Source organism: Mustela nigripes, chromosome 8, assembly GCF_022355385.1.
Source record: "Mustela nigripes isolate SB6536 chromosome 8, MUSNIG.SB6536, whole genome shotgun sequence".
In the NCBI taxonomy this organism is placed as follows: domain Eukaryota; kingdom Metazoa; phylum Chordata; class Mammalia; order Carnivora; family Mustelidae; genus Mustela; species Mustela nigripes.
Window position 1 is genome coordinate 32,862,090 of NC_081564.1, and position 71,839 is coordinate 32,933,928.

At 45.9% G+C, this 71,839-nt stretch overlaps 1 protein-coding gene across 1 annotated transcript; it reads right to left on the reverse strand.

Moving 5' to 3' along the window:
• Positions 1-2,103: 2,103 nt before the first annotated feature.
• On the reverse strand, positions 2,104-34,656 carry APCDD1 (APC down-regulated 1). Its single transcript, XM_059409179.1, has 5 exons — positions 34,482-34,656; positions 21,266-21,449; positions 17,789-18,320; positions 5,586-5,907; positions 2,104-4,113 (listed from the first exon to the last, which is right to left on the reverse strand). The coding sequence occupies exons 1-5, from the start codon at positions 34,537-34,539 to the stop codon at positions 3,662-3,664; spliced, it is 1,548 nt and encodes a 515-aa protein (XP_059265162.1). The 5' UTR covers positions 34,540-34,656; the 3' UTR covers positions 2,104-3,661.
• Between the last annotated feature and the right edge of the window lie 37,183 nt (positions 34,657-71,839).

Below are 71,839 nucleotides of genomic sequence, written 5' to 3' on the forward strand. Positions count from 1 at the left end.
TTCATGCGGATTAAAGAGGCTGGAACAGTCCTCGAGTAGTGGACAAAGCTGCCAGTGGCCCTCCAGCTCAGGAGGACAAAGATGCAGCTGGTGGTTGAAGAAGCTTGGAGGTCTGGGTTCGCAAAGTGTTGCTATCTGCACTCACAAAGCCTCTGGCTTCCAGATTCTAACATAATAGCTCTACGAGATGGATTAAGTGACGGGGGCATGGAATCGCTCGGGTGGTGTTCCAGAGGGCATAGGGGTAGGAGGTGGTTGTACAGCGATGTCAGAAACCAAGAGACCCAAATGAATTCATGGACACCACGAGAGGCCACTGGTTAGATCCCGCAACCTGCTGTCCAGTGTGAAGTCTGGGTTTGGCCAGTGTGTTAGGTCTCCCCTGGAGCAGTTGTGATTGTGTCAAGTGTCTGTGTCATCAGGTCTCATTCAATGGAGAAGTGGGAGGGCATCACCTCCCCAGTATTTCCTCGTGATAGCGTTACTTCTACCTACTGAAACCCCAGGGAAAATGGGGTCATGCTAAGATAGGAGCCCCATGGACATGCACAGATCATTTACCCTGCAAGCCGAAAGCTCTTGGGTCCTCAAAGGGACTTAAAGGATTCAATTGGTGTCTTAGGACATAGGATTCTCTTACTTCTAAGAAAAGAATGCTTATGCAATTCTCAAGAGTCTAGAAATCAGTGAGAAACATTTATCCAAGCTACCTTTATTTTCTCTTGCTGCAGGTGTATCCTTATGAAAGATGTTTGGATTCATGAAAGCTTTCAATGTCTCAAAAAGGCCAGAAAAAATCTGTGTCAGATAGATAAATTCTCTGTGTCAGGGTGAGTCCACTTCCTGTGTGTTTCCACCCACCATCCCTGCTCCCCTAACGCCACCTAGGAATGGTCTGCATTTTCCTTTGAGAACAGTGTCCAGAAATGCCCACCTAGATGCTATCTGTTGGGTGCTGCCCTCCATTATCATGCGCCTGGGAAGTCATAGGGACAGAAGGTGTGGGGGGGTTACCGCTCTAAACGAAATACTGCAATGTGTGTGGATCGCTTTGAACATCATCTCTGTTTTCAAGATCTATTTAAGGAGGGGGTGGGTTGGAGGATCTCTTCTATTCTTTTGAGAGCTTTCCCTTCAACCCAGAACTGCAGGTCTTACAGTCCAGTCGTTTTTACAAGTGTGTGTGAAACCATGTCGAGGACGCCCGGACTCCCCAGCCTCTCGCGCAGGGAACCTCGGTGCCGGGCGCTGCTAAGAGTTACCCTAGTGGACAGCCAAAGCATCGGACGCTACGACGGACTGCTCAGGATGGCAGGATGGACTCCACCTGGAAGTCACAGATGTTGGGCATCTATGCAGATGACCAGATTTGTCATGTCTGCACATATTACCTTTGTTCCGTACAGGGTGACTGGAGGCTCTAGGAAGCTCCTGAGTCCAGGTCCACCTGGAGTTGACAAGGGTTACCTGAGGAATGACTTTCTGACCCTGACCATCATCAGCCTGCTACCCAGGAAGAAATGAAGTCTAGTTCCCGGCCAGGGCGGTCAAGGACAGCCATCCTTTAGGTACTTCCTTCTTCTACCAAGCCCAGGATTTAGAGTGGAGCTACCTGCCACCAACGTACTGACCCTTATTTGTATCAATATGACATAACCAAGATGTGATACTTGTGGGTGATACAGCAAGTGACAGGCATACATTGAATTGTGTTGATAATCTGTGAGTAAAATACATCAGCCATTCTCTGTAATGATTCCTGGTGTATCAGAAAGTAATACGATCTCATGAAGTCATGTTGTCTCTAAGACATATATACATACGCATACATCATATACATGTAAATACCTATATATTTGGATATACATGCGTATGTATGCATATGTGTGTATGTGTGTGTATTGTTTAAAAGTTTGAGTAGCTAAGTCTGGGTGAGTGCCTGTGAATTAAATGGCTATAAGTCTATCACTTCTATGACAAATCACTGAGGTATTCTTTAGCAGTGAACATAGTTTTTCACGTAATTTTATTATATCCTTTAAAGACAGCATTAGCGTTAGCATTAATTAAATAGATCCACAGGTAAAACGTATTCTATGGGAGTATTTTTTGACATCTTTGTTTATTAAACTTGGCAGACATTAAGTTAGTATTTTCATTTGAATAAACCCCCTCAGTATGCCCCACAACTTAAAATATATTCTAAAGATAAAGCACTTTGGGACTCTATGCTATCCTGATAACTCATCACCACACGGAATGCTACAGCATTTCATATAGTTATTTTTTAAATACAAGTACAACTCTCGACTGTGGTTTCCATGCTCACTTCCGATACTGTCCAGGCTTCTGCAGACTTGCTACTCCCCTCCGTTGGTCTCTATCGGCAATAGCACTTGGTGTTCAGAGAGCACCATCTGGAACAGTCCAAAGTAGACTTGGCCCCTCCCAACGTCTGCAAGGAAGAAGCTCACAGACTCTCTGGAAGGTGACCCTGAGACCCTGTGCAGCCACAGACCAAAGGCAACAGCAGGAGAGAAAAAGAGTCAAGATGTCGCATCCGGCGATAAAGGGGCTTTACTGGAAGCCTGGGTTTCAGGCACACTGAGGGTCTCGTACAGCCCGGGTGAGGAGGATATCCCCGCTACACTGTCTTTGAACATTAAAGTGTGGTCTCTGCATAGTCATCTTTGAAGGTAGCCAGGATGGCCACACGAGGCTCCATCTGCCCACCCTGACCAGATACAGCATAAGCCAGGACGAGGGCCCCACGAAGAGGAAACTGGAATGAACAGGCACTTTTTTTTTTTTTAATCGTCCTGTTGGCATTTAATGCACTGTCACCATCCCGTACATTGCTGGTCCTGTGTGTACTGCTTCTGGTATTTTCTCGACCACCCTCGTCAGCTGGGCAGTCATCAAGCAGCGTGCATTCCACGACCACCCAGAAACCAGCATCTCGCCGAGTCTCCTTTCCCCACAAGTTCAAACAATGGATAGTTTAAATTACGTTGAACCTTTAATTACAGATACTTTTCCCCTCCACATTGGAAAGCTAGGGTTCCCTCCTTTTTTTTTTTTTTTTTTTTTTTCATTAAGGCTGTCAGGATGGTAAAGCGAAACCATGTGTCTTTCCCTATATACATATCTACACTTGAGTCTCTTCTTTATTAATCGAAGGTGTTTTGCTGGTGTTCCTAACCCAAATCTGCACTGGATTCCAGGTCGTAACACAGTTTTGGGGGAGGACAGTGGCAGGAAAAGCTGGAGCTTGATATCCGTCTACGTGTAACTCAGAAATAGATTAATAATCATGAGGAAGAGAAGAAGAGGACTTCGCTGTCACCCTGCTCCATCTTCCAAACACATGAGCTCCACGCTCTCTGCGGTCTTAAAGTGCAATTACTCTTGAGAAGGTGTCCCGGCGGCCTGGGATCCCACTGGCCAGAGTTCAAAGCAGAAACTTCAAAAAGGGTTGCTCGGGACTCAGGCTGGGAGGGAGGGGGGTCTGGCAGCAGAAAAGGAGCCACAGTTCTGGGGCACTCAAGTGCATCATGAGAAGGAGTGTCCTTTCTTTTCTTCTTCTTTTTTTTTTTTTGTAAAGAAATGTGTCCATTGTAAGGAATCCTGGCTTGGAAAAATATCGCTTTTTAAGAAACATCTATCTGAGGACGTTCCAGTGCGGGAGAGTCAAAAGACCAGCGAGCCCAGCAAGAAGCAGGGGACAAGCGCTCCTCTCGGGCGCCCAGCTCCCGTACTGGTGACCCTGGGGGTCCTCGGAGAAGTCGTCAGCTCTGGGCGCAGAGGACGCACATTGGACTAAGGGCATCTGGTAGGAGGTGGCTCTCTTCTCGGGCCTGTCCGGACTGGACCCATCGCTGGGCCTCTGGCCATTGAACAGCAGATAGTGGCCACGGGCGTCCTGCTCCATTTTGAAGATCTCATATTCGGTGTGAGGTAGTTTGATCCCCAGTGCCACGCAGCCGTTGGTGTGTGTCACGTCCTGCTGGACGCCCACCTGCCAGGAGCCCTCGGCCCCGCACTCATTCCCGTTGAAAACGTTGAGAAGCGAGGCAGTGGCCGCGTCCATGGGGGTGACCTTCATGTGGTTCACTGTGAAGGAGAGAGGACAGGTCGGTGACACCAAGCCGGATGCGGCATGTGGTAACAGAAAGCACTCTAGCTCTAAACCCAGTCCCTCATGGCCACCCACTGGTCGCAGTCTTGAAGAGCAGCTCCCACCCCAGTAGGGAAAGTTCCACATGTGAATGTGACTGCCGCTCTTCACGTGAACTCAAACTGTCACGCAGAGCGTCTCCCAGGACTTGCCTTTGGTGTCACTGCGTCTTTGGGACGGACACAATATTCAACGCAAACTGGAATTCTGTTTTCGTGAAAAGGGCTTTGAGGTTTTTAAATACTTTTGGTGTTGAATGCCTATCCTAGCTGGGAGCCTTGCAAATTCATACTGGCCCACAGATCAGGCATCTAAAATGAATGAGGCTGCAAGCAAGAAAAATATGCGTGAATGTATGAAACAGAAATCCCAGCACTTAGAGAGGGCTGTTTCTGAAAAAACCCAGGGGACTGTATCTTATGTGCACCACAGCAGCTTCGGGGTGGAACCTGGCCAAGGTGGCTGTTTTCTTGGCTGCATTTAGCAAAGGTCCACCCTTCCTGGAGAAAACCTTCCTTCCTAGGTGGGGGATTAAGAAGGCCTAAGTCTTATCAGGTTGGCAGAAATACTTCCTATTAAATAGACTGAACCATGGAATGCTACCCTAGGAGGGGTCACACGCAGTACATGGGCTACGTCTCTGTTACTTGTGATACGACTGACACCAGCTTGAAAAGATGTGTAAGAGCAGAAAGAAATTCTAGAAAGAGAGGCTGCAAGACCTCCCTTGCTGATAACAGCCTGGTGAATTTCACCCCTTATGTTCCTCGCTTAAGTAATCATTACAAACCCCAAACCTCCCACCTCCAGGCACAGGACAACTTTCAGGTGCATGACAGACGCAGCTAAGTATGATGCTATCACAGAGGCAGCTCAAAATCAGCCTGCGTGGTATACAAAAATGGAAATGGGTAGGGGCGCCTGGGAGGCTCAGTCAGTTAAGCATCTACCTTTGGCTCAGGTCCTGATCCCCAGGACCTGACATGGGGGATCAAGCCCCGAGTTGAGCTCCCTGCTCAGCAGGAAGCCTGCTTCTCCCTCTCCCCACCCCTGCAACTTGTGTTCTCTCTTTAAAAAAAAGCAATGTGCAGACGTGAGGCTTCATTCCTAGTCACGTCCTCCCTGGCCAGCTCTGACACCGTGCAGAGCCGTGTGGGCCCTTCTGCACTGTGGCCCACGGGCTGAGCCGCCCCTGCCGGCCCCATTATGAACAGAGGGGAACCTGATGTGAATGATGACCTTGAAGCAGAAAGGACGCCCTGATTTCTCCCCCCACATCTGTCCCAGAAAAAAAAAAAAAAAAAAGAAAAGGCCCTTTCTCAGGCTCTGCCTGAATGCAAAGGTCCCCAAACCGCTCAGTTCCTCACCGGCTGGGCTGTGACTTCACGAGTCGTGGCAGGAGCCCTACCTTTGAACACGAACTCCGTTCCTCCCATGACCCTGGAGGAGTGCACCCCCCGGCTGTAGCGGCCCTTGGCGTAGATGGTGAAGGTGGGGTGCTTGCAGACGGGGTCGGAGTAGTGGTAGTAATGCCCTTCCCAGGTGTTGTTGTTGTCGTGAAAGATGAAATGGCGCGTGAGGAACAGGACCTCAGGCCGCACCTCGCAGCGCTGGCTCACCCACTCGCCGTGCAGGCCGACGGTCAGGTCGGCCTTGGGGGGCAGGAGGGGCGGGCGGTGTTCATCCGACCTGTGGATGATGCGGCAGGCGATACAGGCGTGGTCGTGGTTCTGGGGACGAGAAACACACATGCGCAGAGATCTTGGTCATCGTGACTGGGCAGTGCACACGTGCTGACTTCAAATGAGGCCCACGGTGGGACTGGGGGAGGGGGGATCCCGTCATTTGTTACCTGGGAAGCCAGGAGGCACCTGGAGGTAGGCCCTCACGCACGGAAGGGAGGGCGGTGGGGTGTGTATGTGTGTGTGTGTGTGTGTGTGTCTAAGTGTAGGCTCACAAGTGCACGTGTGTTTGGCTGACATCAGCCAAACTTACCTAAATATGTCAGCTGTGAATTGTACTCTCTTTAGAATCCTACCACATGTCCCAGATGCTTGACTACACCAAGGCTATAGGGTTACCACTGGGATGGCTACTAGGGACAAAATCTGAAAAGAACAGTGTGGACAAGGAGGATGGGGGGGAGCTGGAACCCACGTGCGCCGCTGTTGGGAAGCTAAAATGGGACAGTGGCTGAGGGAAGGAATTCCAATACGATGCAGCAGTTCCTCCTCTGGTTTATGTCCAAAGGACACGGGAGTCTTGAAGAGACAGCCACGCATCCATGTTCCTAGCAGTGCAATCACAAGGCCAAATGCTTCAAAACCACCCAGTATATGTCAACGGGTGAATGGAGACATAGATGTGGTCCACACCTACAATGAAAGATTATTCTACCTGGAAGAAGGGAAGAAATTCTGACCCAGGCCGTAACACAGATGAACCCCGATGACAGGATGCGAAGTGAAATAAGCCAGATACCAAAGGACAAATACCGTACGATCCCAGTCCCTCTTCTATGAGCCGCCCAGAGTGATCAAATTCAGAGAGAGAGAGAGAGAGTAGAATCATGGTGGCCAGGGGCTGGGGGAGGGGAGATGGGGAGCTCGTGTTTAATGGGAACACAGCTTTAGGTCAGGAAGATGACAAAGGTCTGCGGGCGGATGGGGGAGACAGTCGCACAACGGTGTGAATGTTCTTAATGCCGTGGGACTGGACCCGTCTAATAGCTAAGATGGAAATGTTATGCGTCTTTTACAATCAGATTTTTTTTTCCACTTTTAAACAATTAGGAGACACATGAAACTAAGAAAAAAAAAAAAAAAAAAAAGGCCACGCCTTTTTTTTTTTTTTGCCGGGATGACAAAGGGAGCTGTGTAGTAAAGCAGGGGTCCTTTCAAAGGAGGCCCTTAAGGAGGCGGCCGGCAAGTGGGCAGGAGCGGAGCACTCCGTGAAGGCAGCCTGCACACGTCGAGACTGGCCTCGAGGCCTGGTGGTTTATGGTCTCTTCACTTGCTCCCTGCTCTATATATAGCTTTAAGCCGTTTCACTAGATCAAGATAACTGCAGCTCTGCCTTCCAGGGGCTGCCTCCCTGAGCGTCTGCTTCAGGACAGTCCCCTAGCCTCCCGACGATGGCTGTCTGTCCACAGCTGTGGCTGAGAAACCGTCCCAAGCAGCAGAGGTGGCCGGAGACTGCCAGCCACGTAAACGCTGTTTGTCCAGCGGGCTCGGGGCTCCCCTCCGAATGCCAGAGTCCAGAGGGTAGGACAGCTGGGTTCTGGGCCCAACCTTCCATGGCCTGTTTGATTGGAGCCACGGGACAGCTGTGGGCTGTGGGCTGCCTGCCCCTGGACGTGGGGGGCCATGTCTCTGGTACCCTCCCTCCCACACCAGCGGTGCTAAAGCTGACAGGGCTTACAGAAGCACGAGGCCAATCTGATCTGTGCAGTGGCGGGAGGGTCACCATTGCAGCCAACTGTCGGGGGAAACAGCTCGTGGACACTGGCCTTGGGCTCCCCCAGCCATGGAGCTCACAGGTGTGGTCTCAGGCCTAACAACAGACACTGACAGGAATGCACAGGAGGGCATGCCCATGCTTCCCAGAGTCAAAAATCCAGATTTCAAAGGCCTTTTCTTGTCCAGCCGTGACTCAGGGTGATGCTGCAGTTGTCTGGTTAGGAGGCTGGAGATCTCAGAGAGCGGGAGAGTGGGACAGTGGGAGAGGACTCTTGGCCGTCATGCCTCCACAGATCTCTGTGGAGATCTCAGTGCTCACTAACAATGCTCTTTCGTGTCATTCCCCACAAATGGTTTTGCTATCTGTAGTTTGGGGATTGCCTGATTGACTAGTTCTTTCAAACAATTTATTTATTTGAAAGAGACAGAGATAACAAGAAAGGGAACACAAGCAGGCGGAGTGGAAGAGGGAGAAGTAGGCTTCCTGCTGGGCAGGGAGCCTAATGCAGGGCTCGATCCCAGGACCCTGGGATTGTGACCTGAGAGAAGGCAGACGCTAATGACTGCCACACCCAGGCGCCCCAGTAGTTTGGGGATTTAAAAACATCACTTGTGACCACTTCATTTCTGGCCATTCTGAGATAGGAGTCTCATTTCCTGGCAGAATTTGGCTCCTCAAATACCAGTATCAGTTTGGGAACCTCCCAGAAAGCTTCTTGGATAGGGTAGAGGGGGTGGGGGAATAGGGGTCTTCTCACAAGCGCTTCTGCCCCCAGCGTAACACCAGGGATCAAGCGCTCTTCCGTCAGAACCAGAACAGGCTCGGTGACAGGAGGTGGGCACAGCCCTCGGGCCCAGGCTCTCTCGGAAAGGTGCCATGGTAGCATGTGGCATTCACGTGGTGCTCTTAAGAACAATGGCACAGAGGTCTGACCTCGGAGATGGGGACCCGGCTGAAGCATTTCTGCTTGTCAGCAGAGAAAAGCCACAGGCAAGGGAAGCTTGCCATCCATCAGCTGGGTCTGTGAGAATTTAGGGATGGAGTGGTATGGAGTGGGACGAATCTGGCCCTTAGCTACTGGTCTTGCTAAATTCCTACTTTTTTTTATTATGGTAAAATATACATGACGTAAAACTTAACATTTTAACCATTTTAAGGGCATAGTTAAGTGGCGCTAAGCATAATCACATATTATGCAACCATTGCCACGGTCCATTTCTAGAACTTTCTCATCTTCCCAAATTGAAACTCTGTACCCAGTAGACACCAATTCCCCATTCTTTCGATACCAGTCCTTGGCAACCACCATTCTACTTTCTGTCTGTATAGATCTGTCTACCCTAGGTACCTCACAAACGTGAAAGCACACAGGATCTGTCCTTTTTGTGACTGGCTTAGTTCACTTAGCATAATGTCCTCAAGGTATGCCCATATTGTAGCACATGTTAGAATCTCCTTTCGTTTTAAGGCTGAATAAGAAGAGTTCGATGTATGTATGTACCACATTTTATTTATCCATTCATCCACTGATGACCATTCCATTTTTTGTCTACTGTGAGTAACGATGCGATGAGCACAGGTACACAATCTATTTAAAGACCCCACTTTGGGTTCTGTTGGGCATCCTTTGAGAAGTGAAGTTTCTGGATCATACCATAATCCCACGTGTAACTTCTGGAAGAACCACCACATTGTTTTTCCAAAGCAGCTGCACCATTTTACATTCCCACTCCCAGTGCACAAGGGTTCCCATTTCTCCACATTCTTGCACACAAACTATTTTTTTCCTCTTTCTGATAATAGCCAATCAAATGGGTATGGTGTGATCACACTGTAGTTTTTATTTGCATTTCCCTAATGATTAGTGATCTTGAGCATCTTTTCATGTGCTTAACGGCCTACCTGTAGATCTTCTTTAGAGACGTGTTCATTCAAGTCCTTTGCCCATTTTGTAATAGGGTTGTTTTTCTTGTTACTGTTGTACTGACTAGTAACCTGTCGTAACAACTCTTGAGTAGCCATTAAGAAACCAAGAGGTCATAAACATGGGTGGGATTTTTGGCCTCTCTGTGCATACTGTCACCAAGCAGACAGTTTTAGCCATGGTTAGATAAGGGGGAAACCTTTCTGTTGTATGGACAGATTTTTAAAAAAAAAATCTAATTTATGCTCTTCATTTCCACCTATAGGAAGACCTATAGGAACAATTACGTGGAAGCAGAAATTAAGGCCTATATTCTGGCTCTAAATTTTCTCTTCTTGCAGATGCTTTTCTTAAAATAGCAGCTTTCTGGGGCACCTGGGTGGCTCAGTTGGTTAAGCTTTTGTCTTTGGTTGGGGTCATGAGTCTGGAGTCCTGGGAGGAGCCCCACATTGGGAGGAGTCTGCTTCTCCCTCTGCCTGCCGCTTCCTGTGCTTGTGTTCTCTCAAATACAATTTTTTTTTTAAGGTTTTGTTTATTTATTTGACAGACAGATCACAAGTAGGCAGAGAGGCAGGCGGAGAGAGGGGGAAGCAGGCTCCCTGCTGAGCAGAGAGCCCGATGTGGGGTTCGTTCCCAGGATCCTGGGATCATGACCTGAGTCGAAGGCAGAGGCTTTAACCCACTGAGCCGCCCAGGTGCCCCTCTCAAATAAAAAATCTTAAATAAATAAATAAACAGTAGCTTTTCAAAAAGAATAAATGGGAAGAGTTTCCTGACATGAAGAGTGATGTGTACTTTGAAATATCATTTGCTTTATGAAATTCCTCTTTTAAGGTCCATGCTCTCATACTGATTCTCCTCTGAGAAGCTATACTTTTGTAGGCTCTCCCACTGGGCTTCTACCTCCCTCCCTTCTCTGGGATCTTAGAATGAGCTACTTTAAAGTTAGAGTTTCTGGACACAGAAAATCCGAAGGTTAAAGCAGCAGGACCAGAATGTGTTTCTTTGTTGCTACTCTTCACACCAACTATAAAAAGCTTTAATTTTGAAGGAGGAGGGGAGAAAAACAAGTCCCCATGGAATTACTTTCCTAAAAGAAGATAATCAAACTTATTCAAAAAATGACAATCAACCTTCAACTTCATTAAGTGTGCAATGTTCTAGCAAAGAGTGGGTTTTTGCCCACTCTGCATTCCAATTCCTGTCCAGCACAATGAGACTGAGCAAGTTCGGGTACACCATCCCCTTAGCTTTACGACCTCTTGAAGAGACCATGAGTACACTTTTACAGATGAGGCCACCAAGGCACAAAGAGATAGAATAACATGGCCCAGATAAGTTTACAAGCCAAAAGTAGAGTCTGGAACATACTCTGGTCTTGGGCTTGCTGAGTGCTATCCCCGGGCCCCAGGCCGCCCTTCAGGCTGAGAACAGATGTCTATCAAGGACACTGGTCCCTAGAAAAGGTCTTCTCTGGCCGATGACTGATAGAGATTCTCCAGGCTCCCTCCTGTTCCCTGCCAACATTTATTTCTGGAGAGATGGTTCACCAACAACATTTGCTGACAGTATCCACTTGTTTCCAGCCTCTTCCCAGAACGGAAGAAATTACTTGATATCATCTTGCCGTGAACTGATCAACTAGAGAAGCAGGATGAATAAAACATTTCTTGGGCTAAAAGTTTTGCCCAAGGAGGAGGAGAAATGGGAACAGATGATGGAAACTTCCTTTCACAGAGTTTCCTTCCATGGGATCAAAAACACATTCATGTTTCTCAGGAAGAGACCTGCCAATGACTGAAGCTAAAAGCTTTTTTTTTTTTTTTTTTTTTTACAACAGCAATTCTCTCTGCATTTGATTGCATTTCTACTGTAGTTATTTCTACACACATAGCCTTCCTGGAGCCTCTCTATTTCACTGGAGAAGAATCTCTCCAAGCTCTTGGAGGTCAAGACCAGAGTACTCTCTCATGACGTTTGGGGGAGCGTGGCAGACTGATTGCTAGAATGTTGTCACTGACTCTTTAACAGTATGAACAGAGTAGGCAGCAGTCATCGCAAATGATGAAAGCTGACACCCTTGTGGAAGGGGCCTCCTGGGGTGCATTTCAGATCTTGGGTCGCAGGAATTCATGAACCTGGGCTCATTTTGACCACCTCAATGGGTCACGATGATTCCACTTTCAGGAGGATGTGGAATCGCCATGGTCACGCATGTTGGGTCTCTCCAACAGCGGTTTTAGGAGCTGGACGGGGCTGTTAGTAGCCACGAAGGGATGGGGGAGTGAAAGGAGAATGGAAGGACATAAGAAGTGTGAGCTGCCAATGCCTCCGGCTTCACATTTGTCTCCTGACCGCTCAGTGAGACAAAAGTTAACCCAACGCTGTCCTGGAGTTAAGGGGCATGGGGGCAGGGGAGGGGGCTCACTGGAAGCAACACATCATTTTCTAAAAAGAGGTTTTCTAAGAAGTTCAGAAGCTAAGAAGTTAGCTCACAAAGGCCCTTCCAGTTTACAGAACATGAGGAAATCATCCAAAGAGAAGTTTGCTTCCACCTTTGCCTATATATATATATACATACATCGTGTACAGACTCAACAGCCAGAAAGGGCCATGAGAAGCCAATTCTTTAAAACAAAGTTCCTCAAGAACGGTTTCGGAAAAAAATTTCTGATTGATGTTTTTACTTGATTGTGTCTTCCACTGTCAATTTAAATTCATTTCAATAGTTAAAGTAGGTAATAATGACATTAAATCTACTGTAAATCCAGATTGCCCCCCCGCCCCCCCGCCCAGCTCAGGCCCTCTTCCTCTCCTGCACGCTCTCCCCAGTGCCCAGCCAGCCCCCCTGCACGCTACAGGCCTCCTCCAGACTGAACGGCTGACTTCCGGCACGCCCGGGGCTCTCACTCCATCCTCTGGGTTCTCTTGCCTTTTAAGGGATGAACTGTTTACCACTTATCCTGTCCCTGACAACAAGTATTTCCTGGTCAGCTAACTCCTTAAATTAAAGCAACCTCGCATGTCTGTTTATCTGCTGAAATGCTCTGGAGTCAAGAAATGTAACGAACTGTTTCTGCAAAGAAAGTAGATGCCAGCAGCTGTGGGGAACAGAGCTACTTCATACTTTGGCCCAAATCAAAGGTCCACACAGGCAAGTCTTTCCAAGTCAAGACCCCATGATCCCAACCCCCATCGTCAACTCTGACTTCTCCAACCATGTGCAATATTGGCTGCTCTGTAGTAAACACCCAGCCCTGGGGAGCAGGGCCACACTTTTCTTTAGGATTCCTCTTTGATGTGAGACGGGCTTTGGATTAGGTCATGACTCCTTGAATTCACTGGTCCTCTATCACCTCTTCTGGTCCCTGTCATCTCCACGAACCCCTTTCCTCTCCCTCCAGAGCAGAAAGAGAAGGCAGGCAAATTCTTCCACAACCACCTTCCCCGGTTCCTCCTGCCATTAGTCCTGTGATGCTCACTCACCCAGGCCCCCACCCCAGAAGCCCACCAAACACTCACCTGAGGAGCCCCTCCCCAACCCCGTCCTGTGGCAGAGCCGGCTCCTGGGCATGGGCAGAAAAGTGCACTGCCCGTGGCCACCTGACCCATGGTGCCTCAGATGTCCCTGATACAGAAAGTCTCACAGTCCATCTGTATTTCTCACAGATTCTGAAAAGGCTTGGAAAGGCCAGCTCCCTCAAAAACGAACGCTCGTTCGCAGTCTAGAGGTTTCTACAGAATTCAAGAGCGAAAGCACGGGAGTATCATCTTCTTCATTTTTAGTGCTCAGCGACTCTTGAAAATACTTCGGTGCCTGTCTTCCCCAGAGGGGCTGTGGAACGCGCTGGGGCAGAATATTGAAGATGCATGGCTTGGGGAAGGTTGTCTGGTTTCAGACAACCTCTCTGATTTATGATGCTGTGGCTAAATCAGTGCAGGGTTTTGGAGAGAGACCAATTCCATTTGCTTACAAGTCTGATCCCGAGGCTCTTGGCATCCTCAACAACCCCGGTGATCATTTGCTTTTAATTACTATTTGATTCTACCACTGAAAGAATTCGGCTTGCTCACCCTTCAACTGCACGAAAAGCAGAGGGCGACGGCTGCCCTGATGGGAAACTCGGTTGAGGGAAACCATCTTCTTGGAGGGTTATTTTATGTGGTCTTGATTTTCCTAGTGAAGAGCGGCCAATTTCATCCTGGAAGAATCCTCCTAGCACACCTGATTCTCTTCAAACAGGATGCCTTTGCCAAAGGACTCTGAACCTCACAGCAAAGCTGTATAAAGCTTAGAAAAACAAGTTGATTTAAAGTTTCTATTTTTACATGGTGTCCCGTTTCCAAAGGGGCTGAGACGAGTGGTTTCAAACTCAATTTAGCATTTAAACTAATTTTCAGCCAGGTCTCTATGGACCAGCAATTAGAGGAGGCAAAAAGTTCAAAGAGGCGGGTGGCAGGGGGGGGAATGTGGTCTCTCCGGATGCATTCCCAGCCCTCCTCCTTCCCGTTCCCAGTTCCCAGCGGGTGAGGCGACCTGCCACTGGCCAGTGGGTGGGGAGCACCTGGGGCTCTGCCTGCGCTGAGTCCGGAAAGGCACCAATGGCGAAGTCCGCTTCTTCCTTCTCAGAGCTGTCCTGTGGAGGGATCTAAAAACTTCCTGAGGACTCTGCGGCATGCTGTGGGCCAAGATGTTCAATGCCAGGGACAACAAGAGAAGAAGAGGCCCTTTCAGCTCCCAGAGCCATGCAGACCTCACTGGCCTTCGAAGGACGCCCGTGGCCGTGCAGGCTGGCTACGGAAGCAGACGGCAGCACACACTGGCCCTGGACGGCCGCCTGGGTCCTCCTCCTAGCCTTGCCACAAGCTCTGGCAGTGGCCACAGCTCCCCTCTGAGCCTCAGAGCCCTAGCTTCCAAAATCTATTTCCTTCTTGCATGGTGACTCTGTTTGGACAATACAAGATCATGGCACAAAACGCAAAAGGTACAAAAAAGGCATACAGTGATGAGTTGCAGTCCAACTGTCCCCCAACTGTTCCCTTTCTCAGAGGCAACTGTCATGTTTCTCAAAAATACTGCCTCCTTTGTAAATTTACCTTGTTCTTCTTCCATGATTAGTTTCACACGATGGTATCATACTGTTCATGCTATTCTAGATGATCTTCTTCTTTTGTTTTGTATTTAACAGTGTGCCCAAGGTTCTTTCTATCCTTAAAATTTCTTAAATCATGGCCTCGGGCCTAGGGTTTAGAGAGTCTCCCTCTTAAGTATCTGGGTCAATGTCTTCACAGTTGCCTTAGTAGGGAGGGGAGGAGAAAATGGGAGGAGATGCTTCATGGTGAAGCATCATCAAACACCTGGAGACCCCTGATCAATGTCACTGTTATTGTCATCCCTCCAGGAGACACCTGCCCAGAAGAGCTACCTACTCCAGGAGTGGGCAAGACAGGAACTTCGGTGAAGGGTTTTATCCAGATGGCAGATAGCATTCAGCACACTAATCCAGTTGACTCTTCTATTCTTACCACTTTATGGGAAAAAAAATCCAGGCTCCCAAAGGTCAGACAATGCCACCTCAGCACCTCGCAGCTGATGGCCACAGGAGAAGTGGACTCCAGGATTGGCTACCATCTCCAAAGTCTGCATTCTCGCCAGTTTATCCAGACAGTGTTTTTTTGTTTTGTTTTGTTTTTGTTTTTTTTTAAAAAAAGCATGTCTCCCACTTTTGTGTTTATAAAAATTCTAAGGTCAGTCTTACAACTATCATCCTTAGTCCTTATGCCAATGGTAATAACTCATGGTCAAGACATTTTTCCTCCAGGAACCACAAGTGTGTGCCTTTGCTCTCCCAACAGACAGGCTCTGTTCAGGGAGTCGACTGACAGCAGGAGAAATGCCTCCTACGGGCCTGGGGAGGGAGTAGGAGAGAATCTTGCAGAGCTGCAAGTCTTAGGAATACTGATTTTACGTATCAAACCTACTGCCCGAGCAGCCACCGGAAGATCAGAGTGAGGGAACGGACGTAAGAAAAGAAAGGTATTAGGGTTTGTCCTTTTTTCTTTTCAGTCCTAAAAAGAGCTTCCATGTGTGTCTGCAGTTGAGGAAAAGGAAAGTGAACCTGAGTGTGTGCAAAGGATTAATCCAAGGTCAGGTGTGGCCGGGAGAGCAGCCAGACTCCAGCCCAGACAGCTCCGGGACGGCACCTGCCTCCTCCCTCAGACTGCCTCCTCCTTACTCAGTTCCCTGCCTCACTGCTCCTGCCTCTTGGCCCTTCGCTGCCTGTTAGCGTCTCTGCTGGAGGGCGAGCAGACGCAGAAAGGACTGGGCTGGAGCTGCTGGCTGACAGAAAGTTTCTGGATTATCTGTGGGCCATTTTGATTCATGACATTCTTACCTCCTATTACCAGAGATAATTTAAAAGTTGGCTAGACCAGACTCAGAGGAAGCCAAATGTTCAGACGAAGAGCTCCTTTACCTTGCTGCTCTCTCGCACCAGAGATTTTGATCAAGAGAAGTGCTGTTCAGCTGCAGTGCTCAGCACCAACTCTGGACCAGCTTCCATGTGGAAGCATCTCAGGATGGACAGGGAGACCATGAGTCCTGTCTGCCCCTCCCCCAACAGACCATGCCCTTGCCTAGGGGCCACCTATGGCCACTGTCCTCTGGATGCCTTTGTGTGACCCGTGGAATGGGTGCAGCTTCAGCTCCTCTGCTCCCTACCCCTCCTGAGGAGGCCGGGGGCATCCCAGGGCGATAATGGGATGGAGACAGACAAGAAAGGCCATGCTCTCCCTCATTGCCCTGTTCCCCTCTTCCTCCTCAGCGCATCTGGAATCTCGAGGCAGAATGGAGGAGCCCTGACTCCCGTTTGGCGCCCAGAGTCATGCTGTGAGCCCAGGGAGGGCTGGGTCTGGGGCCCAGGGCCCCCGGTCTGGCTTCACCTCACACACGGGGACCGTCCCTGGTGAGGCACATCCAGAGGAAGGAGTCTTGGCCAAGTGGGCTTCCTCAGCAGATTTCCCACAATTAGAATAAAGGCGACTTTCATTACAGGAGCTCACAATAACACAGATAAACAGAAGATAACACCGAGTGGTCTCTGGCAGGAGAAGTACTCTGGGATATCTCTACCAGTCATAAATAAGCTCAAAGGACTAAGAAAAAAAAAAAAAAGAAAAGATTAAAATAATGAATAAACCATCAAACAAAAGTCAAACAGGGCCCCTCATTTAGAGAGTCCTTGTTGGAGAGAGGATTCCACGGAAGCCAGTCGGATGGTGGCGGGGGTGCGGGCGGCCACAGGAGAAATCTCCCTTGACCCGCTCCCCGCATGCCCCTCCCTGCCTAGAGCGTCCCTGACTTCTGTGGTGGAAGATGGTGCTACAGGCTGACATTGGATCCCGGGCCCATGGAAAGGAAATGTTTTGTGAATTCCAAATATAATTACTGGACTATCATTCACGAAAAGAACATTGTAAGGTTTTAATTGTTTCCTGCCCCACTCCGTCCTCCCCCGGGGATCACAGTGACTTTACATTTCACTTTGCTGAATGGAAAGAACGTGGGGTCTGGAGAAGGCGGTCTGGGATCTAGTTCCAGTGCAGAACCTCACCGCCTGGGTGACACCAGGCAAAAGAGACAAACCCCTGAATCTCCGCTACCTCTCCATTCTGCCTAAGGGGGCAGCCATATCTGCCTCAGGGGTTCGCTGGGAAGACCAGAAGCAGTAGTGGGGGTCGGAGACTATCAGCTCTGCAGCCTACAAGAGCACCCTCCCTATTCCCCTCAGCTGCCTCGCCCTCTCCCCCAGGGCCGGGATCACTCCTGCCAGTGGCATCTCTCCAAAGCATGGTTCTAACATCTCCATGTTGCCTTTGTGCTTTCCTTTCAGAACCAAAGATGTTTGTGGAGTGTTAGAGCTGAGGAGAGCCTTCGGAATATGCTAGAACCACCACCAGGGCCCCTAGCACACCAACAAGCCCACTGCCATTACCCACATCATGCAGAAAAGCACAGCACCCCCATGGCAGAGCAAGAGGGTGGCCCAGCCGGGTGTCCGGACTCTGCTGCGGGTCCCTCCCTGGGCAGCCCTCTGCAATATCCCCCGTGACGCTGGTCACCTCGCAGAGGTCCCTACGGACCCCACCGCCATGCCTCCCCATGGCTCCCTCATCCTACTTCATCAAGACCTGCCCGCGGGTCCCAAGTGCGGTCAGCTATGGGGTACCTTGGCGTTCTGCAGGGGGGGCTGGTAGCTGGACGGCCGGTAGAACGTCCTCTGCGAGGCGTCCGTGTGGATGTCTCCGAGGAAGAGCTCCTCCACCAGGCGGTCCAGGTTGTGCTGCAGATATTGCTTCTCCACCCGGATCAGCTGCAGCTCGTGCATGGCGAAGTTCACGGCCTTGGTGCACTCGCAGCCGTTCTCTTCCCGCCACAGGTCGTAGGGCACGTCCCGCACCCAGGGGCTCCCGGCGGGCACGAAACCCGGGCATGTGCGGTTCACCAGCTGGCTAAGCCTCTCGGCGACAGCCTCCGTGTGGCAGACGACCTGCACGTTGTGCAGCTGGTAGTCGGCCTCGGTGCCCCCGCGGATGATCCAGGAGGCCTGGCGCAGGCGGACCTTGCCCCGGATGACCAGGGTGTAGGTGGGGCTGGTGCACCGGTTGCCGCCATAGTAGAACTGGTAGGCCTTGAAGGTGTTATTGTGGTAGAATCTGTAGGACCTTGTGATGAACTCTGGGCCCGACCTCACTTCACAGCTGCAGGAGGAAAAGGGAGGAAAGACGTTTTCAAGCCCAAAGGCACTGAGGGGCAGATTCGCTACGGTGTCAAGAAACCAGGGTCACAGGCACTGTTCTGTGCCTTCACAGACACCCATGTATTGACTCCTCACAATGACCTAGGGCTAAAGGAGGTATCGTTTCCATTGCACAGTGCAGAAACCAAGGCCTGAGATTAGGGAAAGTGCCCCCAGGCCATGTAACCAGGAGACAAACCAGACCATGAATCCAGGCAGTCTGGCTCCAAGCAGTGTTCCTAATCTCTCTACACCACAGTCTTTATTCATTGTAGGAACAAGCCACCAGAGCCCAAACCGGCCATTCTCACTCCTCCCTGGGGGCCTGACTTCAGAGAAGGGTCTTTCCTGTGGAAAGCAGGAAGAGAATGGTGCTGGCCTATGAAGGAAGGCTTCTTATGCCAGCTCAAAAAGAGTTGATACTCTGAACACTTCCGTTTTATGGTCCTTGTCTAGAGCGGGCGGGTGCCGAATGTCTGTTGTTCTGCCATGGAGTCTAGTCTGGGGAGAAGTCTCTTAGGGGCAAGTGGAAATTCACCCTCTCATCTCATGAAAATGAATTTTCCCTCTACTGGGGAAAAGGGTCCATTAGTGAAAGCAAAGCTAACGGAACAGAACTAAGGGTTCCCTTTGTTTGTGCTGATTGACAAAATGGCAATGACAAAGTGGTTTTCTGCTGTGGCCTTAGATCAATGCTAGGTTCGCTGGCCAGAAATACATGGACTAGGTCTACAGGGCACATATGGCCAGCAGAAACTGATCACTGCCCTACATGAGGCCTGTTCCTACGGCTGCAGCCCAGCCCATACCAGGGAAGCGCTGGCGGGCTTCTTCCAACATACCCACCACAGAATCCAACCTCTGGAACTCTCCAGTAGATCAGAATCTCAGTTACATCATGACTTACATCCATCAGGTTTGGCCTTATAATTCTGCTCGAGTCTGTGATATATATATATATATATTTTTTTTTTACATATATATAAAATATAATGATATGATATCAGAACTCAGTAATATACATATAGTATATTACATATATATTTACTATGCATTATTTATAGAAATTATGGTTTGAGCAGACTCAGCATGGTTTGAGCTGAAATCCCAAAGACCTGTTATTCTCAAAACTGCTAAACACTTCCATTTTTCAGTTAACACACTGCTGAAAGGTAAACATCACTCCAAGCAGACACCTGCTTCTGGGAAAGGCTGTCGTCATAAGTCTGGGAGGGCGCATGCTCAGAAGGCACTCGGTGGAACTGTGAGCCCAGCATTCTGCAGAGAAGGCACGAGAGGGGCTGCAAAGGTCCTCCCCACTGTGAAGGAGGCCCTGTCCAGCGACAGCCGTAATTGCGGTCTGTTCCGGTCTGTTCGTAAGGGCCAGAAGGTGTGCTGCCTGGCCTCAGGGCTCAACGTATCTCAAGTCCTCAGGCACCGCACCGGCCTGCCACGCCCTCACCTACATGCTGTCATCTCTAGATGCACCTGGTACAACCATCTTTTAATTGGTCATCCTCCTCTCACTTTTTCTACTATCCATTTGCCACACTGCAGCCAGAGTGCCTCATGTGAAAGCTGGATCGTGTCTTAAGCATGGTCCATGCTGCGAACTCCTCAATGACCGTCCAGTTCTAACCCCAATCAGGCCAGATCTGCTCTGGAGTTGTCCCTGCCTCACCGTTCCCGCCCCAGTCCCTCCACCGGGATTTACTCCCCCCCTGCTACAAGGACTCCTGGTCAGTTGCTTCTCCAAACCAGTCTTTGCTGGTACTTCCAGATGGAAACCTCTTCCCTGGGTCTTTGCACAGCTAAGGACATCCCAGCTCAAGTGTCCTTTCCTCTGGTAGCCTTTCCTGACCCCACCCCCGTCCTAAAATAAGGCCCCTGGTATCCTCCTTTAGCACCTGTTGTTTTTTTCCCTCTTCATAGTACTTCTTTGTATGTTTATTTGTAAAATTCCTGAAGACAGGGATCGTGTCTTGTTTTGTTCACTGCTAGAAGCACAAAATCTAGAATGGTGCTGGGCACACCGTAAATATTTGTACACTCAATAAATAGGTGTTTGAATAAGATGATAAATTCTTTAAAAGTACATCACATTAAGATTGTGCAAATATTTATCATGCGGTTATTTTAAGAAACCCCCTCTTTGGGGGGGGGGTAACACCTCTGGGTCTTCATCATCTTATAAAAATTCCTTTTTTTCTCTTCTCTGTGTGCATTTGATCCCTCCCCAGGGTACCCGGGAGGCTGCGAGGGAGAAGTGATCAGATCCCAGAGTGAGCCTTGTTAATTCTCAACAATTTAATGGGTAGGGGAAAAACTGCAGGTCTGCCTCTAGGCTATTTTTAAAAGCTCTAATGGAAGATAAGCCAGAGCTCAAACTGGGATAAATCTCAGCTCTGTAGCCTGGGAGAGTCCAAGAACTACGCCCTGTATGGTAGAGGTAGCCTGAGTACCTCTCCACGTACTCTTAGAACCCTGAAGCCATATATTAAATTACCAGAATATGGCTAGAATATTTAGACCCTCAGAAGCTTGCAAGTCATGTTTCAGCGTTGGTGAAACACAGACTCCTAATTTCACTTGCTAATGGTTTCTTTTCATACAGGAGCTTTCGGTAAACAAGGACCCATTCACTCACAGCCTGTGGTTAACAGGGGTAAGCATCATCTCTGCTTTGGCTAACCTTTCTAAAGTCCTGAGCTCCATGCTTTACCCACTGGAATCTCAAAGTGTTGCTTGGTTTTTAATTAGAACTTAGATGACACATGCACCATTACAGATAGGATACCGTCTCTGGGCATCTGAGAAGCCCCGAGGAAGGCCTTCCACAGATGTGTGCTCTCTGGTCCACCCCGACCCTCCACCTTCCCCGCCTTGGTCCAGCCCCGACCCTCTTACCCAGTGGACACCCAGTGGCCCTCGATCGCTGGCGGCATCTGCACGGTGATCCTGGCGCCATTGTGGAGATGTTTGAGCATGTGATGGCACTGCGATTCCTTGAAAGCCCTCCAGGCACTTTTCTCTACGGACCGGGGATAGGATCTGCTGTCTGGATGAAGGAGAGCAGAGCCCTCTCCCAGCCCTGAAAAAAAAAAAGTGGAAGTTTGCTGAAGGGAGATCTCGCAGCACACAGAAGCCAGGCTGAGAAACGGCCTCCTTGACAAGTCATCGCCGCAAATAGCGGGGGCGCCTGGGTGGCTCAGTGGGCCAAGTGTCTGCCTTCTGCTCAGGTCATGATCTCGGGCTACTCGCTGCTCCTGCTCTTTCTCTGTATCTCTCTCTCAAATAAATAAATAAAATCTTTTAAAAAATGATTAAAAAAGAAATCACTGCAAGTAGGAAATGCACTCCTACCCCACCAGGTTGATCACTGCCTCTGCTCTCCTGGAGTTCACATCTCAAAGGGGGATGTATTTCCCAGGTGGGAGAGCCAGGAAAACCGAGGCCCAGGGAGACAACGCGGACTCCTGGGAGATCTCTTGGCCAGTTCCTGGCAAAGGCTGAGCTCAAACCTGTGCCTCTCTGCAAAGGCACATAAAACGGTGCATCTAAGGGAGCAGCTTACAGTGCAGACAAATGAATGTAACAGGGGCTGAAGAGAGAAATGAATATGTTCCAAAGCCACTCAACGGAGGCGTAAGAAAGGAGTTGGCAGGAAGGGTGGTCTTGTGCGGTGACACATTAAGGTGAGGAGGGGCAAGAGCATGGAGACCAGACTCAGTGGAGGGAGAATTCTGATGGAGCAGAAAAAGGCCCAGGAATAACTCAGAGGGCTCCTAACTGACATCTGTTCCCTGGCTCGGCTCCCAGCGGCTCCCCGCAAGCCGGGCATCTTCTGGTTCTCTCTGTCTCTGGATAGACACCTTCTACAGGGCTGCCCATCAGTGGGGCATAAGTCATATACCCCCCTTCAGTGGGGGACATTTTTCCCCAATTACCTTCCCACTCCAGCCCCTCACACCCAGAAAGGCAGTGCTAATACAGGGTTCTAAATTAAGAATAACTTCAAGAAGACTACATATTTTTATTTTCCACAGGTAAAGGAATATTCTGAATCAGTTCATCTTCAGTATAAGCAGTTTAGGTTGGCAGACACTTAAAGGAATGCAAAATAGCCATCAGCCCCTGTTCGGAGGAAGGCATGGCCAGCTGAGTTACAATCTGAAAGCCTACTCTCCCTTTCCTTTTCCTTTCCTTTCCTTCTCAAAGGAGATTCACTGACTTCTGCTGTTAATTGCTCCTGAAGTAACTAACACATTAATAGGTCTTTACTACCTACTAAGTATAGAGCACCTTGTTAACCAAAAAAGAAAAAAAGACCCAAAACAAAAAGCCCCTGACAAATAGACAAAAGCAAAATAAAAATGTACACAAAATAAATAAAATGCACCCCTCAGAATTGTACTAGGAAGAGGCAATTATATACTTTGTAATGAACATCTAAATAACTTCATAGAGAAACCAGGGCTTGAGAGGGGTCGTTGAAAAATGAAAAGTTAGACCCAGAACATGGTGACTCAGAGCAACAGGGTGAAAATCTACAGGAGAAACACAGACCACATGCTGATAACATTCAGATATTTAGAAAATATTCAGATATTGGCCGTAACTGAGAGGGCTGCACTAATCTTCTGTTGGAAGTCTTTGGTACTGAGAAGACATGTGGGAACTCTGGGCTCTTCCTCTGAGCAGAATGCTGACCTTGGACTAGAGCAGAGACTTTGAATTGTTCCCATGGATCTTAAGTGAAGCAAAAGTCAACGAATGAGGGAGAGACACCCATAAGTATGATTCAACTAATTTAAAAAGAGTGAAAAGAGATTCGAAAGGAGTGAACGGTGCTGCGTACCAATGAAATGCAACTTCATCACCAACCCTGCTGAGCCCAACCCAGAGATTCGGACCCCAGCAAGAATATGTGAGAAACATTAAAACCCTGAAATCCATGTCTGGCGTTGTCGGTGCTCATGGGCTCCTGGAGGTTCAACGAGGCCCTTCCTACCAGTGGCCCCTGCTTGCACGGAGGACAGCAGAACGACATTTCTGGGAGTTCTCTCCCCAACCCTCTGAAGCTGTGTGCACGACGGGAACAGGTGTGTGTAACTACACCATTCGTCTTTTTCCGTCTGCCGCACGGCCTCTTTTCAAAATACAGTTCATTCTTGAACACCATGTTCTATGTGTTATATACTGTATTCTTATAGTAAAGTAAGCTAGAGAAAAGAAAATGTTATCAAGAACAGAAAATACACATACAGTACTGTACTGTCTTCATCGGAAAAAAAAGCCACATGTAAATGGACCCACGCAGGTCAAAGCTGTGTTGTTCAAGGGCCAACTGCACATGCATTTTATTAGTGTCTGCCGGGCCATGGAGTAGGCACCCGGACCCTTTGGCTGTCTGGCTGTGGCACAAGGTAGAATGGCTGAGAAATTCCGGGGTGAACTGTTAGCAATCCCACCATGGACATCTGTCGATACTGCGATTTCTTTCATTTTTTTAAAGATTTTATTTATTTGATAGAGATCACAAGTAGGCAGAGAGGCAGGCGGGGGTAGGGGTGGGGGAAGCAGGCTCCCCGCTGAGTAGGGAGCCTGATACAGAGCTCCATCCCAGGACCCGGAGATCATGAGAGCCGAAGGCAGAGGCTTAATCCACTGAGCCACCCAGGTGCCCCGATACTGTGATTTCTGACTGAGTATTATCACAGTTCTCATGTTTTCACCCCCATTTGTCTGAGACCTCTGCTGATCTCTCTGTTGGCTTTGAACTAGAGGAGGAAGAGGGGGTTACTAGGGACCTCTACGGATCCCAAGAGTTGTAATTATCTTGAAGATGGGAAGCAGTTCCTGAATTCCCCTTTAGGCTATCAAGAAATGAAGGATAGGACAGCTCGCTGTATGGTGGCTCAACCGTCTGTGTGCTCAATTACGATGTGGCTAACTTAAAACAGATTTGAATTCAAGTTGTGAAGCACTGGGAGCTGGGGAAGATGCTGCTTTAAATGGGACACCGAGCGTGCGGCAAAGAACCATCATCATCTCCCTATCGACCATGCTATGTTCTAAAAATTGATTTGTAAACCCCTTTACACCCTGCAACTGCTTTCCCGTAAAGATGATAAAAGCAGGAAGGAGAGTGGATATGGGCGAAGATTCTGGAGCTCGGCTGCCTGAGTCTGAAACTAGACCAGCCACTTAAAGAATTTCCCCGAATCCAAGACTTCAAGGATTATTAAGATGCATTATTATTTTACAACCAGTGACAAAAACACTTGCCGTTCAATGATGTCTGCACAAGGGTCCCAAAATCCCCCTGAATCCTGCACAGCAGCACCCTACTTCTCTGACATTGCTCTGTTCAGAGACATCTGACAACATTTTTTGACTTCCATTGCAACGCTTCTTGTGTGACAGGTAATGGGTTTGCTTTGCACATATCTCAACAGCAAAACAGGAACAGGGCCTCATCTTTTGGTGGGTATCTTCCTTTCTACGTAATTGACGGTTGCAATGTAAGTATCTGCCTCACTGAGGTCAAACTTGCCCCCCACTGCTCTGCTCCAAGGCCATGCTGGTTTTGAAGGGTGAAATTTATTAAGTGACTTATGGAGAAAATAGCCAAGCACGCATGATTCAGACATCGACTCTATTTTCAAAACTGACCTATTTGCAACTAGTCCATAGATGGGGAGTAACTAGGGGCCACATAAAGGAAGTGATGTGATGACAGTGTGAGCTGCTGTGTCCAGATTCACACACGCCCAGCCTGCAGCACCCCCCCCCCCATGACTGCTGCCTGCAAGCTAACGTGGACTGGGACCCCCCTCAACCCTCAGATGCACTTCCACTGCAGAGATCTTAAAATAGGGGAAGAAAAAAAAAAAAGGTGGGTCTTCCAATCAATGAAACACACCATTAACTTGGTTACCTGAAACAAACAACTTAACCTCCAAGCTTCCGTCTACTCATCTGTGAAGAGGGGATAACATTACCCATCTCTCAGGATTGGTTTCAGGATTTGTGGAGACTGTCTTCCCGAGCGCAGACATAGTTCTCATGAAATGTGTTATTATTTTCCATAATGATTAGGCTTTTAGACCACCCTCAAAAAGTCCTTCCTAACTAACAGTAGAGTTAAAATAACGGTAAAAGTCAGCCACAGCCAAGCTCCCTCTGAGCCCTGGGAAGGCCAGAGAGCTCAGAGTAAAAAAAAGACACAGGGCTCCGTGACCAAGTTAACTGGTGACCCCTGTGTAGAAGAGGCGGGACCCAAAGCACTGGGCTCTGTGGCTCAGTTTAACAAATACCTATTCACTCTTTGTATATTTTAGGAGCCGGAAGCATGAAGAAGAATGAAGATAAGTTTTTTCCGACCTTGAGGCTCTTAAGGGCTCATTGGCCTGAATGTCAAAGAACAAGGGTGGGGATGATGAAGGGGGTTTCTGGGAAGGAAGCTGGGAGTTCAAAGTCAGAGGAAGAGGGAGTGGTGGTCAGAATATGCATGGGCTGTTCCTAAGGCCAGTCACAAAGGAAGGGAACTACAGGGATGCTTTTTAACCAGGGGTGGAAGAAATAAAATCCCAGAACCACCAATATGCCGATCATTCGAAAGCAGGCACAAGATCATACATCACTCGGGTTTCTAGGGACAACTCTGCACTTGGCTATTGCTCTTATGGTCACAGACCAAAGGTCACAGACACAGCAAGACTGTCACTGCAGAAAAGCGGCAGCATAAATAGCCAGGTAGAATTCTACAGTTAGCATAGCTCTTCAGCATACAGTGAGTTAGGGTTCATACTTGAGGCTGATACTGTATTATTTTTTTTAAGACTTTATTTATCTGACAGAGATCACAGCAGGCAGAGAAAGAGAGAGGAAGGGAAGCAGGCTCCCCACTGAGCAGAGAGCCTGATGCGGGGCTCGATCCCAGGACCCTGAGATCATGACCCTAGCTGAAGGCAGAGGCTTTAACCCACTGACCACCCAGGCACCCCCCTGATATTGTATTTTTAAGGTAGAAAAAAAAATGGGATTGGTTCCCTTTCTATCTTTGCCCTTCCAGTACCCATCACCTTGGTGGGAACAAAATTAAATGGGTCATGTGAAAGCCGGGGCTGCTGTACAGTCAGAGAAACTTGTCTCTTAGGTCTACAGTCAACTGCCAAGAGTGGTCTCCAATATTTATTTAGTTTTTCTGGCATGGAAATTCTGGTTGGCCTTCTCATGAGTGCTACTTCTATGAAATGCCTTTTAGAATTAAAAGGCCATTTGAAGTGCCAAGTCTAGCTGTAGGAGAGGTCAAGGTTAACAGCTTTCCTTATCCCCCAGACTTCCATCTTAAGATCGCCCATGGAGTGCCCTCCAAGGACTTCTGGTCAACCCAAGGACCCCGGTGTTCACTGTGTCGCTCAGAATAAGTCAATTCCTATTTGGCACTGAAACTAGCAACTCATTCATTCTAACCATCAGAAAGGTTCTGAAGAGCCAGGCTCTGTTCTAGACATGGAAGCTGTAAACATTATGGACTGAGGGAGTCTCAGTTGGACCAGAAACCAGACCCCAAGTGGGCTTGTAGAGGGACTCGTAGGACAGAGAGAACAGGCTCTGAATTCATCCTTGGAAGGTTCATAGAGGGGCGACCGTACCTTGAATGCTGAATGGAAGTGGTCTGGGCAGAGTATACAGCATATCCAGATATAAAGTAGTGGAGAGGAGGGGTTCACGTAGGAGGAACTGGGGCTGGGCTCAGGGAGCGGGCCCCACGGGGTAGCCCACAACAGAGGTGCCGAAGAAGAGAGGCAGGCCCATGATCAAGAGTGCCACATAGCAGACAGAGTGCGCCCTTCACTAGAAAGGTGAAGAGAAACCACGAAAGATGTCACCAGGGTACTAGCACAACAGGAATTCCATTTTGGGAAGATCACTTTTCCCAATTTCGGAGGTATGGAAACAGATGGGAAACAGGAAGATCCATTCTGAAGCTTCTGTGACGATGGCTCAGCATATCATTTTTGCCTGACTAAATGAGAAAGATAAGAGATGGGAAGCACTCTAGACAAACAGCAGTACATCTCTTTTGTAGTCTCTTGAGTTTTTTGTCCTGACCATCTTTTTGCATGTTGTGGGGAAGGTAGATAAGAAGTTATAGACAAAGAAAGGAAAGAGGAGGGAAGAGAGGGAGAGAGAAAAGTAGGAATTAATACTAATTTAGCACTGCATCTAAAAAGACTTGTGCAAAATACTTTTATGTCCTACGTGTCCTAATTTATATGTCCCGTACGTCCTAATCTTAAATTGTGTAAATCCGTCATCCCGGTACTTAGCAATGCAGTACTCAGGGGTGGCAACTATTAGAATAGCTGCTGTCTATTATTTATAATAAATCTGCTTGTTATAGATAATAACTTTTTAAACCCCCCCATTTAATTGGACTACGTATGTAACTGAAAGTGTGGCTAATCACAAGAGCTGGTTGCTGAAAATTCTGCCATTTTATGTTGAATGTAGTTGACATTTATGGCCGATCTTTGATGATTCAGATTCTCAAAGTGACTCACTATGAGGAACATCGGTGCCGGATACAGAAATGCGGGACCAAACAGGTAACAGCCCTGTTTAAGCCATGAAGTGTTCTTCTTCTTTTTTTTTTTTTTTTTCTTAGAAGACCAGAGTGATGAAGTCTGTGTGGGGGAGTGCAGGCACAAATCATGTCAACATACGGGTCAACTGAGGATTCTAGATATTTTGGTTAACTGAGAAGATAAATTAATTGGGTTCTTTAATTAAGATTTTGCTTAATAAGGGGAAAAAATAACTCAAAGGATTAAAAAACAACCACCATCCAGTTAGAAAGTGACTGTGAATTTGGTCTTCAAGGTGGCTTTGGGCAGATAATACCATATGTGCCTACTACTTGGATAAAAGTAAAAATTATAACAACGATAATAATACGTAAAGTTCGTGTGACAATGAACAATTTACTTTATGCACAGGCTATCTTATTCTCGAATGCCAGTTACTACCTAGGTTTAGAAAGTTAGAAGCAGGGAACCACTTTTAAATGTGCAGTATTCTATAAATTGCCAGTCCATGATACCGACTAAGCGGGAAGTTCTCCATAGCCCTGTACCATGTCCAGCAGAGCTCTCAATCAGGAAAAAGACTTCCCCATAAAATGGTCTCCAAGACTGGGGGTCTTAGGGCCTGGGCTCAGATAAAATTATGACGACAAGTGAGTATTTCTTTCAAGTAAGTGTGGGAGAGAATAGTAGACTCTGGAAGAAAATTATTCACCTACTGAGAAAAAAAAATTCCTGAAGGCTTTAGGGTATTATTTTACAGGTTACCACTTATAGAGAACTAAATGAGATCCCGGAGCTCTGGAAGGCTGACTCACATGCCTGCATGTGTGTGCGTGTGTGTGCACGAGTGATTTACTCCCAGGGAATAAATCACTCTGTAACAGTAATCCAAAATGACTGCAGAAAGACCTCAAGCACTATCATAATTGTCATAGTCTACTGTTCAGAGACTGAAAACTCTCAGGGACATCGATAAAAAGCCCCAGATTTCCCAAAATGAAAGGAAGCATAGGGTTGACCATTTAGGCAGAGACTGATACCCCAAATACAAAGCCCATGTGACCGGTGACCACTGACACCACTGAAGTCACCGGTTTGCATTCAGAAAGCAGTCCTTAGTATAGCTCTCAAAGGGAATGAACATATTAGTTTTGCTGTGGCCATCCCCAGCAAAGCTTGTTCGTAAATCCAGGGTGTTTTCAGAAAGTAGCCAGTCCAGGGACAGGGAGGGACTAAACAGAAGAATGAAAGATGGGGGAACAGGGAACCGGTGAGCAATGACTACCTGAATGTTTGAAAGTCAACAGTCATTCATTTACCAAATAGCTGAATATCTGTGAGGTTCTCCCTCACGTGTGGGCCATTGTTTTTAAATGAAAGGAAATGTGAAATAGAAGAAAAATATACCCCATATCCAAATCCCCAATTTTTCAATAACATTTTAAAAAATTTGAATTATTTAGATACATTCCAGAGTTTCTCACCTGCCAATCGAGATGGAGAAGCAAAAGCTCCACACTATTTTATGTAATAAAATGTAAAATTAGTGAGGAAGGAAATGATTTTCAAGCATACTTGGGACTTAAACTCATCTTTGATCAGGACAGTCTCTATAACATGTAGAGCAATCCTTTAAAGAAACTTTTTAAAAGCTAAATAAGCATATGGAAAAATATTAACAATGGTTGTCTCTGAGGAGGGGGTTCTGAGTGATTCTTTTCTCGTTCACTTTGCATGCCTTTGTTTTAAATAATGTGACATGTATCACTTGGATAATCAGAGTGAGAAAGTATTCTCAAGTTAGAACTGGTGGGATATGTAAAAACCCAAAGCAGATAAAATGTGACTGATTAGATTAAATGCAGGTAATTACTTAGCCATGAAATTGCCCTGCCCAATTAAATAAGCAGTCATTACTGTAAATGTATGCTTTACCATGGATTCTGCTAGATAAACTCCAGCACAGCTTTTCATGCTTTGGAATAAAAGCCTGTATGTGTTGCAGACAAACTGGATTTTACTACCATGTGAGTAGCTATGCCTACCAAGCTCTTATTTTTATTTCCAAATTGTTTTTTGAGATAAAAGCTGAAAGAGCTGCTCTTACCAATCTTTAAACCTTTTTATCTAAAACTATTTTTCCCTTTACAAGAAATATAATAAAGTCAAGATTTCAAATTCCTGGCTCCATTCAACCGTAGCTGCAAATGAGGTAATTGTCTATGTCATTTTCTCCTAATGCCACAGTCTCCAGGTTAGACACTGGGGTTGACATCCTGTGTCAATTGCACAATTTGCATGCTGCATTTGTAACTGACTGCTGCTGCCACACAGTGCTCTTCAGCACAGTCGTGCACATGTGCAGGTGTGCGTGGTGTGTGTGTGTGTGTGTGTGTGTGTACGCATGCGCAAACACACATGCATGGTGTGCGTGGGGTATATATAGGTTTGGGGCAGTTTGGTGGGATTCTCAGCAAGGAAAGTACTACAGAGCATGCCATCCTCCCAGCTCTGGAGCCTTGCAACAAGCTTTCCTTCCTCACCCCTCAATATTCTTTGGGGCTCTGCAGGAAAGGGAGTATGGGCCTCCTCACAGCTCCTGTCCCTGGCACACAGTACTTGGCACAGAGTAGGGCCTCATAAATGTACTTGCTGAATGAATGAAACTGGAAAACCCTTACAGAACACCCTTAATAATTTTAGGGTGTTCCCCTATCATTTCTCTGACCTTGATACCCATCCCATAACATCCCAGAACAATTCTATCCCCAAATCAGAGCTACACAACAACCCAAACACATATAATCTTGACACAGTAAGAAGGCGTGCGTGGACAATGATGGCAGGGTCTTCATTTCAAAGCTACACGTGGGGGTCTATCGAAGACACATCCTGCTGTGTGAGCGTTCAGCAGATGTATACAATCACTAACCTAGCTTTTCATGTTTCGAGTCTTAAATGTTTTATGCTTCACTTTAATTGATTATATCAAGTTGTCATCAGTCTGTCCCTAAACACTATGTAATTACACAGTCATATCATCCACTTAAGGTTTAGTTCTCTTCTTGTTTGGGGAGAAAAAGAATGAACATTGTTATTATAGATCTGCCTAGCTGCGTATTTGAAGCAAGTCAATTGATTTTGCAAGAGAATATTTAACATCTAAGACCCTTGCCCCTCGTTATGTACCACTGAGTCAGATTTCTTCTTAAGATTTCATTTTATGACCAAGGGAGAGAGGGTGCAGGAAACACAGTGTTTTCTTGGTTACAAAAACTGTCTTCTTTAGTAAAATGGTATTTCAAAGATTCTTATTTTACCCTATTTAAGTGTTTTGGCCAGTTTTGTTGGGTAAGCTCATATTTGAAAATTTAGTTTTTCTTTCTTTCTTTTTTTTTTTTTTTTCCATTTTGCTAGAATTCCTTGGATGAAAGAGAATAGCTCAAAAATGCCTTCACCTTTCAGAAAAGTCAACGAATGCTACACAACTAAATGGCATGGGGGGTAGAACATCTCCCCCAACATCAGTTCCAAAACTTAAAATCAAATATTTCCATTAGCAAGGGGAGTCTGCACTTTGCTGTGCATTAAAGCACCACTTATTCTGGAATACCTCAAGCTAATCTGTGTTTCTGGAGCCGGATGATTTTTGTGGCTTTTCATCTAAGCAAAGAAAACAGTGATAACGGACGTCTTCCAGCTGCATACCTCCATGACATTCAATAGGTTTTATTTGGATTAAGAAATTCAATTGTTTTCAGAAGTGGAAGGAGAGGAAAGTAAAACTGACGTGTATACTTTTATGCCATTAGATTTTGAACTTGAGTCCTGCTCTACATTTACAGTTTAAAAAAACAGCAAAAACAAACAACAGGCTCCAAGTCTGGCCAGAGCCTAATTTACTCACCAGTAGGACATAGGGGTGATTTATGACTTGCAATGAGTTAAAATAAAAGTAACTAACAAACTGAGCAAAGACTGGAAGCCAAACATCATAGTTTTTCTATGTCATCCTTACACAGAATCTTTCTGAAGGCCTCGTGTACTTTTTAATCTTATTAATGTGACTTGCTAGTGTAATTATCTATAAATGATGTCTGAAACTATACTTAAAGTTTGTCACAAATACACTCCTGACCCCAGAAAATCTGTTGTTACCTAACAATTGCTACCATAAACAGACAAATAATGTCCTAGGGTTAGTAAAATAAGATGCCTAGGTATCAGGAAAAAAACCATTAAGCCATTCTAAGAAGATTTCAGGTAATTTCCTTCAACTCATAACTATTGAAATATACGATTAAGCTCATCTGTCGCTACAGAATTTTTAAATGCTTGTAAAACCTCCTATAGAGTAGGACACATTCATCAAGCCATTCACTAGGGTTAAGAGGATCAATACCCATTTTCAGTTAAAATTACATGAATCGGGAAAAATCAGGAGGAAAAGGAGAATACTCAATTGTTTCCTGGTGCTTTACATTATCCTAACGAATTATGACAAGCCTTTCTTAAATCCCAAGGATTTATACGTTGAACCACCATTCCATCTGTTTATTTTTTGTGCTAGAGTCCAATACTCCCTGCCAGATCCAAGGGGATCTGTGAGCAACTACAGCATGAATAATTTTGCCATTGCAGATTCACTTTGAAATTGGGTCATTTTTTTCAGGGTATCCATGACATCCAGTTAGAATTTGCAAATGCCTTTTTTCTCTTCTATCCTCTTCATCACCGTGCACCGGGTCTGAGCCCCCCCCCCCACTTGGGTTAGAGTGCAGACTGACCCCTTCCTTCCTCATCACAAGGTTCTCCTTCTACCACAACCGGGTCAATCTCTAATCCCAAGAAGTTCAGGCCAACACAGACTCAAATTGGGAGATTTGGGGCTACACTCACAAGGATATACTGGGGCTTTTATTACTATTAGTTACCATTCCAGCTTAGACTAGCAGGCAGGGTAGGAAGTATAATTACAACACCCCTCTCTGAAAGGAGGGAGAAAGCGTTCAGAATTAGCCAGTCCACGATGCATATGAGGACCGCTTCTGTAGTTCAATATGCCAAAAAAAAAAAAAAATCCATTTATGCCCAATTTTCAAGTAATTTCTCATGTAAAAGTCATTTGACCATCCTGTCATTTTTGTTTGTAGATATTACAACAGATTTTTTTTTTTTAAGGGGGACAATTTTCTCTGTTTCATCTCTCTCACTCTCTTTCTTCTGGTGTGTGTGGCAGCTGCTGTTTGATCTGTTCATTGGCTCTGATTTGTTTCATGTTTCAGCCAAAGATTAAAACTGCTCTGTAATTCTAAGCAGATGGGCCTAGGAGCGCAACCCTATAATTATACCTTCTCTCTTTGGCCCTGGAACTGCAAGCCTTCCATCCTGACTTTTAAAGTCTGGGATCACTGGGGCTCGGCAGACACACCTTGGCAATCAGGCAGGTCTGGCCCCACTGGACACCTCAGCAGGGCCTGGAGCTGTCTGCCCTGAAGCAGGACTACAAAGCAAAGAGCCACTTCCATAGCTCCAGGATTCACTGGCTCCTGCCTTTCTAGATCACGCAGGGTGGGGGACTCCAGGGGGGTGGGATGGGGGTCACAGTCTGGTCTGGGTGCTAGCTACAAGTGCATCCATGCATTCTGAAGCTCTAGGGAGAGAAACTGACTGTCCTTGAGGGTGTTCATCTGACCTGCAGAGGTTGGAGAGGCTTGGTGGTGTGGAGGAAGGAGAGCCACGCTCTGGGTGGAGATGCTCCCTTAAATGTCAGGTGGCCACCATTAGGGAAAGTTCACTCAGGACTTCTCAATCAGCACAGCGTGTTCTGCAACCGCCTGCAGCGAGGATCAACACCACTCTCCCACAAAATCGGCCTTATTTTTCTCAGTGCAATTCCTGGAACTCTTTGAAAGAGTTGATGTTGTCGGGCTAAGGGTTTACTGGAGCCCCAGAGGAAATGGGGCCCACGAGGCGCAGAAACAAAACCATCAAGCAAGAGTCTGAAGGCAAACAAGGTGTCCGGGGCCGGAGAACCTTCGGAGACAGATTTCATAATTACACCTTCACTGTTCAGAGTCCCCTGCCCCTGGAGACTGCACCCAGTCCACTTGGGGGAGAGCCCCACCACCACACCGTCAGCAAACACTAGTCCTCTCCGAGGGCACAGAGAACCGCGCGAGGGCTGTTTTCCCCCTTGAATGACCACGGTTTCGCTTTCCAGCCCCACAAAAGCTTGCACCACATCAAGAGCCCCTCTGGCAGGCACTCTTGACACTTTGGAGACGGGATGGCCAAGCCCACGATTTCATGACAGTCCGCACTCTGAAACCCCAAGAGCGCATCAAAGTTTTCCCTGGAACTTGATGCAATCCATTCAGGAGCTAAAAGGGGTCTGTGTGTGAGCTCCGCACCCTTCCAGAAAGCAAGCTCCAGCGGCAAACCAGCTCCAGGCGCCGCCAGGGAACCCGCGAGCCCCGTCTCCCGGGAGCCGGGCAGGGAGAGCGGTCGCCCGCGCAGGGACTCACCGTGAAGCAGGAGGGCCGGGAACAGGTACGCGAGCAGGAGGCGGCACAGACCGGACATCTCCAGTCCTCCTCCGGGACCGCCCGAGCCGCCCGCCGTCCAGGGACGCCGCTCCCCCGGAACGGCCGCGGCGCCGCGCGCGCTCTGTGCCCCCGCCTCCAGCCCGGAGGACGCGACGAGGCGGCGGCGCCCAGCAAGGCGAGCGCGGCGGCGCGGGGACACGGGCGGCCGGCCCAGGCCCCGCGCGTCAGGCGGCAGCGGCGCGCCCCATGCCCGGAGGGCGCGGCGCGGCGCGGGGGCTGCGGGGCGCGCGCTCTCTGGGCGCCGTCGGGGCCCCGCGCGCCCGGCCCGGTCCAGTCCCCGCTCCCGGCCTCCCGGTACCCGGGCCCTCTGAGTCCCTCCCCGGCCGCCGCCGCCGCCACCACCACCACCACCACCGCAGCGCGCGCCGCTCCGAGCTGCACTGGCCGCCACCACCGCCGCAGCTGCAGCGTCTCTTCATATTTCCCGAGCGCCGCCGGCGGGGCAGCCGGGCCACGGGCCGGGGGAGGGGCCGGGGGAGGGGTCGGGGGAGGAGTCAGGGCGGTGCCGCCGGGCCACCGCCTCCCGGGCGGCAAACTGGGGCCCGGGGGCCGGGGGCGCGGAGACTTGAAAGGGCGCATGGGGCACCGCCTCTCCCGCCTCCTTCTCCAGCCTCCTCTCCAGCCCTCCTCCTCTCCAGCCCCCTCGCCTCCTCCCGCCTCCTCCTCCCTCTCTCTCCCCGCCGCCGCTCCCCTCCACCTTCCCTTTCCCTCCCAGTTCTTAACCTCCTCCCTCCCGCCAGCATCCCCCCCTGCCCAGCCCCGGGCTCCGCGCCCCTCTCCCTCCTCCCCGCGCCGGCCCGGAGAGAGGTGCCCTACGCCATCCTGGTCTCCACCCCGGGCACTCTGGACCCTTTCCCTCCCCTCCGCAGGGGTGGGCGCACCCGCTTGTGAAAGGTGTTCCGAAGAGGGGTGGGGGGTCCTGCAGGGCTGGAGGACTCGTGGAGGGCGTCTGAGAAAAGTCCGCTTGGAAGGATTGGGGTGCGTGTATGTGTGTGTTCGCACGCGCGCGTGTCCGGGCGCAGGAGGGAAAAAGAGACTAGGAGAGACTGGAGATTAGTGCAAAGAGGAGTTGAGTTCTGGAAAATTGCTCAGGGTGGGGACGCTGCAGTGTCTGCTGCCTCAGGGGTGCCATGTGCGGCTTCGCCGACAATCTTACCCTCGGGAGCAAGGAGCCCTGTCGCAGGCCCCAACCTGTGAAGGGAATGGTGGAGGCAACAGGAGCTCTTGTTCCCCTTCCCCTAGCAGGAGGCAAAGGACTTGTTGAAACACGGGAGAAATCTCCGAGAAACACTCGCTGTCAGTCCCCAGGAAAGGGCACCGAGGCTCCTTCTCTGGTTCCTCCTCTCGCCCGGCCCCAAACTTGATTTTATCTATGTTCTGTCGGCCTTTGGGAGTGGGGGGCGGGGGGGGGGTATGGTCAATTTTACAGTGGCTTTTAAGATCCAAAGGCGGGAATGGCTTCCACTCCCTTGATTCCCCCAGGGCTCAGGTACAAGCTGTTTCCGTCCAAGGCAGCTACCCCGCTGGGCTGATGTGCCAGGGCTCCCTCAATTCTCTGGAGTCCTAGCCTCTGCAGAGCTCCTCCATGGGCCATTCACCAGCTCCCTGGAGGTTTCTGCAGGCTCTTGGGCTAAATGTCACCCCCTCCTCACACTGGGATAAGGAGCAGCCACGGGACCAGATGGAATCAAGAGAACATTTCTTGACTCTGCCAGTGTTTTTCATAAATAAAACACTTAAAAAGAATGCCTAATTTCCCAAGAGAGTTCTCTGCCCCTTTGAACAATGTAACAATTCAACTCTTTATGCTCTAGACTTTCAAAACTAGTGGGACCTTAGCATGGGTGTAAAACTTCATAAAATAGATAAGAATAGATTTGAGAGTTTCTACTTTTCCCTTCCTTCCTTCCTTCCTCCCTCTCTTTTCTTCCTTCCTCCCCCTTCTTTCTTTCTTTCTTTCTTTCTTTCTTTCTTTCTTTCTTTCTTTCTTTCTTTCTTTCTCCTTCCTTCCTTCCTTCCTTCCTTCCTTCCTTCCTTCCTTCCTTCCTTCCTCCTTTCTCTTTCTTCCTGAGAAAGCCATGGCACTTTTCATGGGATGGTGCTGATACTGTTTGATGTGCTTCAGTTTTTATCACCATCATTTTCATCTTTTCCATCTTTAATACGAGGGGATCATAACATGTACCACCTGCCTGGCTCACAAGGTTGTTGTGAGGATTCCAAGCCAATGTTTGCAAATCTCAGAGATGAAAGACTCTCTCACTGTTGATACGCAGGGCATTTTGGCATGAGAGCAGGGCAGAAGCAAGATGTCATCCTTGTCAGTATTTGAACCATGGCAGTCCTCACTGCAGTCTCTCCTTAGTTCCCCACGGCTCTGCCCACTCCCTATAGTGGAAAATCTTATTTCTCTTGCTCTTTACTGGAGCTTCAACCCTCTACGTATTTTAGAGTTGTATAAATCTACCCATGTAAGGTTGAGCTGGAGTATTCTTTTGGGCTGGGTTTGTTTTGGAGCATCTTTCTGGGCCCATTTTGTTCCCTGCCTCTGGCTTGTCCCCATTAGGAGGTTTGGGTAGCAGATTATGACTTGCTGGATTTGAATGTTGCCCAAAGGTCAGTCGTGTTTAGAGCAGGAACTTGGTTTCCTCACGAGTGCTGGGCAGTTGGAAATGATGTCAACAGACAACTTGGCTGCTTCCAGCAGAACATTCGCCTTGTCACCAAGAACACATACTAGGCAGTGTTTAACTTTTCTATGCCTTCTAGTCATTTGATGCTTTTTAAGTCTATCAGCGAATATTTGAAAGAAGCAAACAAGAGGGGAGAACATTAGGGATGAAGAGACTGAGTTGATAGTAACTGAAAAAGGTTAAGGTCATTCATCACATGTTAGCAGAAAAATTAGGTCATGTATTTAGTTAAATAATTATTTGGTTCTGTTATTTAAGAAAAAGAAGAAGAAAACCAGCAGGCCAGCCAGTAATTGGGTGTCATCTTGACAGTCAAGTTCATTCAATTTTTGTTTTTCCAACTGGTTTTACTGGTGTGGAATAAACATAGCCAGAATGGTGTCATCAGTTTAAAATGTGTTTTGCCAGTTTATTTTCTACATGTAGTGTCATAGACTTAAAGGCTTGACCCTCAACCCTCCACATAATATTCAGCCCAAATCGCCGCTCCCAGAAATTCCCTCATCACCTCCTGCCTTGTCCTAGCTGTAGGGTTCACACACTGTATTCGTTTTTGTTGTTGTTGTTGTTGTTTTGCTTTTGCTCTGAGGGTGCTCGCTTCTGGAAGGGACTAATGAAAACAACAGTAGGAATTGTATTAGAGTGATTGTATAGTATGTGGCTAGAGTAATAGAATTGGAAGGGCCTTTTCTGGGAGGTAACAAAGTGGCAATGAGTTCCAGCTCAGAAGCTGGCCACCTGCAAGGAATTTTCCCGGGGCCACATGCAAGGACCAAGTCCACATTCAACGACTCCTTGAGCAGGAGTGTGTGTGGCCAGGTCCTGGTGATAATGAGTGAGTCCCTAGCCGGGACAGCTGGACAAGATACCCTCACCAGTATCAACCAGTACGTTGCAATAGTTAGAGCTACTCAACTAACTTTGGGCGAGTTGATGGGGAAGAGGAAAATCAAAGGGGCTAAGTTCTCAGGCACGCGGCAAGTCAGGGGTGCACTTGGAACTCCGTGATGGTTCGATCACCAGCTCACGGGGCCTCTAACATGTTCAGAGAGTAGCCTTTTCCTACCATCACTGCTGATCCTAACACTGAGCCTCTACATTCGACTCCGTCTCTGAGTCAAAACCACCCTCTTGCTCTTTCCCAGTCACTCTGAACCACGAGCACATTTTCTGGAATGGACTGTATTGACCACATAGCTTGAGTGGATCACCCTGGCTTGGTTTTCTTAGGAAGTTGTCTCAAGTATGACCGAGCAGAGTAGCAGAAAGCTCAACTGCGTTGATATCCCGGAAGGCACAAGAACCAATGTCCTTTAAAACCTGTGCCAAAATTTGGTTTCCCAATCAGTCCTTGAGAAAACTGACTGAAGGCGTACCATCAGGCAAGTCATTTATAAGGTTGAAGATTCCATGTCTTTCTTGGAGAAAGTGATAGTGTCAAGAAGGGTTGGAGGAATAAAAACATGAATTCTGTAGCATATTCAGCTATGAATAAAGTTGAAAGCATTTTACTGCACTTGCATCCTCAGAAGATGGGAAGGATCACTGGGAATAGACTTTTTTCGAAACCCGCTGGACATCAGTGACCAGCCTACGACACCGTGGAAATGCCTTTGAGTGTGGGAGGCTGGAGGACAGGAATGGTGTCTAGTCATGACTCAGCCCCCCTTTGAGCACCTGTGTCAGTGTTCTCAGTCTTTTCCTCCCAGCAGGACTTCTGTAGTTGATAAAGACTTGCATTTAGAAAATCTTGTACAGCTTCCTCAGAGGCAGAGCTAATAACATTATCCTGAGGAGTCCTTAGAAAGGGACATATGTCTGACTTACATTTGAAAAATACATTTGCTAGAACAAGCTCTATTTTGAAAATAAAGTGTGGTTTCTGAGCTGTGTTTCTGAGCGACATGGTCTTCTGAGCTTCAGAAATTAAAGGTTACGTTCCATTGCATCCTCTTGGCTGTTATCAGAGGAAACCACTAAAATGTCTGTGAACTTAGCATTCATTCATTCATTCATCCAGTCAATCATCCAACACGTGACCACTGCTGAATATAGATATATATGTACAATCATCCCCAAATAGGAAGAGAGGTATACGAGGATGGCCCAGCTTACCCATCCATTTATCCCATGTCACAAGCCTTTGCAGGGCCAATGACAAGACTTGGGACCCTTAACACTGAAGGAAAATATGAGATCAATGGGGACAGGAGGCAATAACGGACCTCAGTAACATTTTTTTTTTTAAGATTTTATTTATTTATTTGACAGAGAGAGAGATCACAAGTAGGCAGAGAAGCAGGCAGAGAGAGAAGGAAGCGGGCTCCCTGCTGAACAGAGAGCCCGATGCGGGACTCCATCCCAGGACCCTGAGATCACGACCCGAGCCGAAGGCAGCAGCCTAACCCACTGAGCCACCCAGGCGCCCCCTCAGTAACATTTTTTGTCTATACTTTCATGCGTCCCTTATAACATCCTTTCTTGTCTGCCTGGTTGTCCTGTAGGTCTAACTGCTTTATCTGCTTAACGAAATTACTTGGCTCTTAGAGGGCAGGAAGAAAATTGGGTATTATGTTTGCCTCTCCCTCCATCCCCTCCCTTCACAAGTCTTTCCATAATGGGCATTTGTTGGGCTGGTAGATGAGGAAGGATAAGATCAGACCATCAAGAAAGGGTCTTTCTGAGGCCGACACCTCCCTAAGCCACTGCAGCACACAACTACAGAAACAGGAAGACACAAAAACCCTGGGTTTCAATCCGAGCACGCCCTGTGTTGTTATGGCACACATAGCAACGCTCAAACATGTTTGTCAAATGGAAGGCAGTGTGGCACGCTTGGTAAGGAGCCAGATCCACCAGGCTCAGGTCTCATAGCTCCAGGACCTTGGGCAAGTTACTTAACATGGCTGTGAAGTGGGAATAAGAGTAGCAGATATCTGCACAGGGTCAAGAGCAATGCCAGCGCACCTTGAAATAAATCACTTATTGATAATGATGATGTCAGACGAGCACATACGTTCTCAGTGACGGTGAAATCACCCACAAGAGGGTGAAAATTGAGTTTGAGTGGGAAGAGGGTGTGGAAAACAAAAACAAAAACAAAAAGCTCTTCTGATGGTTTGTGACTTTCCCAAGGGACACAGGGCTTAATGTGTACTGTATATCCACATTACTTACCATTTAATGGGGGCAGGAAGCAGTTAGGAATAAATGTCTAAAAGGCTCCTTGGGGACAGGGCGCCTGGGTGGCTCAGTCGTGAAGCGTCTGCCTTCAGCTCAGATCATGATATTGGGGTCCTGGGATGGAGCCCCGCATCGAGCTCCCGGCTCCACGGGAAGCCTGCTTCTCCCTCTCCCCCTGCTTGTGTTCCCTCTCTCACTGTGTCTTTCCATGTCAAATAAATAGATAAAATCTTAAAAAATAATAAAATAAAAGGCTCCTTGGGGGCCAATAATGAGAAAAGTCTGAGTAACAGTACTAGAGGAATGAAATTTAAGCGAGTCCTATTGTAATTAATCATACAGGAAACGTTTATAATAACTTCAATTCTTTAATTCACTTGATACATTTTGATTATATGAAACCAAATGTTTTACTTCAACTGACCATCTGGTGTGGCATTCTACCATCTGATTACATCATCATGATATCACATTCAAATGTTGTTTATCTTTGATTTAGATACTTCAACAATTACTAGCTCTCTTCACAGATGGGAACGCTAAAGTCAAGCCCAAAGAAATTAAATGGTTTGCATAAAAGTCTTACAGCTTTCCAAGGGCGGAGTTGGTAGGGTTCCTAACTTCCAAAGGAGGTGTTACCTTCAGCTCTAAGGCCATACCACCAAGAATAAATAATGCCTTTTACCTCTCAGAAGTAAAAACAAACAACCTGAGTTGGGTTTTGAGACAAACAAACTAAAAAAGACAATGCCATTGAGGCTCTTTGGACATTTCTTGCAACGGTCATCTGGATGGTTGGTGCTGCAGTTCCACATGTAAAATATCCAAAGAGTCTAATTTCTAATAGATTATTGAGGTCTGTAAGATAGGGCGGTTGAGCAGGAGGTCATAAAGGGAGCTGCGCTGCCCCGAGTCTCTCACCTTCTCCGCAGAAGGGCGGGCCCAGCCCCATCAGAAGTCTGTGTCACCGTGCTTTCATGCTTTCGTAGGTTTATATGCACTTTCTGCAGCGTATATGCAGGGTGATGAGCTGTGCAGGCATAACTAGATGCGCTCGTGTTTCGTCTTCCGGAAGTGCAGGTCTCTAACGCACTTAAACAAAGCAGTCCTCTGGGCTACCAACAGCAACCTCACGGAGTCCGTAGCAAAGTCTAACCTCCGGGATGGTGTCACACTTTGTAATTCTCAAAAGATGTCCAAGGACATGTTTTCTTTTGACCTTCACGTAATCTAGTGAAGGCCAGAGGACCGCTTGGGCTGTGCTGATGTCGGGATGCCAACTCGAGTTTCAGAGAGGATTACGATGTTCGTGCTAAGATCTCATGACACAGAACATTAGACCATTTTGCATCTCCACACACTGACAATATTACTCCAGCTCTGTTGGGGCACAGGACGCCCTAGCTTAGGCCCTAACTGGTTTATTTTATTTTTTATGTTTTAAAATAAAATATTTGTTTATTTGACAGAGAGAGACACAGAGAGAGGGGGAACACAAGCAGGGGGAATGGGAGAGGGAGAAGCAGACTTCCCGCAGAGCAGGGAGCCTCATGCGTGACTCCATCCCAAGACCTTGGGATCCTGACCTGAGCTGAAGGCAGGCACTTAATGACTGAGCCACCCAGGCCCCCGTAACTGTTTTGTTTTTTATACAGAACTTGGTGTCCTTGCTGCCTCTACCCTTATGCAGGCAGCAGAGGGAATCTTTTTTGATTAGACAGAGCACTCAAAAAGCACCAGAGTTCAGTTGAAAATAAATTAATCAGGGGCACCTGGGTGGCTCAGTCGGCGAAGCGTCTGCCTTTGGCTCAAGTCATGATCCTAGGGTCCTGGGACTGAGCCCCACACTGGGCTCCCTGCTCAGCAGAGAGCCTGCTTTTCCCTCTGCCTCTCCCCCTGCTTGTGCTCTCTCTCTCTGTCAAATAAATAAATAAGATCTTAAAAAAATAAATTAATCATATTAATCTAGGTAAGCTATAAGGGTATATAGTTTTTTTTCCTCACATTTTATCTCTAGGTTTTTCATATGCTGTAGCCTGGTACCTAAATTAGAAGTTATTTGCAGACCCTCAGGTGGTGAGATGGGACCTAACCTAAGGTTGTACTGCAATGGCTCCATCGAGTGAAATGAAAAGCAGCAAATATGTTGGCAAATTGTGCTAGAAAAACAGACAAGGAGGGAACAATCTGAGTCATGCGCACCTTGAGGTTAACCAGAGACTCCACAGCCACAAGGAGATGGAGGCCTCTTGATGTCAAACTTTCCCGAGGTCACACAAACCAGGGTCTGGGTCCAGAGCCGGGGCCAGGCTCCAGGTGTCCCATCTCATTCCAGAGCATCTCTCCCTTCCACCGGTTGCTTCAGATCTGTATTTTCTTTGTCATAATGATCAAAAACCTGGAAAAATCCTGGAAAGCAGGACCTCATGAGGCATTAGGTTTGTTGAATTACTTACACTTTGGATTTCCTCATCACTGTATATTCTGCATCATTAATTCTTTCCTTCACTGCATCTCTTCTGCCTTTGCTGCTTCTGGAGGTACATGAGGTCCTTCTGTCCTGGATCAAAATATTTTCTACTTTACAAAAAGCTCCTAATTTATAATCTTGTAAGTTTTTAACTTGGTAAACTAAGTGATTCAACTTTATCTGTGGTGCTTATAATTCTTTTTCTTTAGGTCTCCATCATGGTAGCTGTTGACTTTGTGCCTTTCTGTGCAGAAGGGCCACTGTGATTCTGTGAGATGACTTGCTGGGGAAAACTACTCTTGAAAATTCATTCATGTTGTGGAGCAGGTCTGGGGAGAGACGGACAAGGAAAGAAATTGGAGGTTATGTGTTGATAGAGACTCTGTCATACCTTCCTAGACCCTCCAATTCATCTTTCTAATATTTTAATGCGGAATGAAATGCAGAGACGTCTTCCTTGCCATTGCATAACTGACAAGTATGCCAAGGCTTGGTGGCTCTCCAGGAACGTGGTAGACAGGGAGAGGAGCAGTGGTGGATTCCATGCTTCATGGAGGAGAGGCTGAGGCCTGCCTGACCCACACTGAATTTAACACAGTGCCCTGTTGCCATCAGTTCCATGGAAGCCACAGTGACAGATAGACTTCCTGAGATGTGCCACTTTTTTGAGGTGGGACAGCTTTCTGGAAGGCCATTTGAAGATGGCTGACCCCACATATGATACTTGAATTCAGTGACTCAGATTTAACATCTTAATCCAATCTCCTGGACACAATTTTTCACAAAAGACCCTCCATTCCCCACTTCCACACATACCTCTATGGCTCTGCCCTAAAGATGTGACTTTCCTGTGGAGCCCAAGCATTTGCACAGAGCTGAGTCTGGCCGCAGGAGGTGGGCACTGGAGCAGAAGAGCCACAAAGCACTGGACAGTCAGCAGTGGTTATTACAATGTCTGCCAGGGGACAAGGCCACATGGGCAGTTGTCTGACTCCAACACTTTTAAAATCTTCACCTTCAAGTGTCCATCAATATACCCTTACATATAAAGTGTCCAACATACCCTTACATATAAAATCTATTCCATTATGTATAATATATTCCATAATAGATATAGTATATATGTCCATTATATATGGAATATATTATGGAATTCCATATACTCTCTCTCTCTCTCTCTCTCTCTCTATATATATATATATATATATATATATATACTGGAATATTACACAGTCATCAAAAAGAATGAAATCTTGCCATTTGCAACCACATGGATGGAGCCAGACAGTACAGTACTAAGTGAAGTCAGTCATAGAATGACAAGTACCATATGATTGCCCTTGTATATGGAACTTAAGTAACAAAGCAAATGAACAGAGGGGGGGGGGAAGAGACAGACCAAAAAAAAGACTTTTAACTTAGAGAACACGCTGAAGGTCACCGGAGGGGAGGTGAGTGGGGGATGGGTGAAGTAGGTGCTGGGATTAAGGAAGGCACTTGTGATGATGAGCATTGGGTGATATATGGAAGTGTTGAATCACTTTATTGCACGCCTGAAACTAATATCAAACTGTATTTTGACTATATGGGAATTAAAACAAAAAACTTAAGTAAAAACAAAACAAAACCAAGCTCCCATCTTGGATAAGTAAGTTCCATGGCTGACCGGGTCAGCTCAAAGAGATAAGTCGGTGGTTAAGCATGTCTTTAATCAGAGACTTCTGCACAAGCAATCACAGAAATCCTATGATAACAAAATAATTTGAAAACAAATAGCAGCTCTCTCCAATGAGCCAAAGAACAGGAACTAGCTAAGAATGAAGAATAAGGGACAAAACATAACTGAACAATCTTAGAATAAAGCTGATGTATACAGAGAGCCAAATGCAAAGAAAGGAAAATATTCAATACATTTTTTCCTTAGTTTAACAAATATTCATCGAATCTTATTTCTCCTCTTACACATCCGCAGGTCAGAATTCAGATGCCGCTTCCTCCTGGAAGACTTCCTGGGCCTCAGGCCATCCCACACACCAGCCTAGACCTTGAGGAGTGATGCCAGTCCACTTGACTCAATGACTGTGGGAAGGCAGGGCCTCAGGCCAGCCTCGAAGACAGTCACGGCACAACTGTGCATCAACTACGTTTTTGCTGAATGGTTAAGAGAGTGAATACCATGTTCTAGACATCTAGCTAGGTGCTAGAAATATAAATGAGAATCCAGTAGAATTCTTCCCCTGGGAGCTCAGAGTCAGCGTGAAGAGTGTATTGAGAATCCTATCTTCTTCTGGACACATTCTATTGATAATCTGAGTCAGGGCAACATGAGACCATAGAGAATCTGGGAGACCATGTGGAAGAGGGTGGGGACATTTATTTTCAGCTCTGCTCCTGACAGCTAAAGGTCTCCGTTTCTCCATTTGCAAGATCAGGGCTTTCTTAGACCCCTCCCAGCCCTAAGTCCTGTCTTGAAGGAGGAGTGGGAGAATTTTTATATCAACTGGGCTTTGCTGGAGGGAGAAAAGGCAGCTGGCGGAAACTCTAAATTATCTTTTTGTTGATTTCCCGCATGATGCTATGTGCTTTTCAGAACCCACTGAAAGTGTAGCTTGTGAACTTGATCTTAAGAAATATGTTCTCCAGGGGATATGACTCTTGCCATGAGGTCCTCCTGCCTTCTGGGCCTCCTTTATAACATTGCTCGAACTCCCAAGAGCCTTCCGCATCTACCTTAAATCATACATTCATTCAATAAACATTTACTTAGCATCCACTGTATTTCAGACTCTGTTTACATAAGTGCACCACTATTTTTACCAGAAAAACACAGAAGAGCATCAGGATTAGAGAAATGAGTCTCCGAAAGATCCCCTTCTCCCTGGTGCTGCCCTGGGTCATGTTCAGCACTCATCTGACTTGACCTTCTTCCTTCCTTCGCCCATCCTCCCCAAAGATACCAGAAGGCTCTTATGTCCTCTGCCGTTATTCCCTAACAAAACAAGAGTTGATCTCATAAAACCATTCATGCTAAAATGCAAAGAATTAATAAGTCTGAAGTGTCAGCATTTAAACTGCAGATGAAACCCTGACCCAGAATGAAACCGGAGAGGAATTTTAGGGATCAGTTGGAAGCAGAGGGCTCTCCAAGCACTGTCTTGAGTAACAACCCCAACCCCAGAGCATCTCAGTTGAAAGCAGAAGGATATCCAAGCACCATTTTGAGTAACCGCCAGATCCCAGAGCATCTCACCTTCTCGCAGCACTCACGTTGCCTGTGAACCTCTGTGCTCCTTTGTAAGAGGCTGCTCACTCCCCTGTGGGGGTGTGAGGGAGGGAGTGGTGGAGACTTGGCTTTGCTGTGTTTGTTTTGAACTCCGGAGAAGCCAGATTTCTCTTTCGTTTACATTATGGCTCTGGTTGTTTTATGTTTTCTCTCTAGCTGGGGGTGGAGAATTTGGTGACACCACTGGAGTGTTGTCTGCTCGTTCTGTTCTAACTTGTAAATGTTATCTCGTTCTATTCTGTTTTCCACTTTATGTAATATAACTTCAACCTGAACCATTAATTGGGTTGCAAAACCCTTCCTTTTCCCATGTGAAAGCCAAGAGGAATATGAGACATGACTACAAATAGTCGTGTACGTATTTAGTTAGATTTGTTGTTGTTGTTGTTGTTTAGATTTTATTTATTTATTTGAGAGATAGAGATAAAGAGAGAGAGAGAGAGAGAGAGAGAGAGAGGGAACACAAGCAGGGGGAATGGGAGAGGGAGAAGCAGGCTCCCTGAAGAGTAGGGAACCTGATGAGGGGCTCGATCTCAGGATGCTGGGATCATGACATGAGCTGAAGGCAGACACTTAACTGAGTTATCCAGGTGCCCCCATATTTAGTTAGATTTATAGCATCATTTGCTTCTCACATGTAGAGAGGTTCTCTCATCTCTTCTCCTTTTACTATCGCTTGGCTAGTCAGTATCTTCTCTAAAGTATCACTGGAGAAAGACTTGACGTACATGGCGTAACCGGAAGCTCTGCCTGGTTTTCATTCCCTGTTGTGCTCAGATTGCTGTATCTTAGCTTTCCCGGTGGCGAATTCTCCATCATCAGTCAGCAGGGATCGAGATTCCTGCTACTGGCCAGTGGCATCCCGATGAGTTCTTAGTAATAGATGAGTTCTCTGTAATAGATGGGCAGTTGGTGCATTTCAAGAGGTGGTCGATGGTCCCATCATTGAACACGCTGATGGTCTCCCCTGCTGTCTAAGAGCACCTTCTGAAATGGGGAAATGTGGATGGAGGCTGGAAGAAGCCCTTTGTGTCAGGATGGACTTTGCAGGCTCTAGATGAATCTAAAGATGGGTCAAAGACCCTGAAAATAGTCATGGTGGCCTGGGGTTGAGGTTTGCCTGGCCTGAGAGCTGAAAAAGTCAATCTGCTATTTCAGTATTAACTAAGGGAAAATTTAAGTCTATTTTTACATGTGGGACTTGGTGTGATAAATTTCAGCTATAACAAACTTATTTTTTAACTCATTATGAAAATCAGAGTAGCTGGCTTAAATAAATAAATAAACAGGACACACTCTAGCAAACAACTTACTATCACTTCTTTCATTTGGAAAGAGGTTTCCCCTTTTGAGGATGAAAGCAGAGACATTTTCATATCAGAGTTCCAAAATAACTTTTTACAATATCGATTTCTTTCGGATGCAAAGTTCTTTGAAGCTAAAATAAATAGAAATAAGAAGGCAGAAAATAAACAGTAAAATGAAAAACATTTCTCTGGATTGCAGTAAGCCTTGTGATTCTTTATGAGATAGGAAATGCAAAGAAAGTGGTGTATATTTTTTTGTTGTTCTTGTCCCACTGAGAGGTGGGCTGTCCCTGTTTATTTAAAATTTCTCTTTGGCTTATTTTCTTTTTTCAAAGTAGAAAAACTTCTTCTAGTAATTCAAAGATGTAGAATCTTTAACATATTCAGGTAATTTCCAGTGGAAACGGAAGTTATTACAAAGGAAGAATGGAATAGTTTAGTTTTAACTCATTTGCTTTTGGGGGCTCAGTTTTTCTTATAATCCATAAAATATACAGCATGGCTAAAAGCTAGCTTGAAATCACACACACAAAGAAAAATAGTAATCATATTAAAAAACATTGTATCTTACTATACAATGAAGCCATCTTCAGGCAGCTGTTAAACAATCAAGCTTTGTGTGGGTGTGAGGGTGGGGGGTGCCTGCTTCATATTCACGGAACACACATGGTAATATGAATAAACCAGAGAAAAACACAACAGGACTGGGCGAAGTTCACATGTCAGCCAGTTAACAATGTCCTGTGAGCATTTGAGCACTAACATTCCTACGAAGAGGGAAAATATTAAAACCATAGCGAAGAGAACCAACTCCTTTTATGAAGTGTATGAAGTGTAGATGGTGTCACTAGATTAGACAACACAGCTTTGTAAAAGTAAACTAAACCATCTGCTGGGCAAAGACTGGTGCGCAGGGAAGGCGTGACGGGGGCTAGGATCTGCAATGAATGAGAGTATTCAGTGCGCTGATTTTCTATTGTCCCAGCATCAGCGCTCACATTGCTCAGCCTCAAGACAGATGACAAAAGAGATGTTCAATTAGGTAGCACCTATGTGGTGGGCACTGGCTTAGATATAAAGCAGGAAGGCTGCTGATGAGATGTTTAGGAAAAATTCTGATAATGTCTCCTGGTAAGCGTTCAGTCAGATAAGGTCACTCAACCACTTGATTCAAGGGAGTAATCTGTCCCAGCAGAGACCCACAGACAGCTGCACGGTGGGAGACAGGTTTCTCTTCTGCTACTTAAGGCTATGGCATCAACCATGGTTTTCGGCGATTTCTTTTTCAGTGACCCTGAAAGTCATGGCCATGGCTACAGTGACGCGAACTGGCCAAGTTCACAGCTGTCTCTCAAACTTACATTTTGGCACCAAAGGTTTGACGTCTAGGTTGCAGACTGCTCCCGGTTTTAAAATTAGTTCATGTCACCATCTCAGTGTCCTGGGATCGAGCCCCGCATCGGGCTCTCTGCTCAGCAGGGAGCCTGCTTCCCCCTCTGTCTCTGCCTGCTTCTCTGCCTGCTTGTGATCTCTCTCTCTGTCAAATAAAATAAAATCTTTTAAAAAAAAAAAAAAAAAAAAAAAAAATTGTGAGGATCAAATTGTGAGGTCCGGTCAGGGTCAGGAACGTGTTGTTGGTCTGCGCGGTGGTAGATAACTATGCATCTGGGGGAAAGAGAAGACAGGACTGGAGGTCAGTACGTGGACTTGGGTGTATGATGGGGCCAGTTTTGAATCTTTACTATAGCGATGGGGCTTTGGTGCATTAGTCAATCTCTTGAAACCCTTTTTTTTTTTTTTTTTGGAAAATGGTAATGACAGCTGTGCGGATCTCATGGCATCGTGTGAGGATTAGCTGAGATGACACCAAAAGCTCTGTGCACCGTGCCTGGCGCCTAGCAGATGCCAATAAAAGAGTGTTTAGTGGGAAGAGCTGAGCTGCCTTTGAGATAAGCTGGGCAGATGAGTTCTTAATGGTGCTAGATGGTGCCAGCAGCCAGTATGAGAGCCTGTGGCAACTCTTCACGTTCTCCCTGAAATCTGTTTGAATCAATTGTACAAGCTAGGATTCTTGCCTATAAAGCAACAGAGACCAACTTCAGTTGGTTTAAACTGAAAGCACATAGCTGGTCTGGTAAAGACACAGCCATGGCTGTTCCTGGGCCAGACCGTGAAGATTGCCCAGTGGGCCCCACTGACACTGAACCCTGGGAATGACCATTAGAACTACTGTCCCTTCCCCTCAAAGGTGATGACTGACTTTACCTGCTGGCTACACCCATACCAGCATGGATTCCTAGGGGACCCTTCTTGTCACCATGAACTCCAGCTACAAACCTGGGGTGGGTGAGTTGGATTGGCACCCTTGGAATCCCTTGAAGTTACTCTTTGGGGAACGAGGGGTGCCCTCATTCTGGCTGACTGCACTACTGCCCCCTAGGGGCTGCCTGATTCCAGAGTGGGGACCAAGTTCATTTCAGCACCTGCCAGCTGTGGCTCAAGAAGGGATATTTGAGAACTGGTTGGTGGCTGGGCTCTGGGTGCTTTGGCCCACCCATCTGTAACAGTCTCTGTCTTCCCTGAAGCTTAGAAAGTGGGAACTGGTGGGTCTCCATGCAGAAGACATCCAGGGGGTTAAATGACAGAACACACAGCGGGAATAGAAAGCAATATATGGAAATATGAGTATGAAAGAGGACATCACTGGGTTTTCAGAAGGGAAGTCAGCCAAAGGCACAGGCTCAAAATCCCCAACGTATCACTGTCTCTCCTCCCGAGCTCAGGGAGAGCCCCCGGGTTGCCGGGAAGTCAGCTCAGAGTAGCTTATGCCTTGTCGCCTGGCTCCAGCATGGCTTGTCCAACCCTGTGTATGATGAGGGTTGAAGAAGCTCCTGGAGCCCCTACTGGGAGCTCATGGAACTTCTACTCCTACTTAAGGCAGGAAAATCCTTGAAAGCTCACCAATGCTTTCCCTATTCCCGGGTCCATGACATGGAGAGGAAAGAGTTGCCAGCATCCGCTTTCTCTGAATATAACTGTCAGGTGCTGATTTAACATCATAGCATGTGGTTATACTTTTGCCTTATCCCAGACCTTATATTGGAGACAGGAGGATGGATACACAGACATGTTTGGGAAAGCCACAAGACAGTGACTTCTAAAGTGGGCTTGTGCACTTCCTGGCTCAAGAGAGGATGGAAGAAGATAGCAGCACTTTTATTCTGGTGTCAAAGATAAGAAAAAAGAATGAAGGTTTCTTAACTTTTCACACAGAGACTGACCTGTCACCCTCATTTGGTCTGTGCAATGTTGGGGGAGGGTGGGGCCGGAGTTAGTCTCAAGGATCAAACGCCTGGCCCTGGCAGGACCCTCACAGGTGCTGGTTACAGCCTGTGGAGGCATGGCTGTGCACATCCTAGGAGTCTTGAGCCTGATGCGGGACTCAATCCACGGACCCTGGGATCATGACCTGAACCATAGGCAGATGCTTAACCGACTGAACCAGGAACCCAAGGAACTCTGACCTTTTCTTTAACCATAAGTCCGTCAATGGAAAGCTACCTAGTAAGGTGTTTTGGGGGGACAGGTGGGGAAGGGGCAGATGAGGGAAGTAATCTTTTGAAAAAGTGAGGCTCAAAAATAAGTAATCAGGAGTAACTTATTACCCTCCAAGCAAAGGTGACTTTAAAAATAATAAATGAGGAAGAAACTGGTTTTCAAAAGAGACTATTCTACCCTCAAATATTGCAAATATATCCTTGCAGTTGTTGTAATCACTGTACAGTATAAACACATGCAGAGTATAAACACCCTCATATTTCTTCCCATAAAACACTTGGAAAGAAAACTTTCTAATGAAATGCCCAGATACTAAAGTGTCAAAGTTTCTGACTAGTTTGCAATGAAACAGAACAGTTAGAAGTTTTGATTGACATAAGAAAATGGAAAATTTTTAAGCCAATTTCAATGGAAACCTTGATCAAATTGGTAGATAGGATTGAAAAATGAATGTCATGATTTAGGGCACCCAACTAATACAAAGTTCCTTCCATCTGGAGGGATGTAAGTGAGTATTGCCTGCTTCAGCTGCCAGAGATCTTACAGCCAAGAATGAAGATAACCATTTAACTCTCCTTATCACAAAGTATTAAAGCAAGATTTTCAAAGTTTTTTTTTTTAAAAAGCACAGTCTAAAAAAAAAAGCATAAGACAAAAAGATATTGTTTAACACCATTAATAATTTTTAAGATACCGTTTAGTTTAACTTTATTTCATCCTTTTAAAAATCGTCTTTATGTATGTTTTATCAAGGATGTTGTAAAGTACTGCCTTTTTTTTTTTTTTAACTGATAGGGCTATAAAACCAGATCTTAAGAGATCTCAGCTTTAGATGTTTTATAAAACTGGAAAAAATTGGACCCCATCCTATAGGAAAGGAAAATGGAAGATGGTCTTCTCATTTATTAGAGGCGTGTACCATGTAAAGCTAAATTTAAAACCTCAAGGGGTTTATTGAACTTTGCCAATTTTGTGTCTCAAAAAGTTAAGGACAAAGTTTAAAGTATTAACTTGAGAAAATGTGTATGATTTTGCTGAGCTATTTATAAATATGTTGATTATTAAATTTTTTTAAACATTGCCTGAATAAGTGAAGGTTAAAAACAGTTGGTTGCAGTAGATTAAAAATTATAATAGGACAGACAAAATTGACCTTTTGAATATAGTCAGAAGAATTTTAGGCTGTTTAATTTCTATTTATCTTAAAATACTTATTTTCAGTTTCTAATTTTGAGACATTTTAGATAATGGTTTAATAAATATCAGAACTTTTTTTTTTAAAGGATTTTTAGAACATAAATAATATACTCTTAAGCAGAGGTTTGGGGAATGTTTATACCACATTAACTTCATCCAAAAGATTTATATGTTCTACAGATTCAGCAAAGTCTAGTTATGTTAACTTAGCTCTTCATAATTAGCATTTTACTTGATTTTAATTACAGAATCCTATGGAGCTAGTGACAGCAGCGTTTGGGTTTTGGGTCTATTTACCTGGTTACTTTTGATCCAACCAAACATGGTCGCTTCCAACTAGTTTCTCCTTCATCACCACCGATGTCTATGTATCTATATACTCTTTTCATATCATGTCTCCAAATATAGCCAAACTGAATAACCCTGAAATATCCGGTCTGTTCAGCTCCTACACACAAAGTTAAGTTAAAAAGACAATCTAGGGGCACCTGGGTGGCTCAGTGACCTGCCTTCGGCTCAGGTCATGATCTCAGGGTCCTGGGATCGAGCCCTGCATCGGGCTCTCTGCTCAGCAGGGAGCCTGCTTCCTCCTCTCTCTCTCTGCCTGCCTCTATGCCTACTTGTGATCTCTCTCTGTCAAATAAATAAATAAAATCTTAAAAAAAAAAAAAGACAATCTAGTGCAAGATAATGTCTGTTAGGAATTTACCATAGTGATTGAACAATTACTAAAACATCCAGCCAATCAAGCATCTATAATGAACCAATCATTGTTTCGGCAGGGAGCAAATAAGCACATAAGGGAAATGCTCTTTTAACCAGAAACTCATACTTTACTATATGTTTACTAACTTGAATTTAAATAAAATCTTGAAAGAAAAACAAATAAATAAATAAAACTAACTGGGGTGGGGATGGGGGACAACAAAAAAACCAAAATGCCCATTTGGGCTATCACAAATATAGAACATTTTCTGTATGAACTGTATTGTATGTGATTACATGATTGCATATGAGTTTATTTTGTGTCTATTCAGCAAAATGGGGCAGACAAGCCCTTTCAACAAATATCAATGGACATGGGTCCAACTGAACAAATTTCAAACAAAATCTCAAGCATTGTTATTAATGAATGGCTTTAAGAAAATGTTTAAATGAATTTTTTGCATTATTGCCTTAAAAACTTTCCACTTAATTTTGACTCTACATTTTCCTAGTCCTTTAGAAATTCAGGACCGTGGCATAGGATTTGCTTCCTAGTGAGTATTGGGGAAGTCTTTTCCCAATTGCTTCCAGATGGCTCTCCTTAACCCACACCAGCAACTCTGGAACATATGCACTTGTTTGGGGGGAGGGAATGATCCTTTTGAATCAGAATCTGTTTTTCCAATGTTCAGTGTCTGAAACTGGACCATTAAGACTTGGACATTTGATGTGGTCCAAATTGCATCTCTTCTTCTTGTGTATTTGATGAATGTTAATTAGTTGTTTAAGGTTTTGTCTAATGATTTACTTTTAAAAAAATTTCCCCTAATGTATACTCTTTCAAGACAATACCATATAAAACATACATCTGAAATGGCACATGTGGTTTACTGAAAACAATTATGTTTTTTCATTGAAAGGTTTTCTTCTTTCTTCTTTTCTTTCTTTCTTCTCTTCATAGTTTCACTGATTCTTAAATGTCAAGTAAAAATGCTAGGAAAAAAATATCAGTTAAATTACATTCGCATGAACCAATAACAAGTTGCCTCAGAAGGCGGACTATTTGTTTGGCTGCAACATACAAATATCAATATCAATGTGAACGTGCACACACATATGCTTATGTGTGTGCTCAGATCTGTACCTTCAGACACCAAATGGTAATCATAAACTTTGAAGATTTAAGTCTATTTTAAAAAACAACACCCCTCCCCACACACACACACAAAAAAAACTATAGAGGGGAAGAAAGCTTTGAAACATGTCTGTAAACCATGTGAATTGCATTTAGGTTTTTCAAAGAGAATTGAAGGCTTTTAATTTCAACAGAAGTAAATTGCTGTCATTATTAATAGCAGACATGTGGCAATGTTTTTAATTGAGACCAAAAGTGTGGGTTCTTCATAGCACAAAGACGGTGCAAACTCAGAGGCTGTGAAATTTTCAAAATCAATTTTTAGTCCCTCGGGTTTTTTTTTTTTTTTTTTTTTTTAATGCTTAAAAATGTAGTGTGGAGACTTAGAGCTCAAGGAATAAGATATTTTGAAAAGTAGTGATAATCCTTTGAGCAGGAAAAGAATGTCTATCATTACAAGAATCGTGGCTTTTAATGAGAATTAGGGCAAAATCTACCGATTCTTCCAGGCAGCACGCGAACACCTGCTTCTTCGTCGTTCTCTGACATTCTTTCTCCTAGGATTACACACTTTTGGACAACATGGTTTGACTTAGGGAACTAAATATAATTTAGTAAGTCTGTTCCCTTCATAAAAGAGTTAATAAAACTTCCCCAAATATATAAACAGACTGATATTACCTGCAATAGAAAGTGGCAAGACTACCTTCAAAGAACTTTGTAGCCAGACTGGGGAGATCGCTATGTCCTCACATAATTGCAGTTTGGTGTATAAGCACAACGATACAAATTTGAACCGGCCTCCTGTTAGCAGAGAGCGGGCAGTTGGCAAGGCTGCTGTGCGGGGAGGGACACTTACTTGGGGAAGATTTCTGGAGTCATGGTTCTCCTACTTCAAGGAGCAATCCGATTCCCCTGAAGGGCTTGTTATAACACAGATTAGAAGGCTCCGACCCAGAGTTCCTGATTCAGTGAAGCTGGGGGACGGCCCAAGGCTATATGCTCTTCTGACATGTTCACAGGGGTACGCTAAACCTGCTACCGGGGACCCCCTGCCTGGGAACCGCTGTCCCAGATGATGAGGTGCTCGGCTGAGTTTTGTCAAAGGAGAAAGACAGGATCATTCTAGGTTTAGAAAGTGTGAGTGTGAGGGCCTCGTTAGGGAGCCTCTGGGAAGCTATAAATAGCCCTTAGGGCTGTAGAGAAGCGCCAAGGTGGGGATACCAGTCCTTCTGGTTGTTCAATGACTGGGAGGTTCCCAGGATACAAGACTAAAACCAGGACAAACCTGGATGATTGTTCACTGAGGAACAACAGGGGATGAAGCCAGGCAGGTGGGCATGAGTCACACCCCAACCTTCCCCGGAGCCAAGTCACAGGGCTTTACCTCCAACAGGGAAGCCATGTTAGCCATGAAAGGACCCTCAGTAGAGAATCTTAGTAAGGTTTATGTTTTAGGAAGATCACTTCAAAAGTCTGGTGGATGGTCTCGATTAAAAGAGGGAGCCATGGAAAGCGAGCAGGGAAGAAGACGCTGGGGTGAATGAACTCAAGGACCCAGCAAGAGGGCGTGTGACCTGACGCAAGGCGTTTGAGTTGTGATGGGTAAGGGGGAAAGATAGGAAATAGTCTAGCCAACCGATTGCTGGACCCGCTGTCCTGGGTTCCAGGCATCGAGGACTGGAGGGTAGCTGAGTGGAAGTTGCTGATAAACACAGCATCCTTTCAGAGGCGGAGATAGGAGACTGTGAATGTTTGACCCAGTGGCCCAGGCCAACATGTCCTGTGGGGGCGGGGGCGGGGAGCGAGAACCGAGTACTTCCCAACAGCACGCATTTGCTATCGCACTGCCTTGCCTCTTTGCTCACTACGAGTGTTTACCCCGTGAATTTGACATCCTCCCAGCTGTACGGTGGCTAGAGCCTTCATTCTTCATGGAGCCCGAGGACGGGGGAGGAAGTGAGAAGCTCTTTCAGCACCTGTGCCCAGAACATTCTCTACTCCGCCACTTCCTGTAAAGGAGGCATCTTGCCCCTTTGGGAACACCATTTACTTTATAGTTCATTTGTGGCTTTTTTTTTTTTTTTACTCCCACTCTGACCCTGTGCGTGCTGGTTTGTTCTAATCTTTGTTCCAAGTTTCACATCGGTGAGGAGGCGTGCCCACTCTGGCTTTGTCAGCTTTTGGGTGTACACTAAAGTGACTAATATTGGTTTTTAAATGAATTTCTATTGCTCCGAATTAATCCCTCCTCCATTTTGGCCCGCTGGATGATAATGCTTCCAAACACAAGCTTTGTGAACCATGTTGACACAGCGGGAGTGTTTCAAGCCTGTCTGAGGAGCACCTTCTACTTAACATCACTGCTAATTGGAAATAAATCCCGAGTTTCAGTGTGAGTCAGCTAGCTTAATAGGAGCTCAGGGCCATTTCTCTACCACTGCTGTGCAAACAGGGGCCAAGCGGGCTTTTTGCCTTTGGCTAGGGTGAACCAGTTTACAATCCAGAAAAAGGTGAGGGTCTTGGGAACGGCTGTGTGTACAGTGACCAGCTCGGATCTATCCCCTCCCCCGATCAAAAGGAGACCAGCACTTGCTACCTAAACAGGCTTTTTCTAGTAGCTCTTAGGCATCTATGCCTTGGTTTATTTTAAGGGGTGTGTCCTATGGTTTCAACAGGGGCAAGGCTAGCTGCAGAAAGGGGAATGTCTGGAGACCGTGAGATTGATCTTTGGGGCTTGATTACAAATCGCCCTTCTCTACAAACAGTAGCAAGGCAACTGCCCCCAGCAGCCTTGCCAACTCCCTGCTCCCCTCTCAGTGGAGACTCCAGCATCTCGTGCCAGTCCCACACTGACGTGGGACCCTGCCCAAGTCAGCCCAATTCAGACCATGCCTAATATTTGAGTCTTCTGATTATACTCCTGGGGGCCCCTCATCGGCAACTTGAGCCTGGAATGTGAGCCAGGGGCCTCTCTCAAAGAAGGTTCTGGCAAACAACCTTGCCCAAAGGAAATTACTCATAGTGTCCCCATCTCAAATATATTCTTGCATCCCATCTGTCCCTTAGTTCCTCATTTGACTTTGGTTCTCAAACTGACCTCCTTTGCGGATACACCCAGTCTTCAGAGTCTCTGCTTTATAGACACCTGTTCCTTGGCGGGTTTGCTTTCTGCCCACCAGCTCTGCTGTCTTCCATCCTCCTTCCCTGAGGCACCTGCTGCTGCCCTTGGGTATTGCTTTTACTTGCTCTGTCCAGGATTCCAGCATACATCTCTCACCCTTTGGGTCTTTGTCTTTCACCGCTCAGCAGATTGGTAGGAGATTTGATAAATGAATTCATGTGATTGTAACCATAGTTGATAATTCAAAGGGTTGATAATTTTCAGGGGGCTGGTGTCTTTCTGTGTCCTTCAAATCATACAACATAGGCAATGTCTTCTCTGCTTCTCTTTAAGGTTAATTCTCTGCTGGTGGGAGCTTCTTTTAAATTGATTATTGATGTACATAACCCTCTCCCTCCAGATCCACTAATTTTTCACCCCCTGAGGCCAATTTATTTTCTCTACGATTGACTGTTGTATACCTCTTTAAAAATGGTTCATAATTAATATAAAAATCTAAGCAATGCAGAAAAAAATATAAAGAAAGGAAAAAAATATCCTAAACCTCATCACCAGGAATTAAGTATTATTAACATTATGGAACAAATTTCCAATGATCTTTCCAGGAACATATACAAATAAAAACATAGACTCACAACATCATTTTATGAACATGACATCACGCTGTCCATTCTATTTTTTAAAAAAGAGTTAAAAATCATCTTTCTTAAATTAAGCAGAAACATGTAAAATCAAGGGATTTCAGGAATTCGGATCATTTTTCCCCCTCTGTGAAAGAGTCTTTCCTGAAGAGATTCTTCTATGATTGATGAAAAAGGACAAGAGGCATCAGTTTTAAAGTTTTAAAGTCCGTTTCAGGGGTGTCTGGGTGGCTCAGTGGGTTAAAGCCTCTGCCTTCGGCTCAGGTCATGATCTCAGTGTCCTGGGGTTGAGCCCCACATCGGGCTCTCTGCTCAGCAGGGAGCCTGCTTCCCTTCTTCTCTCTCTGCCTGCTTCTCTGCCTATAAATAAAATCTTAAAAAAAAAAAAAAAGTCCATTTCACTTTTAGACAGGGTAGATTCACTCTTGTGAAAAGTGGATATTTGTGTACTTTTATTCTTCTTCCTGCCTCCTCTCTTAGGTCCTATGTGAGTTTAAGTTTTGTAACATTGATAGTTCATTTTGTAACCATAGTTTTCTTTGTAAATGGTTCCTTGCTCACCATCAGTTCTTTTAACGCTGGGTATTCCATTCCTTGTTTCTTCATTTTGATTTCTCACTTAATTGGCTGGATTTCATCCTTAAATGCTTGAAAGGAAAACTTGGCTAGATATCATATTCCTGGATCACTTTCCTTTAGCATCTTATAAACATTGCTTCACTATTTTCTGGCATTAAATATTAGTCCTTGGTTTGTCCATTTAGCCCTTGGTTACATCAATACATAGTTCTTCAAAAAAGGACTCTAGGGTGCTGTATTTCTTGAGTTCTTTCATGTTTGGGACTTTGTGTACTTGAATGACATCTTGGTTGGTTGTAACATTCCTGGATTATATTTTCTTTCCCTTATAACTTTGCTCCAATGTATTTTGGCTATGAATGTTGTTGTGGACAAGTCTGACACTTCAGATTGTCTCTAGAAACTTCTCTATTTGGATGACTGAAAAATTTTTGATTTTTATTTGGAAGGTTAGTAACAACCAGGATAAGTTTCAATGGTCACAATTTTTGTATCAGTTTTCCAGAAAACATGTGCCCATGGTTAGGAGGTTTCCTTGTTTCTACATTTCAGGAAAATGCATTTCTTGACATATTTTTGAATACTTTTAGTTTTCATTTGCTGACTTTTTTCCTTTAAGGGTATAACTTCTATCTATTGCATTATTTCTATTGTGAATGGTTTATTTTGTCTCCATTTACCTTGATTATTTGAATCTGTTATTTTATGTTAGTAATTGACTTCTGACTTTAACTATTTTGTTTCTTGCTATTTCAAATCTAGTTCTTGGTTTTTCCATGCTCAATTTATTTCTTCAGTTCTGCAATGCTATGAACCTCAATCTGCATTTTTTCTAAATTCTACTTTGCCTATTCTCCGGAGTTCTTTTTAATGGTAAATCAGTGACTTTATGTACAGAAAAGATTATTTATGAGTTATTTGGCTTAAAATGAATATTTGACTGATGAAAATTGCAAATGTTAAAATACAATTTCGGCTTCAAGCTGAATCCACAAATCTAGCTGTTCTATTCAGAAATACAAACTTTGCACAAAAATTTAAGCTTGAATTACTTTCTCTCTATACTTATTTCCCCAAGCCCCATGATTGATGCATTTCCATATTCAACAAAAAGGAAGAGTTTTGCCTCCACAGGTGGAGTGGTATTTCCAGAACCCAAAACTCTAGACATCGGTGCTGTTGCTTAGCAACCAGGAATCCCAGTGAGGATGCAGAGGCTAAGACTACACTTGCAGGATGAGTTTACCCAAGTAAAGAAGTCAGGCATGGTTGTGCAGGTGGTGCCCTGCACCAGGCTATCTTCAATGGGGCATTCTAGGAGTTGCAATCCAGCCTGCACTCTGCAAAGCCATGGTCCCAGCATTGTTCTGCCCAGGGGGCTGGCCTTTTTTGTTGCTGTTTTTGTTTGTTAGTTTTAATTTTAAGCAATCTCTATCTTCAACATGGGGCTTGAACCCACAAATCCCAAGATCAAGAGTCATGTACTCTACCCACTAACCAGCCAGGAGCCTCTTGCCTTCTTCTGCCTAGTCTAGCCGGAAGGGCCCTCTTTTACTGAACAACTTGGTCTCCTACTGCTCATGCCTTCTTCTAATTTGTACAAAGGCACCTCACGTGGTCAAGGGTGAGGGGTGGCCCCAGACCACAGATGGATAAGTTTTGTCTGATGGCTTTTAGGTCAGCAGGGAACCCCAAACCCTCACTTTTAGGTGGGATCTTGGTTTTACAACCAGCCCCTCCTGGGCTCACCGTTCACACGTGCCATTCTGCTCTTCTGTTCAGTGTTCATCCCTGACTTGGATAAGTGGAATTCTGCGCCGTACTCACGTCCCTGACAATTTATTTTGTGGCATGGTAGATTTGGTGAGCCTCTCTACTGCCCTGCCGGATTCAGCATTATTTATTTTTTTATTGAGGCTAGATCATTGCCATTCTACAGTCATTTGTCAACATGTGTTTTCCAAATTCCCGTGGTGTAAAGCACTTGAGGCATTTCTTTTTCTCCTTTAAGTTGTGTTTAAATTTCTTCCATTTCTTTTTTTCTTCTTCTTTCTTTTTTATAAAGATTTTATTTTTTTTACTTGTCAGAGAGAGCGAGAGAGAGAGCGTGCACGCAGGCAGACAGAGTGGCAGGCAGAGGCAGAGGGAGAAGCAGCCTCCCTGCTTCTCTGAGCAAGGAGCCTCGAGGTGGGACTGGATCCCAGAACGTTGGGATCATGACCCGAGCCGAAGGCAGCCGCTTAACCAACTGAGCCACCCAGGCATCCCAAATTTCTTCCATTTCTTAAGTGATGTGTTGTTCCTAATTGGGTCCTTTGTCATACAATGCTTCTTTCCTTCCCTTCCTTGCCACACCTCTTTCTCTGTCTCCTTTCTCTCTTCTCTTATTATTCTGTTGCAGCAGACTTGTATGCTAAGAGGAGCTTTTTTTCCTTAATTAAAACACTTTTTAAAAAATCATTTTTACGTTTACAGAAAATTAAGGGAAAGTACAGAGATCCCACATACCCCTTCCCTCTGTGCGCCAGTCTCCCATTATTAGCATCTTGCACTGGTATGGGGTACATTTGTTATAAGTGATGAGCCAAATATTGATCCCTTATTAGTAACTAAAGTCCCTGGTTTACATTAGGGTTCTGTCTTTGTGTTGTATATTCTGTGGGTTTTGACAGATGTATCCAGCATTACAGTATCATACAGAATAGTTTCACTGCCCTAAAATTCCCTGGCGCTCCCCCTATTCACCAGAGGAGGCTTTCATCACCTGAGTTCATTTTGGTGGCCCCATTGATTAAATCTGATATTCGCCAACATTCTATCTGTACTGCAAATAGGGAAGAAGTTCGGATTCCTGAGGATGAATAGTAATCTCCAAAATATCACCCATTCTGCTCTAGGCTGTAGATAAGAAGGCAGCCAATTGGTCCAGATGAGGGGATTGCCTTGGGACAGAAATTGTGGGTTCCATGACCATGGTCCCCTCTTAAATGTGAATGTCCCACTTAAGTCCTGGTAAAACCAAGCTGACAGAAATGAAGTTGGTTTACAACACATTTCCTGAATAAAATTTTCAGTAAAATAGGTTTTAAAATACATAACTGAAAAGAACCGGTTTGCTCATGAGTGCAATTTACCTGCCCTTATTTATTGGCACGATGGGAAGTTCGTTAAAATCTACTAGAAATGTCTTCAATGTCTGACAGGGAAGGATAGCCATCTTTGGAGCTTGTTTTCCCTCATGATTCTAGTAACACTCTTCATAAAATAAATAGAAGCATTGAAGATAAGATTTTGACATCATATTGGTAACATTACTGACAATGTCCTACAAAAACATATGAGAAGTGCCAGAAGTTTAGAGATGTGAAAACAGCCCCAACTTTCAAAAGAAGGGAGAAAGGTTGATGGCAAAACCCAACAGCAAGTTATTCAAGAGTTATGCATGAGTATTTCTTAAACAAAGGAAGGAAGAGTTCCACGGGATACCATCCAGGTAGAACGGCAGACAGTTCTGAGTAGCCCATTCTGGCAAGTTTCTTGGCATCTTGAAGCATCTTTGGGAAAGAAATATATATCCTTCCTCTCCATTTCTTCAAAGGAGAGGCTTCTTGACCTCAAGAGGAAGTTGGCACTTTGTTATATGACATAAGAAGCCACAGAGAAAGGACTAGTGTATGTTACCTGTTTAGCTCTGATATCAGCCAGACCTGTTTTTGAATCCTGACTGTGCCAGTTATCAGTGGTGTGACCAAGGGCAAATTAATGAGTGTGTCTAATCCCTAGTTTCTTTATCTACAAAATAGGGACACTGGCAGTTCCTATCTAATCAGGTTGTTATGGAGATTGAAAATATGCAAGTGAGATGTTTAGCCTGATGTGTGATACCTGTGTGCTCCTCTCAAGGAGTGAAAGCTACTAGTCTTAAAAAATAATAATAATAATAATAATTTATTCATTTGGGAGAGACAGAGGGAGACCCTGAGCAAGGGAGAGGGTTAGGGGGAGGAGGAGAAGCAGACTGCCCACTGAATAGGGAGCAGGATGTGGGGCTTGATCCCAGGACCCCGGGATCATGGCCTTAAACCACAGACAGATGCCTAACTGACTGAGCCACTCAAGTGCTCTAGAAGCTACTAGTTTTGGAAAGGCTCATTATGGTTATGCCCTGGATACCTCTTCAGCTGGAAAGTCATTCATCCTTGTAAAGGTCTTGTACATCTTGCTGGGGTTACTTTGGAGAAAATTCCTGGACTGACTGAATGTCGGAGTAGATGATCTTAACCTCTAAGATTCCATGACTCTTGAGCTTGTGCAAAACCATAGCTCCCAGGATGAACCGAAATGATATTGGGCCCCAGAATGGCTCCCTTCTTCTCACTTATTTGGGATACTTGTGTTGCTGGGCCTGCCTCTTGCCTAGTTGTCACTGTGACTCTGCTACACCAGTGGGTTACACTCTTTGGGGGAAAACAATCCCAAGAATCTCTGGAAGTCAAGGCTGCCGTAGTTTGCTCTTCCTTATTCATGGGGCTCCCTCACCCATTCCACCTCTATTCTGAGTGTACCTACTCGGTCATGCAACAGTTCATAAGGTCTGTCCCCCAGAGCCCAGAGAGTTGCCACTGCAATTTCATGCATGTATTAATTCATCCAACAAAAGGCATGTGCTCACCTCCTTGGTCACCGCAAAGGAAAACCCTCAGGGGCCAGGCACACCAGATATTTGTGGCTTCAAGGAGCAGGGCTCTGTGGTAGGTGTGCGTGTTGGGGCTGGCACACACTGGGGATACTTTTGCTGTCATTTCCCAATCTGGCCAAGGCAAGTCTGCATCACCATTTCCCTAAGTTGGGAGGAAATTGTGTCTAATCAGAGATATTCAATCCTTTAATTCTAAGAAGTTAGTGTTTCCCAGGCTTTGAGATAGGAGGAGACAAAGGGAGACAGGATCATCAGAAATACAGTTGGGCTATAAGGAGGAATGTGACAGTAGCTCTAGTCGTGTCTTTGTTACCGCACGTGTTTATAAATGTAGATTTTTAAGGAAAACAGCCATTTCAGCAATTTAAGCTGGTGTTGGTTAGGCTTCTGCTTATAAAGAGTTCTTTGCCCCAAAACCTCATTCTCAACCCAAATTTCAAAAACAAAAGATCAGTGATTTTAACTGCAATTGTTTGATTAAGTGCCTCTGCTTGGCATTGCCGCACATTCAAGAACATTACAGCTCAGTGTCAAGAGTCCTGGTAGAAGTCACAACCAAGGAAGGAAAAAATCAAAAGCAGCAGCAGCAGGGAGTGATCTGAACATGGAAACGCTGCCAAGATCTGTCCTTCCCGGGACATAAAACTGAAACAAATCAGTAAATTTGCTTCATAATGAAATGCATACCACTTTTAAGCTGTGCTGTCTTTTCTGGAACATTTATGAATTCTGAACTTGTATGTTCATTTGTGGGTTTACCATTTGAGAGCGTGTCCCTCCTTAGCCAAAGTGGCTGTCCTTGTGGTTTTCTGCGTGTTTGCTGATCTGTAGCCACCCAGCAGAGGTCACAGAGAATGTGCCATGTCCCACTGCCCACATCCGGCTCCCACGTCCTCTGCCTCATAGGGTCGTCTCTGAGTGGCTCTATGCTGGGCTCTATGCTGAGAACATTCTTTTTCTCTGAAACTAAACTTCGGTTTGGAGTGTTTCTAAAATCTGACCTTCACCTTCACCTTCTGGAAGTACTTTTGTTATTTCACTGTTTAGGGTAATTCCCTTATTACATACTGCTTTTAAGAAGGTAAAAAATGAAACATTAGGGGCGTTGCCAGGGTTACCAACTCTGTCTTTTTTCCAGAACATATTTATTGGGGACTGCCCTCTGTTGACCACCATGTAAGTACTGTGGAGACCAGCAAGGAAGAAGGTTAAATATAAGGTTAAGGCCAAGATCAGGTGTCCATTCTCTTCACTAAGGCAGGCTTTGGGGTTTGAAGGGCTCTGGGCCAATATTTTATATGAAGTCCCTAACTGTACAACTTAACTTAAATACGTATTACAATTTTGTAATGAATTTTCATGGATCAATGAGAGGTATATTGATTTATATCGACAAAGATTGAGAATAATGGAGAGAGAGACATATTTATTTGCTGGTTTATTGTCCATTAGTGCACTAGCTTTGAGGATTCCAGGCACCATCTCTCCTGTTCTTTATTGTCAAGTCACCATTCCTGGTTAATGTCATAGCTCCTATTTTGAGAAAAAGTAGCCATGTGGAGTTGGGGTGGAGTGGTAGGCACAAGGCAAGGTTTAGGGGGTTGAGCACGTTTTGTTCAGTCCAGGCCAACCTAGAAAAGTGTCCTTTGAGGCACAGGAGGCTATATAGCTGACACCAAGCAAGGGTCCCTGGGGCTGTGTGGAGTGTTGTGTTGGCCAAACTCGGGTCACCTCTTGGGGACATGCTATTGTGGACATGGAACTGTGTCGCCTAGCAACTTTCTAAGCATGCAATAGTAGGGAAGCAAAGTCCACCTTTTTTTTTTTTTTAAGATTTTATTTATTTATTTGAGAAAGAAAGAAAATGAGAGAGAGAGAGCATGAGAGGGGAGAGGTCAGAGGGAGAAACAGACTTCCCATGGAGCAGGGAGCCGGATGTGAGTTCGATCCTGGGACTCCAGGATCATGACCTGAGCCAAAGGCTATTGCTTAACCAACTAAGTGACCCAGGCGCCCAAAATCCACTTCTTTAACCAAGATGCCGAGGAAGAGCTGTATTTGCCATCATAACCCACACATTTAACTGAAATGATACTTCCCATGACAAGCCATACTCCTACTCCATAAAACATTCTTCCACGCTATCTTATCCTACCCTAGCCTTCAAAGAGCTGGCCTGGTAATAACATGAGGAATTCTTCCAAGTTTAATCTATTGCTATACTTCTGTCTTATTGCCCCAAACCTGATGCCCCTTGTGCCTGGCTTCTTTAGTAGGATCCTCCCTTGCTCTTGATTTTGGTTTCTACAAGAGGTGTTTTCTCTTGCCGGTTCCCTTGTCTCTAAGCATCAGAGCCCAGGGGCAAGTTCTACCTGAACTGCCACACCCAGTCTTGGCATCCAGACCCCACCCAACCCAACTCAGGTGCCGCGCCCCAGGTTCTGCTGTGTGGGAGGAAGGCTCAGGCAGTGAAGGACGTAACTTATAGGCTGAACAAATGGAGAGTCTACCCCACGTTTCCTGAATCAGGGCAAGCCAGCTTTGTGACCCTGAGCATGATGGCTCATTGTCTGGGACCCTGGAAGAGCCCAGTAGCCAAAAATAAAGGCACAAGACACCTCGGAATGACCAGGTAAACTGAGCACACCGTCTGGGCAAAAGTCATTCCATTCATTTAAGTAGGATTTTCATGCTTCCTGTCTGTCCTGGTTGACTCTTCCTTTGGGAGTTTTTCAACTGCTAGCTGCTTGCACTTTTAAATTTACTCTTTATAGACTGTGTGCAAAATTGTCCCAGATGTAGGGGCAGTTTCTTTATCCTCGGGGCATACTTACTGATAAATCAAGGGTAACCTCTGTCCCTCTGAGGGCCTGGGTCCTCTTTCTCAAACCAGCAACGAAGAGTGTATATGTAAAGGCTGGTATTTCTTCTTCCTCTCCCTTAAATCCATTCTCGGAATGTCTAAAAAATTTTCTTTTGAGTTATAGGGCCTACCTCATACTAAGAACTAATGAATATGGGTGCCTGGGTGGCTCAGTCGGTTAAGCATCTGCCTCAGCTCAGGTCATGATTCCGGGGTCCTGGGATTGAGCCCCGCATCATTCTCCCTGCTCGTTTCTCCCTCTCCCTCTGCCTGCCACTCCCCCTGCTTGTGCACACACTCTCTTTCTCTGTCAAATAAATAAATAAAATCTATTTGATTTTAAAAGAACTAATGAATGTATTAATTCTAATGTGTATTTAGCCATTTAACTTTGAGCTTGGAATCCTTTGGAATTATCTCATGAAATGTTTTTCCTCTCCTAGGAGATCTTAGATTAGCAGGGCATTTCTCTTTGAGAAACATGAGAGAAAATCAATTATTTTGCAATAGCATTAGCCCTCTGGTAGGCAATACTCTGTAAGTACATACGTATGTTGCTAGGCTGAGGGTCTTCCTTTTGGGAGGGTCATTAACTTGGGGCAGGGAGTCTACTGGGTCAGCAGATAGACTGATCACACTGGAGCAGAAAGTCCATCTTAAGGTGATGTGGGGTCAGCAACTGGACCTTGTCTATGACCCGCTACCTGCTGAACACTGTTTAAATATCGAAGGTTCCAAAAGACAATGCTCTAACCAATGGAATTTCTTCCCAAGTGATCAGAAGTTCATACTGGTGACTTGAAGCCCTTGTTCAAATAGGAACCATAAACCAGATGCTGAGTTGTATCCAGTTCTGACTAGCTATTGGGCCCTGAACAATTCACAACCTTCTGGGCTGTGTTTTCTTCCGTGCAAAAAAAAAAAAAAAAAAAAGGTAGGGGCATAGGGTGTTAGGCTCAGAAGCAGTGTATTCAAACTTTAGGTTATAAACTTAATGGGCTAGGAAATCAATTTAGTGAGTTCGTCTGGCCGTTTGAAGAATGGGATAGGATGGGGTGTGATGAGATGGGATAGAATCAAATCAAATTAAATCAAATCGAATCGAATTGACTAGACTAGATGTATAGGGACCATTCTATGTAGTTAGGGCACAGCCTGTTCCATGAATTGCTCATTTCAACAATGTTTGTGTCTGAGTACCAGATTCCGATATAAAATGTGATTCATACTGTGGGTCTTGGGTAAGAAAAAAGGGATTAAAAAGCCCCTGAGCTAAACGGACAATCCCAAGTTTCCTTGGAGTTCTGGTTCTATGTTCAATGATAAGTTAAGACCTCAAAATTACTTTTCCTTTAGTTATCAATATATATATGACCAAGGTACCTTTTGGATCTCCAAAGATGAGTGACAGAGGGAATGGAATATATTTTTGTCCCAGAAGCATGTTTTGTTTTTAAATGTTAGAAGAACTGGGTATCCAGCAGGAGACCCAAAGGAATACAACAGTGGTGTTAAGCAAACATTGAAGGCAAGAACATTGTTCTTACGATTGTGTTCCTGGAACATATTTTTCCCTTGCTGGGTTCAAATGGTCATTTATATTTTGCAACTAAATTTATTCCCATGTGTGACCAGAAGAGCATCACATTCCTACAAGTTTGTGAATAAATAAGTATGCCCATGTTGAGAATCTTATGGGCACTCAAATTTGGGGGGTGGGTGGGATTCTCACAGCATTCTGTACATTCCTTCCTCCTTTAAAAAGGAGGGATTGAGTATATCAGTAACCCCCAGGACTGTTCTAGATTCTAAGGACACAAGCGGCCTGTCCTCATGGAGCTTGCATTCCAGTGGGAGAGATAGACAATAAGAAAGAAAACAGCAACAGTAAGTACAAAGTGAAGAATGAAACAGGCTTTTAGGGACTGAGTGGCTGGTCCAATGTTAGTGCAGACAATCCGGAAGGGCCTCTTTGATGGCTTAACGTATCAGCTGAGGTGTGAAAAGCAAGGAGGGGTCCCTAAATGGCACAATTGGTTAAGTGTCTGACTCTTGGCTTCAGCTCAGGTCGTGATCTCAGGGTCATGATCTCAGGGTCTGGCTCCATGCTCAGAATGGAGTCTGCATGAGGATGCCCTCTCTTTCTCCCCCTGCCCTTCCCCCTACTTGCTCATTCTCTTGTTCTCTTGCTCTCAAATAAATAAATAAATCTTAAAAAAAAAAAAAAAGGAAAGGAAAGGAAAGCAAGAAGTACAATTACTCAAAGATCCGCGAAGACGAACAAGTACTTGTGGTTTGTGGCGCCACATCCCTTGCTCTGTTAGTGTTGATTAAATACATTTAAAATTTAAAAAAAAAATCAGGGAGAAGAACACTGCAGGCTGAGGGAAGGGCAGGTTAGAGCTCTAAGGTGAGAATACGCTTAGCAAGTTCAAATATGAAGAAAGCAGGTCTGTGTGCTGGGGCAGAGGAGGAGTCGGGAGCCCCAGGGCTGGGCAGGTGTGGCAGGGTCACAACCTGCAGGACTCTGCATCAGAGCAGAGAGTCTGGACTGTGTTCTGAAAAGAGCATGAAGCCTTTGCAAGCTTAAGCAAAAAAGAGTGTGAGAAAACAAATGCCAAGAAAATGAGCCTGGCCACTGAATAGAGAAGGGATTGTGGAGAAGCCACAGTGGGAAGGGACACCAGCCCAAGCAGCAGAGAAAGAAGTCTGGGCACCTTCTGGGGGGTACCTGTCCCCCACTCCATGCTGTCAGTAGTCAAAGCTTCCTTTCTTGGCCAGGCAGTAGAAGTTACACTTGCCTTCAATGGGCATCATTGGGATTCTTCTCTGTAGCCTCCACAATGTTTTATTTTGGAAGGGAAAGCCAAAACTCATTGCCTAAGGATAATTCAAACTACCTGGTACTTGAAGAACAATACCTCTTCAGGAAAATGGGAGAATGCCCAGTGCACCAGGTGCTTAGCAAGGGAAAAGGTGATTTTCCCATAGCAGCAGACATCTGGCTTGGAGCACAGAGGGGCCATGACCATGGGGGAGATTGGGGCAGGCCTGCGGTCATTACTCATTGGTACCCAACTCCAAGGCTGTCAGTGCGGAGCTGCTGTCAGGGCCCACACAGGGGAGTCCTAAGATCAAAACAGCCATTTGTACTTCAAATAATCACTTGGGAATAACTTCCGAGATGCTTCTGAATGCTATTACCTTCAAAGAACCTACTTCTCCCATTTGAGAAATGGGTATTTTAATGTCTGCCAAGCCACCATTCCATGAGGCGTAATAGTGTCTAGAATGTTCTGGAGGCTTCCAGATGAAAGATCTTCAAGGGGCAGAACTTCCTGAAATCATGGAGGCCACCTCTAGAAGACGCAAGTTTCAAAGGTAAATATTAGCCTCCAGAGAAGTCCTTGGTCATGATATGTCCCATATCACTCAGCGTTGCTCCTGCTGGGCTCATTGTTGATGACAGAGGAGGAACTAAGCAATTCTTGATTTCGGGAAAGAGAGCAGAGCACTGTGAACATATGGGTGCGATTGTCTCACCAATGTAGGGTGGCGATAGGAGGGTCTGAACTCACAGATATATGTGTTTTCAGGAGGGGTGTCCAGGCAGCCTTGCCTTCTAGGTTTTGCAGACAACTTAAGTTGGGGATCCTGTCACCAACAGACTCTACCTGGCCACCCAGCGATTTCTCTGCCTGATTTTTTTTTTTTTTAATAAATCAGAAAGGCAGATGCAATGTTGGGGTTCCCAGGATTGGGACTTGATTGAGAAGTTCCCCACCTCCTGCTTGTGTTTACTCCCTCCTACCTGCCACCATTTACAGGAGCCCCCAGGGGCCAAGGGGCGCCCACACGGCCGGGAGACGTTGGATTTAGCCAAGCTCATTAGGAAAGGGTGCCCTTCCCACACAGTGGCTGTGCCTTGCAGGCACAAGGACGGGGAATTATGTGAGGAATGTGACAGCACCAAGTCTGAACACAGAGGATGGGACGTTGGCGCAGACCTGCTCAGTCTTGATTTCAGCCTCCGGAGGAGCTGGAGGACGTTGGCCACCTTTCTCTGCCTCACGGATGGGCGAGCCAGGCTGCCGGTGACTCTCCTGCCTTTGTGGAGGGCGGGGCCATACCCTTGCGACTTCAAACCGGCCTTGTCCATGGGTAGGATGAAGAAGAGTGGGCCAGGCCCCTTGCTGGGGAGCAGGCGGCAGGGGATAGGGACGGAAGGGAGCAGCAGCGTGTGCCCCTCGGGCAAACAGGTGGCTTGCTCTTCTTCGACTTCTCCCCACCCTGAGGTGAGATCTGCAGCATGCTTTCAGAAGGACAGACGAAAACATGCCCCGGGGAGAGAGAGGTAGAAAAGCTGCTCTGTGTGAAGACCCAAGGAGTCCGGGGTGGGGGTGGGGGGCAGGTGGGTGGATAAGATGGAACAATTAACTGTTTGCAAATGTGGAGGAATGTTAAGGAGAATGGAGATGAGATTCATTTTTTATCAATGAATGGTGCCTGGGATGCTAAGTGGAAAGACCAGAGAAAAGTGTGTCTCAATAGGGGTGTTTTCTGGGGCGCCTGGGTGGCTCAGTGGGTTAAGCCGCTGCCTTCGGCTCAGGTCATGATCTCAGGGTCCTGGGATCGAGTCCCGCATCGGGCTCTCTGCTCAGCAGGGAGCCTGCTTCCCCCCACACACCCGCCTGCCTCTCTACCTACTTGTGATCTCTCTCTCTGTCAAATAAATAAAAAAAAATTAAAAAAAAATTAAAAAAAAAATAAGGGTGTTTTCTCATTATGAGGACAGAGAAGAGTAGCGACTCCAGGTGGGGATGCCCAGTGTTCAAATCCCAGGCCTGTGACTCACCAGCCCCCATCCTGAATAAGTTAGACAACTACTGATTTTGTTTTCACATCTGTAAAATGGGCATTTGTTCAACCGTTTCTTATTGACTACCAATTACACGCTGTGTTCTAGATATGGGAAACCCAGGAGTGGGGAATAAAAGGGATAAAACCCCACCATTTATATTCTAATGGGGAGAAAGAATAAGGAACAAAGTAAAATACCCACTGTGCTGTATAGTGAAAGGTATAATGAGAGCAAAACACAGACAGAACATAAAGAGAAGGTGGGGATATGTATGTGCATGTTCACAGTAAAAATCTCTGCCTCCTGAGGTTTTGAGAGGGAATGAAAATCTATCCATCAAAAGCCCTCCACACCCGGTATCCAACTCTTTCCTGTCTTATTCAACAATGGAAAGGCTATTGACCCTTCGATGGCTCTCTGCCTCTTACTGTGTGACCATGGGCTTGTGATTTCTGTCTTCTTGAAAATGTTGCCTTAGGAGTAAATGAGCCTGTGTGTGGCCTACTTGGAGCGGTGTCCAGCATGTAGTAGGTGCTATGGAAGTAACAACCAGGGTTCTGAGCACTTTTTCCCGAGTAGCAGGAACCCTGCTAGCCCCATCCATCAGCTGTCCCACCGTGGAGCACTGGAGAGGCAGAGTAAATACTCAGGCAGAATAAGATGGCGCAACCAGCCAAGAGGGGGCTCACATCAAAATATGACCCCACCATCCTGAGAAAGTCTTGAGCACAACCTTCTTTTGACAAAGGGCAAATCCTATTGACGGTGTGGGTGTGGACCTTCAAGTCATCTCAGAGCCAAGATAATAAGGGAAGTTCCACTTTGTTAACGATGCTGTCAAGGTTATCCCATTGCCAATGTCATGGGTGGGATTCGTTGTTCAGAGAGGTGACAGCTGAGGTGTGAACGAGTTGGGAAGGCTTCCCTTAGCTATGTGGGGTGCACTGACTAAGAATTCGGGTTTCTGTTTTACACCGGT

Coding starts and splice junctions, on each gene's coding strand:
- APCDD1 (XM_059409179.1), bottom strand. CDS start 34,539: ATGTCCGGTCTGTGCCGCCTCCTGCTCGCGTACCTGTTCCCGGCCCTC. Junction 18,321..21,265: donor GGCCACTGGGTGTCCACTGG/GTAAGAGGGTCG, acceptor TTCCTCCTGCAG/CTGTGAAGTGAGGTCGGGCC. Junction 4,114..5,585: donor AACGGAGTTCGTGTTCAAAG/GTAGGGCTCCTG, acceptor TCTCCTTCACAG/TGAACCACATGAAGGTCACC.